The 72,089-nt window shown below is 45.2% G+C and overlaps 2 protein-coding genes and 1 pseudogene across 3 annotated transcripts; 1 reads left to right on the forward strand and 2 right to left on the reverse strand.

The window, feature by feature from the left end:
• Positions 1-2,666: 2,666 nt before the first annotated feature.
• On the reverse strand, positions 2,667-29,206 carry LOC122544092 (putative G protein-coupled receptor 139). The gene is made up of 4 exons (XM_087981695.1): positions 29,081-29,206; positions 7,862-8,053; positions 6,903-6,996; positions 2,667-3,751 (listed from the first exon to the last, which is right to left on the reverse strand). Exons 3-4 carry the CDS (start codon positions 6,910-6,912, stop codon positions 2,817-2,819), a joined length of 945 nt encoding a protein of 314 aa, XP_087837821.1. The 5' UTR covers positions 6,913-6,996; positions 7,862-8,053; positions 29,081-29,206; the 3' UTR covers positions 2,667-2,816.
• On the reverse strand, positions 10,800-14,123 carry LOC148138379 (NACHT, LRR and PYD domains-containing protein 12-like; annotated as a pseudogene).
• Positions 29,207-48,404: 19,198 nt separating the features above from the next.
• LOC122544091 (NACHT, LRR and PYD domains-containing protein 3-like) lies at positions 48,405-71,388 on the forward strand. 2 transcript variants are annotated; one of them, XM_043683115.2, is made up of 11 exons: positions 48,410-48,835; positions 52,747-52,843; positions 59,127-59,293; positions 60,328-60,499; positions 60,594-60,659; positions 62,178-63,912; positions 69,307-69,393; positions 69,512-69,682; positions 69,799-69,969; positions 70,101-70,268; positions 70,433-71,388. In XM_043683115.2, the coding sequence occupies exons 1-11, from the start codon at positions 48,770-48,772 to the stop codon at positions 70,518-70,520; spliced, it is 2,988 nt and encodes a 995-aa protein (XP_043539050.2). In that variant the 5' UTR covers positions 48,410-48,769; the 3' UTR covers positions 70,521-71,388. The 2 variants fall into 2 exon arrangements, with proteins under 2 accessions (XP_043539052.2, XP_043539050.2); XM_043683117.2 differs by lacking the exon at positions 69,512-69,682 and having other exon boundaries at positions 48,405-48,835.
• Positions 71,389-72,089: the final 701 nt, after the last annotated feature.

Here is a 72,089-nt window from a genome sequence, read left to right on the forward strand (position 1 = left end):
ATCTTCACTCCCATCACCATCCATATCTCCCACTCCCATCACCAACCATAAACCTTACTCCCATAATGACCCATAACCCTTGCTCTCCTCACCACCCATAACCCTCAATCCCATCACCACCCATAACCCTTACTCCTATCATCACCCATAACCCTCACTCCCATCACCACCCATAACCGTTACTCCCATAACCACCCATTAACTTTTCTCTCATCACCACCCATATCCCTCACTCCGATCACCAACCATAACACTGACTCTATTGAACGCCCATAAACCTTACTCCCATCACCACACAGTATCTTTACTCCCATCATCACCCATAACCCTCACTCCCATCACCACCCATAATCCTTACTACCATCACCACGCATAACCCTCACTCCCATCACCACCAGGAACCCGTATTCCCATCACCACCAGAACCCTTACTCACATCACCACCCATAACCCTCACTCCCATCACCATCCGTAACCTTCACTTCCATCACCACCCATAAGCCTCACTCTCATCACCGCCCGTAACACTCACTCCCACCACCGCCTATAACCCTCAGTCGCCTCACCACCCATAATCCTAACTCCCATCACCACCCATAACCCTCACTCCCATCGCCACCCATCATCCTATCTCCCTTCAACACCCATAACCCTCACACTCATCACCACCCATAATCCTCACTCCAATCACCACCCACAACACTCACTCCTATCACCCACCCATAACCCTCACTCCGATCAACACCCACAACACTCACACCCATTACCCATCCATAACCCTCACTCCGATCACCACCAATAACCCTCACTCACAAAACCACCCATAACCCTCACTCCCATCACCATGCATAACCCTCACTCCCATGACCACACAGAACCCTCACTCCCATCACCACCCATAAACCTTACTCCCGTCACCACCCATAACCCTCACTCCCTTCACCAATCGCGCTCACTCCCTTCATCACCCATTAACCTCACCAACCATCACCACCCATAACCCGCATTTCCTTCACCACCTGTAATCTTAACTCTCACCACCACCTATAACCCAAACTCCCATCACCATCCATAACACCCACTCCCATCACCACCCTTAACCCTTATTCCCATAACCACCCACAACACTTACTCTCATCACCACCCATAATCCTCACCACCATCATCACACATAACCCTCAATCCCATCACCACACATAACCCTTACTCCCATAACTACCCATAACCCTTACTCTCATCACCACAGAATCTTTACTCACATCACCACACATCACCCTCACTCTCATCACCACCCATACACTCACCCCCTCCACCCATATCCCTCACTCCTATCACCACACATAATCCTTATTGCCATCACCATGCATAACCCACACTCCCATCTCCACCCATAACCCTCATTCCCATCACAACCCGTAAACCTCACTCCCCTCATACACCCATAGACCTCACTCCCATCACCACCTATAATCCTCACTCACATCACCCACCCATAACCCTCACACCCATCACCATCCATAACCCCACTCCCATCACCACGCATAAACCTCACTGCCTTTACCACATATAACCCTCACTCCCAACACCACACATAAACCTCACTCCCATCACCACCCGCAACCCTCACTCCTCTCACCCACTCATGGACCTCACTCCCATCACCACCCATAATCCTCACTCCCATCACCATCCATATCCCCCACTCCCATCACCAACCATAAACCTTACTCCCATAATGACCCATAACCCTTGCTCTCCTCACCACCCATAACCCTCAATCCCATCACCACCTATAACCCTTACTCCTATCAACACCCATTACCCTCACTCCCATCACCACACGGAAACCACCCATAACTCTCATTCCGATCACTACCCTTAACCCTCACTCCCATCAGTGACCAGGAGGGAAGCTTCAGTTGTTTTTTTTTGAAACAATGAAGGTTTGAAACAGAGCCTAATGGAAGTGCATAAGAATGAGTGAACAGAGCCTAATGAGAAACCAGTTGGTCCCCTTCGTTGAAGGATCAATAACAAGGGGACATAGTTTCAAAGTGAAAGCCAGGAGGTTTGGAGGGGATTTGAGGTATAACCTTTTCATCCAGAGGGTTCAGGGGTACTGGAATGTGCTGCCTGGGAGGCCGGGAACCTCACAACCTTTAATAAGAACTTGGATGATATCATTAAATGTCACAATATTCAAGGCAATTGGTCTAAAGTGGGACTGTGGGCTGAGGAGAGGAAGTTGTATCATTTTGGCAGGGACAGGCTTGATGGGCTGAAGGTCCTCCTCTGTACTGAATGGTTCTTTGATTCAACCACATTTTCACGGAACACTCATTGATTAGAAATACCATGGTAACAGGATTAACAACGAACTATTTGTTCATCAAATAACGAAGACAAAGTCTTTCTTACGAACCCACCTTTATTATAAACTGATAATGTGAAATGTATAGCCTGTAGCAAAATAATCTCTGTTGTCTACGTGAGTTGTGGCTGACAAACACAATCACTGGAGGGCGACCATGGAATAGACTGTGGAGAGTCAGTGACATTTTAGACAATAAGTGTTCAAAAAGGACAGAAATATACCGTGTATCTGTAAAATTCCAAAGTTAAAACTAATAGAAAATAGAACATAGAAAAGAACACGATGTTGTGTCGAGGTTTAATCCTGATGTAAACAATAATAATGTAACCTAGGCACCCCCCCCCCCCCCCCCCAACTCACTGCTATCCATGTGCATGTTAATGTGAAAGACAGAGAGAGACCCAGCCTCAGTCAGAAACTAAACTGAAACTGCAGTCTAAACTTACAGAGGGAATCTTAGTTTGCATGTCTTCAGTTTAGAAAAAGTCTTGAATCTCAGTCTCCATAAATCTTTAAATACTTCCTTCAGTTCCTCTCTGAATTTCCTCTGGGTTGCTGCATAAATGCAAGTGTTAGGGCAGGAACTCAAAAACTTCAGCATATTTCCAGCCTCAGTGATGATGTATCTAGGATTGGAGCGATCACCTCGGTAAAAAGAGGTGTTAACTAATCCAGTTATTGCAAAACTAACAACTGCCATCAGCCACAGCAGGATGAAGCTGCCTGATACGGCAAAGAGTAAAAGGATGGAATGTTTTCGGTTCTCTATCTCGAGGTCTTGATGATTCTTCCCACGTGTCCCTCTCAGTCCACTGCGGGCTCTGCTGCCGACCAAGATCCGTCTGATTGTCAGAGAGTTAAACAGTATGATGAATGTAAAGGGAAGCCAGACAACCCAGGCAACATGAAACCAGGTGTAGGCTGCCCCTGGTGGTGAAGAGAAGAAGCTTTCCCTTGTCCTGCAACCCCACTGCATCTTATTGATGATTTGCTGAGGTTCAAATGCAAAGAGAAATGGAATGTTCTTTATCCCCATCATGACACAGAATGATACTGTAACGGTCACTGCAGTTTTCTGGGTGCAATGGCTTGTTCTAAGCTTTTGGCAGCAGATAATTACAAACCTGTCAAATGTGAAGCTGACGGTGAACCAAACGGACAAGTCGATGGTGACGGAGGTTAAATATAAAATTATCTTGCAAATGGGAGTTAAGGCCAATAATGAAAATGGAAAATGAAAGGTGAAAATGTGATATAGCATCACATTGATGAGCATCACCAATAGATCTGCTGTTGCCATGGCTACCATGTAGACAGAGATACACTTGGAAAGGCCACAGTTTCCTTTGAAAAGAATCACAATCGTCATCAGGTTTGCTGTAGAAATAAAGAAATAGAAGCACAATTACTCAAATATCTTGTTAAAAAATCTATTAATTCGCATTAGTCATGATACTGGCAACAGTGAATTCGAAATGCTCACCAGGAATACCAAAGGCAGCAAGAATCGGGTAGTAAGTTGTTTTTATCAACAGAATAACTGACTGTCCCATTTTATGAGGATGAAAAGATCTATGTTAGCTCTAAGCTTCTGGTTAATGGCGAAACCTGTGTTTATAGATGCTTCAATCCTCCTGAGAGTCAATCATTTATAATTATAGCTGGTAATAATTATGATTGAGCAACACATGGACTTAAGTAGGTTGTTATGCATGAAACATCAGAATGTTGAAGACAATATTACAACGGTGTTTACTGAGAAAATTAAATACCCCTGTGCACCTGCTAAATCTGTTCCTAAGGGATGAATGACAACAGCCAATTGGAGCCTGATCATTACAACCCAGAGACCCCATATTCTAAATGAGGAGACAGTTTCAGACCAGGCAGTGACATCAATCCGAACAAACCTGTGAATAACTCGATCCCACAATACAAGTAATGACTGAGGCCCTCTGCTTAATGATATGCTTCACTTCAACTTGAGCTGACCATGTCAGCCTCTCAGTCACTTACATTTGGAATAGGGGTCAGCACGTCCCTCCAGTACAAGTGACACTTGAAACAATGATGTATCTAACCCTCCTGCTTTTGCCCCACTAATGGTATAAATCACATCTGACACAACACAATTAATCGAATCAAACAAAACAAACAGGCAACACCATGGAGTCAGCAGCGGTGACTGCGATTGTGGGTGTGTTCCCCATGTGGACTGGAGTAAATGATAGGCATGTGTTGCAAATCCTCCAGGTGTGGACAAAAACTACCAGTGGAGGGATATGCAGTTTTGCTCTCCTTACACATTGGGATGAATTGGTGTTTGACTGGGGTTGGTGGACAAAGTTAAAACATGCAATGTCAGGTGATAGTCCAACAGGTTTATTTGGAAGTATTCATCATGACACTCATCTTTCTTGTTATAAATTTTCTTATAGTCCAGCTCCACAGCTACTGGATGAAGGAGCAGTGCTCTGAAAGCTAGTGCTTCCAAATAAATGCTTTCCTTTACAGGTAGTTCTATAATGCAGTTCTCATGCAACTTGGTGTATTAGAAAATTGTGCAATATAAGTAATTGGGCTTTTGGGAAAGAGGCACGGGTGAACCACAAAATATCAGTAAAATCAAAACAAAAATAGTTAGCCTTACAAATATAGCATAGCCTAAGTAAATTTTTAAACTATATATTTTTTAATGTGAACTTACCACATGAGTACTACGATTACTGACTATAGCACTGTACCTTTTATGAAACTCTTCACCCCAGAAAGCATGCAGGCTGGCCACATGATACTCATGTGCAAGTCAGGGTTCTAAATGTAGACTATAAACTCTTGTTTCAAGGCTTGCAGAGCTGATTGCATTCCTGTTTTAGCTGAACACACTGAATTTGCATTTTCCAAACAGATCCTGAAGCTGTTTTGCTGTTCAGCTGGTGTCAGGGTTTATAAAATTATTTGGTTATACAATCTTACTGTTGTCACTATCAGGTTCATAGCTCCTTGAAAGTGGAGTCGCAGCAAGATAGGATAGTGAAGAAGGCGTTTGGTATGCTTTCCTTTATTGGTCAGAGTATTCAGTATAGGGGTTAAGAGGTCATGTTGTGACTGTACAGAATGTACAGACCACTGTTGGAATATTGTGTGCAATTCTGGTCTCCTTCCTATCAGAAAGATGTTGTGAAACTTGAAAGAGTTCAGACAAGATTTGCAAGGATGTTGCCAGGGTTGGAACATTTGAGCTACAGGGAGAGGCTGAACAGGCTGGGGCTGTTTTCTCTGGACCATCGGAGGCTGAGGGGTGACCTTATAGAGGTCTATAAGGGGGCATGGATAGGAAAAGTAGTCTTTTCCCTGGTGTGAGAGTGTGGTTCAGAACTACAGGACATAGGTTTAAGGTGAGAGGGGAATGGTATAGAAGGGACCTAAGGGGCGTATGGAATGAGCTGCCAGAGGATGTGGTGGAGGCTGGTACAATTGCAACATTTGAAAGGCATCTGGAAGACTATATGAACAGGAAAGGTTTCGAGGGGTATGGGCCAAGTGCTGGCAAAGGGCACTTGATTAGCTTGGGATATTTGGTCGGCATGGACGAGTTGGGCGGAAGGGATTGTTTCCATGCTGTACATCTCTGTTACTCTATGATAATTGCTGGTCTTTGGAAATGCCACCCAGTAAGCCCCTCCCTCCTTGGGAATACATCCAGTTCATTTCTGGAGTTAGCACTTGTCTTAATATTCCTGTCCCTGAAACATAAATTGGAGAATAAGGTCTTTTGTCACAGACAGCTCACGTTTTAACTCCTCATAATATCATGCTGCTAACCAGTGGCTGTGCCTCTTGGTTCTTATATCCACAACTTTTCAGTCATGCTGATCAGAGATGTTATTACACCAGTTAGAGCAGATGGTTCGGGACCCCAGGTCTCCTGGCTCAAAGAAAGGATCACTGCCACTCCCACTAGAGCTCCCAGTGCCTCTGTCGTACCGTGGAAAATTTACCAGCACCAGTTGCCCCCAGTGGGAGGAGTTACCACATGATAAAATGCTGGCCCTCAATGTCACCCCAACACATTGCAAAGAGCTGAAAATAAAACGTCACATGTGTTTGAGCCTTCGAAGACTGAGAGCAGACAGATCAGAGTGAGGGTGAGATGGACAATGACAATGTGACTCAATTGGGCTGTTATTGTCATGTTTCCTGAATGAACACAAGTGCTTAGTCAAGTGTTCACCAAGTTGGAATTATGTTCTACAAAGACAGGAAGTGGAGTATTGAACAGTGAGGACAGTGTATCGACATTTTTAAAAGGAGCAACAGATTTGATGGATTTCTGTCGGGACTCTTCGGGATCCAGAGACTGAGAAAGGAGACAGTGAGACGGTTGATTTTGTATCTCTTCCCTTGACACACACAGGCTATTTCCAGTCTGTGGTACAAGTCCCGAAATGCACTTCCGTAACTGGACTGATTCTAATGAGCATCCCCCCACCATGCGGACCAAATCATGAGAAAATAATTTATTCACCCTCTTTCATTCTGTTATTACAGTTAAATCATTTGATGCATGAATCCACTTCAACCTTTTCAGTCCTTTCGCAGAGAATAGATTGTTCTTCAAGCTGAAAAATAAATTGCAATAATTATCAATAAGGAGTAGCTTCTCATAATGATGATGCTTAAGACGTTACAATTTTAATTTTTTTTACAGCCACTTTGAAAACTATTGTATTTATCAATGAGTGACACCCAACTGCTGAGGATAAAGCTATTGAGATTTCCTACTTGTGATTTAGAGTCATAGACTTAGACAACATGGGAACAGACCCTTCACTCCAACACATTAATGCTGCCCTAATATCCCAATCTGATTGAGACCAAATTTGGCAGGGGAACTATTTGTGAGACTGATTGTATGCTAGTGAAGCATCAAGAATTAAGTTTAAATCAGTATTGTATGTGTCCTTGTGAAAAACTGTTAAAGTTGACAGAGATGTCTGAGAATATTTTCTCGGCTTTTATGTTAGGCTTGCAAAACGCCTGTTACCCTTCAGTTACTGTTGTCTGAGGTGGTACACTTCTTAAATATCAAATCATCAGGGCAGCACAGTGGCTCAGTGGTTAGCACTGCTACCTCACAGGGCCAGTGACCTGGGCTCGATTCCAGCCATGGCAACGGTCCGTGTGGAGTTTCCACATTCTCCTTGTGTTTCTGTGGATTTGCTCGAGGTTTTAGGCTTCCTCCCACAATCCAAAAATGTACAGGTTCAGGTGAATTAGCCATGCTAAATCACCCATAGTGTTCAGGAATTTGGAGGTTAGGTTCAATAGTCGGTGTAAATACAGAGCAATAGGGTAGGGAAATAGGTCTCGATGGGATACTCTTCGGAGGGTTGGGCTGAACAGCTTGCTTCCTCACTGTTGGGGCTCTCTTCGACCTGTGTTTATTGTGCAAATTATGGAAAAACATTTAAATTACAAACTCACTTGATTTCAATCATTTGTGTGCAACTCTGAATGAACTGGCATAGTGCAGGAACAGATTGATCTGTCAGCCTGTTGGCATGGTCACCATTTAGATCATCATTGCTGATGTCCATTTTTAACAGCACAGTATTTTCACGAAGAATAGAGATTAAGATTTCCACGCAGCCATCTGTGAGATTATTCGATTTTAAACTGCGTTGATTGAAGGAAAAACACAAATTACATTCCCAGTAACACTCACAGAGGAAAATGTTAAAATAAAGGCCAACTTGCAAGCAATCACATTAAACTGCCAAGTTAATTGTAATTGTTCTTTTATCAGCTGTTCGTATGTCTAAATTAATACTAGAATAGTAGAAATGGAAGTGTAACATTTGCTGAGAATTACTAACACGTACATTAAAATTTGTGTTGATAAATAACTTGCATTGTTTGATTCAATTACTTACGACAATGTCTGTAATTTGCATAATAAGTTCTTCAGAATGGCAGAGAGATGTGTCACTCCCAAATCTCCCAGGTTATTCATGTTGAGACTGACAAAGAATAAAAAGGAAATAATTCATAGGGAAAAATTAGTAGGATTGGAAATGTTCACAGGTGTGTTTTGGTACTGGTGGTTTGGATATGTGGGATGGGAAGAAATGAGATAAAATTTAATTGAGTTTCAAGGCTTGTGTCTATTTGTTTTTGTGGGAATATTACTGAGCCTCAGACGGTACAGATTCTTCACTCAATTGTAATTGTAAAGGCTGGATTTAGAATGTGTGACACTCAAGAAAATCGTGTTGCATAATGCGCGACACAATGGATGGCTGAACAAAGTTAATCACACGAAAGGACAGAAGAATCTTCAAATCCAAGCTAGAGAGTAAAAGGGAACAGCAAACAATCCTGATGGGTTTTTAATGGTATGAAGGCAAGGTTTAGTTGGGCTTCACCAGGGCATTTTATTGGAAGTCTCGCTTCTTTTCAGATGTGTTAATGGCCTAGAGGTAGATGCTCAGGAAAAAAAAAATTCCAAGATACGATTTCCGCTGATAGAGTATTCTAGAGCAATATGTAATCTGAGAATTAGGACCAGACTGTTCAAGAAAGATGTGAGGAATCACTTCTACACACAAAGGTTGGGAGAGTTTTGTAACATTGTTCCACAGACGGCAGTGGAATAGTTGTTGATTTTAAATTGGAGTTACATATATTTTTGTTGAACAAAGATACTAATGAATATGGGCCAAAGGCAGCTTTGTGGAGTTAGGACACGGATCAGCCTTTGAATGGCAGAACAGGTCAAGGGGCTGAATGGCCGACTCCTGTTCTGGTGACTGTTCAAAAATGACCAACAAGGTAGTCAAAATCTTGTCATGTCTAACCAAATAATGCCACCGGGTGTTATTTTCTAATCACAAAGTTTGCGGATTAAACTATCCCATAAACACCCCCCTCATTATTCTCATCCCATTACCCAGCATCGCTGAGAACAGCGTTATACACTTTGGCATCACACATGCCCGTCTTCCAAATACAGTACTGTTTTATTGTCCGGGAGAAAGTGAGGACTGCAGATGCTGGAGATCAGAGCTGAAAATGTGTTGCTGGAAAAGCGCAGCAGATCAGGCAGCATCCAAGGAGCAGGAGAATCGATGTTTCGGGCATGAGCCCTTCTTCAGGAATGAGGAAAGTGTGCCAAGCGGGCTAAGATAAAAGGTAGGGAGGAGGGACTTGGGGAGGGGTGTTGAAGATGCGATAGGTGGAACAAGGTTAAGGTGAGGGTGATAAGGTGAGGCTGATACGCCGGAGTTGTGGTGGGGGCCGAGAGATCAGGAAGAAGTTTGCAGGTTAGGAAGGTTGTGCTGAGTTCGAGGGTTGGGACTGAGACAAGGTGGGGGGGGGAGGGAAAATTAGGAAACTGGAGAAATCTGAGTTTATCCCTTGTGGTTAGAGGGTTCCTCGGCGGAAGATGAGGCACTCTTCCTCCAGCTGTTGTGCTGCTACGGTCTGGCGATGGAGGAGTCCAAGGACCTGCATGTCCTTGATGAAGTAGGAGGAGGAGTTGAAATGTTGAACCACAGGGTGGTTGGATTGGTTGGTCCGGGTGTCCCAGAGGTGTTCTCTGAAGCGTTTCGCAAGTAGGCGGTCTGTCTCCCCCATATAGAGGAGGCCACATTGGGTGCAGCGGATGCAGTAAATGATGTGTGTGGAGGTGCAGGTGAATTTGTGGCGGATATGGAAGAATCCCTTGGGGCCTTGGAGGGAAGTGAGGGGGAGATGTCGGCACAAATTTTGCATTTCTTGCGGTTGCAGGGGAAGGTGCCATGAGTGGAGGTTGGGTTGGTGGGGGGTGTGGACCTGACGAGGGAGTCATGGAGGGAGAAGTCTTTTTGGAACACTGAACGGGGAGGGGAGGGAACTATATCCCTGGTGGTGGGGTCCGTTTGGAGGTGGCGGAAATGACAAAGGATGATACGATGTATCTGGAGGTTGGTGGGGTGGTAGGTGAGGACCAGTGGGGTTCTGTCCTGGTGGCGGTTGGAGAGGCGGGGCTCAAGGGTGGTGGAGCGGGAAGTGTAGGAGATGCAGTGGAGAGCATCGTCAATTACGTCTGGTGGGAAATTGCGGTGTTTGAAGGAGGCCATCTGGGTTGTTCAGTATTGGAACTGGTCCTCCTGGGAGCAGATGCAGCGGAGACGAAGGAATTGGGAATATGGGATGGCGTTTTTACAGGGGGCAGGGTGGGAGGAGGTGTAGTCCAGATAGGTGTGGTAGTTGGTCAGTTTATAGTAAATGCCCGTGTTGATTCGGTCGCCCGAGATAGAAATGGAGAGTTCTAGGAAGTGGAGTGAGAAGTCTGAGACGGACCAGATAAAATGTCCGCCTCAATAATTCTACAGATATGGGTAATGTGCAAAAGGGGAGACTGACTGATTAATTCAAAGAAGCAAAATGTCTTTTCAGTGTGTATTCAGATTTTATATTAAGATCTGTTTACTGACAGATCATTGCACAAGATGGTATTATACCGATGGTTTGATTATGTTTCGTGATTTTATGTCATCATGATTCCATGAATGGTGTGACGAGATCCTATCCTTGTTTAATGTAACATGAGTTATTTATAGATATTGCTCCAGATACTGCTCCATCACATTATGATGTTACAATGTTATTAAACAATGGTGTTACATTACCTGAGTACTTCACATTTATGTAACACTGACTCCAGCTGGTGGATGCCCTCATTTCCTATCCCACAACTATCCAGATCCAGCTCCTCAATCTCCTGAACCATCATTAAGGCTTTTGACAGAACCGTACAGTCAAAGGTTTTAAGAGGGCACTTTGTGAATCGTAATGTCTTCATTGGAGTTAAGACATCTTTTATGAGCGTGGCATCTCCAAATTCAAGGAGACAATACAATATTTCAAGGAGACCTTTTTGGTTTCTCTCACTTTCCAAGTTCTGCACATAACTGGTGATTTTTTTCTTTCGGCCAGTCTGATACATTTGAAGCTGTTTCAGAGTGGACTTCTTCCCAGTAAAACCCAATCTGTTTAACTGAATTTGGTGATGAGAGGCCAATGAAACAACGGGAAACAAATTTAAACCTGTCGTCCGTGCAGTTGTGCCATTCAGTAAATATTTTTTTCACTTGGTCAGCTGGTGTACTTTGACATTTAAACAGGGCAGCAACAAAATCCTTCAAAATGGGATGAGTGAACATGTAGCCAATACCATCATTGTCTTGAATTTCTATCATAAATCCCGAGACCCAATTGGAAATAGGGAGCTTGTGCTGATGGAATTGGCCACTTTTAAATACAAAGATTTTATTGCAAATTCCCCAGTAGGCTAAGCTACCCGATCTCAGAAGCATATTGTGAGCATTAACATCATCATATAAACATTTCTTCAAAAGACAAGTGACATAAGTGAGGAACACCCTTGTACAGGTTGTGAATGCTGGTATCTGGGCTCCTTCTTTCTGCTGGGCTTCCAGTATTGAACATAGAACCGAGCAGAAGCGAGGATGATGGCAAATGGTGTCTAATTTCTCATCCTGCTCAATAAAATCTGAAGCAAACCGTCCAGCTGCAGAGCAGCTATGAGAATGTTGTTTCATTGTGTCTGCACTGAAGCCCAGGATATCGACAACTCAATTTAATCTGACTTTCCCAAGAGTCTGCAGTTTCCATGGGGAACTTGTTCCCAACACTGAGCAGCCTTTCAGCAACTGCCCTTTTATAAGACTGCACACAATGTGGGATATTTCACACAAATCATATACCCATCCAAATGCCTTTTAAATATTGCAAATGTAACGGCCTCCACCACTTCCTCTGGCAGCTCATTCCATACACGTACTACCCTTTCCGTGAAAAAGTTGCCCCTTAGGTCCCTTTTATATGTTTCCCCTCTCACCCTAAACCTATGCCCTCTAGTTCTGGCCTCCCTCACCCCAGGGAAAAAACTTTGTCTATTTATCCTATCAATGTCTCTCATAATTTTGTAAAGTGGTGTTCTTCGTTATCTGTATGTAAGGATACTAGTGAGAAACGGTCATGTCGTTTTGTGGTTAATTGGTGTCCATGTATGCTGGTGGCTAGGTTTTTGCTTGTTTGTCCAACGTAGTAGTTGTTACAGTTCTTGCACTGTATTTTGTATATGACATTAATTTTGCTTTTTGTCTGTATAGGGTCTTTCAAGTTCATTAGCTGCTGTTTTAGTGTGTTGGTGGGTTTGTGGGCTACCATGATGCCAAGGGGTCTGAGCAGTCTGGCAGTAAGTTCTGAGATGTCTTTGATGTAGAGGAGTGAGGCTAGGGTTTCTGGACATGTTTTATCTGCTTGGTTGGGTTTGTTGCTGAGAAATTGGCGGACTGTGTTCATTGGGTACCATTCTTTTTGAATACACAGTATAGATGATTTTCCTCTGCTTTGCGTAGTTCCTCTGTGCTTCAGTGTATGTTGGCTCATTGAAATAAAGTCGCCTAGAGGGCCTACTGAAGATGTTACCTAGTAGGGTGACAAAACGTCTGGAAATGAACCTTGCAGCTCAGCGAGCAAACCTACATCCAGAATCTCAACCTGAGCTACAAATCTTCTCAAAAATTGTGCAGTTGTTCCCATTGTTTTATATCATCTCCCACTGCCCATTGAAACTATCCCATTGTCAACATCCCCGAATCTCTGTCTTGATGTGCCTTGCATTTTGTTTTGTTGAAGCTGTTATAAAATAACAGTTGAGGCTTCAGTTCATGTCTACAATTATTGTTACTTTCTCCTGTTTATGTCCGGGCACATTAAGTAAAACACACAGTGGATGGCCACTTACCTCACCATATCTGACCAGCTTCCTGAACTTTGAGACACAGCACCAAGATGCACTGTGAAAGAAATACTGAGGACTTACAGTAATTATGAAGAAAATTCTTGACCACTGAGACTCATTGTGCAGGAATCCTGACCCAGCCAGGATGTGCTGAAGGAAAAGTAAATGAAGTGCATGATCTCCTTTGCTGAGTGGATGAGCACACGTGAACCCAGCGACTCATTCCCCACTGTCTGTAAAATAACCTATTTGATAACTGGAATGAAACTGTGTGTCAAGTGGTTGCCTTCAGTCATTCCTCTCTAACAAGGGTTGTGTGACATTTGGTGGCTCAGTGGGCTATTGAGTAGACGGTCTATAAGACCAGGAGGAGGCCATTCGCGCTCTCAAGTCTTCTCCATTTTTCAAAAGGATCATGGTTAATATGGCATCCCTCACATCTACTTTCCTGCCTTTGACTTCCCCACTGTTCATGGGAGGCATGGTGGCTCAGTTGTTAGCACTGCTGCCTCATAGCACCAGGGTCCCAGGTTCACTTACAGCCTTGGTCGACTGCCTTGGTGTGGAGTTTGCACATTCTCCCGTTGTCTGCGTGAGTTTCCTCTGGGTGCTCCGGTTTCCTCCCACAGTCCAAAGATGCGCAGGTCAAGTGAATTGGCCACGCTAAATTACATAGTGTTGGATGTATTAGTCAGAGGGAAATGGGTCTGGGTGGGTTACTCTTCGGAGGGTCGGTGTGGACTGGTTGGGCCGAAAGGCCTGTTTCCACACTGTAGGGAATCTAATCTTTCTCTCTCCGCCAGAAACATACATAAGCAGTGTTCCCTCACAGCTCTTTAACACTAAGAGTTCAAAAGTCTCACAAGCCCCTGAGGAAGGAATTCCTCCTCATCTTAGTCTTATATTGACGCCCCTTAATCCACTTACCTGCATGGGTACAGCTCCAACAATACTCAAGAAGCTTGAAACCATCCAAGTTAGAGCAACCTGCTCGATCCTTACCACATCCACAAACATCCAACCCATCCACCCCTAACACTCAGCAGCAGCAGTGTTTAAAAGCTACAAGATACACTGCAGAAATTCACTGACTATCCTCACACAGCACCTTCCAAACCGATGATCACTTCCATACAGACAATGGCAGCAGATACGTGGGAACACTGCACCCTGCACGTTCCCCTCCAAGTCACTCACCATCTAAACTGGGAAATGTATTGCTGTTCCTTCACTGTCAATGTGACAATATCCTGGAACTCCTTCCCGAAGGGCATTGTGGGGGAGTCTAGCAGCAAGTGGACAAGAAGCAGCAGGACCTCACCTTCAAGGGGCAACTATGGACGGGCTATCAATGCTGGCCTAGCTCCAATGGCTGCATCTTCGCCCAAAGCAAATACACTGACCTGGTAATTTGTGCTCTTATAACTGACTAATAACAGTTGTGGATTTCGATTCCTTCTTTGTGGCACCCGGCAGACTCAATCTGCCAACACACAACTGACTGTTCTCTGTTACTCCAGTTCAGATTTCCAATCAATTCTCATTCATAACAATGGAATGCATTCATTTTACACACAAATAACTGTCCAGGGGCTGGTACCCTTTCAGCAAGTCACCCTTTATTTACAAGAACACAGTATAAGGGCTCCAACCAGCCAACTCAAAACCAGTGCCCAAAGTGAGGAGGCCCTTCTGTTTTGTTTTCTTTATTATCCTTTTCTATTTTGTTAATTCATCTCCTACATGAGCTCTGTACATAAGTAGTGCTGATACCTCCACCACAGCATTGGTGTACCTGTCGCTGTGTGTGTTTTTGTGTGTGTACAGATGCAGTTAAAAAAAAGTTACCATTGTGCAAGAACTTTATGTTATAATTCCACCACCAGGAAAAACACCCATGTGACCAGGAACCATTAACAAGCAAAGCCCATCAAGGGCGGGGCCTACGTGAGAAAAGAATGTGAAAGTGGAGGGTAAAGATGAAACAAAAAGCATTCTACCCCTGTAGTGACAACCCCTCCCTAAAGGCATCGAGAGCATTGGTGGACACCATATTCTCCCTCTCCAAGGACACCCAGCCTTGAATATCACTGCAGAAGAGGGACAGGCACTCGGCAGAGACAATCTCTGGTTTAGCTCAGCCGGCCATGGCTCCTTGATTAGCCCAGGTTAATAGTCTCAGTCAAGGATCTCATAGTCAATGTGATCCACCTGGCCCTTGTTCCAATGATGACATTAATCTCCCACCAATCTGCGAATGTACAGCTGCTCGTTCTCTGTGGCTTCTGCTTGGACGTTTTCACCCCAGCCCTGCTTCCTCTGACACTGACTAGGACCCGAGTGATGTGTCTTGGAACGTAACTAGTCTCTTGCTCCCGGAGCATCTCAGGAGAGTTTCCTCCTCTTCTTGGGGTGGTAATGGTATCGAAGCTGCATCCATCTCAGACTCATGAGTTTCCTTCAATGCTAGACAGAGGGGGACAACCCATGGTTTCTGACAGCCTTTCTGGCTGTTCTGAGGGGACAGACATGTTTTACTCCTGCCCCTGTGGCTGGTATTGGTGTTCCTGATGCTGTTTCATCCTACACACACACACACATCTGGGAATATCAGGTTTAAGCCTGGTGTGGAATATTCTCCCCATCAGCAACTCTGCTGGAGCTATCCCTGTTGTTGTGTGAGGGGTGGTCCATTAATTAAACAAGACCTGGGACAGTTTAGTTTCAAATGAAGCTGTTGGCTGTTCCTTTAAACCTGCCTTCAATGTTTGGACTGCTCTTCCTGCCAGACCATTGGACGGTGGATGTTAAGGAGATGTCTGAACATGCTGAATTCCATTCGACTTGAGTAAATACTGGAAATTCCAGCTGGAAAATGACATCCTATTGTCCGTGACCAATACATCCGGGTGTCTGTGAATTGCAAACGATGCTCGCACCTTCCAATCACCATCACAGAGTTTGACAAATTATACATCTAAGCACTTTGGATAGCCATCCACAATAAACAAAAATATTGAGACTATGAAAATACCATTAAAATCCTCGTTTAACTGAGTCTCAACCTTTGCTTGAGACAATTATTCTTGTGACTCATAATAAAATGCTGCCTTTTACAGTGAGAGATTAGGTATTTATCCAGCTATGAGAATCTATGCATGGCTTGTTTAAAATCCTACACCAGCAAATCGACCCATTGGGGCCTCATAACCAGTACAGCCAATGCAGTCCATTCTGCAAACTGTACTGAGTTGACAACTCCTTCCCTTTCCAGCCTCCTGATCTTGCCCTCAGTTTTTCCCAGTAAGGCAAATGACACTGTGCACTGCTTGCAGAATCACTGAATTGCTTCCCGGTTAACATGCAAGGTGGACTTGCCTCCTTTGGTAATCCCTAGACCTTCCTGAAAAACCTCTGGGTATTTCATTCGGACTTCAATCAAGAAGCCATTTTCTAATCGAGAAATGCTGAGCCAATCAAAGTGAATCTTTCTCAGCCAATTTTCCCCCATCAGCCTTGGGAATGAGTCTTCTACTACAATCAGTGGAAACTGAACCAGTTGCATCTCATATGAGATCAGAACAGAAGTTGTCCCCGTAATCTCTAAATACTCCCCCGTATAGATTCTCAGTCTAGCCGAGGTCTTACAAGAACTTCAACATTGAAGTTGTAAGACTTCAGCTAAACTGAGAATCTATCCGGGGGAGTATTTAGAGATTAAGGGGACAACTTCAAAACTTATCAAAGTTCACTCAGAAGTTCAACATTGAAGTTCTGAGTGAACTTGGATAAGGATTGTTTCGACAATCACTGATACAGCTGTGCTGGTATCCACCTCCATGAGAACCAGGTGACCATTTTACCAGATGTTTAATTTGATTGGTTCAGATTTGGATGTTGCTAAGCGGTTTCTCTGTTCCAAGCCGACTGTTGGTGGGCTTTCCAGGGTGTGCACTCTCCTGGATTCCAGCTTACCGGTTCTCTTACTCACTTCAGGTCGAGTGGGACTCTGCCACTGTCATAAGTCTGCAACCCGGCAGCAGTTACAATGGCTTGCTGGCTCCAATCCTGAAGAAAATCTTAACAGCTTGGACGAGGTTTGGCTTTGTTTTGGGGTTTTGGTATGAGCTGACCTGGAGTCCCTCTGCTCAGTATAAGGGATTAATGAGAGGACAGCATTGGATGTTGTCTACATGGAATATTGCAAGGCTTTTGGCAAGGTCCCTCAAGGTACGCTCATCCAGAGGATTAAGATGCATCGCAGCCACAGTGATATGGCCGTGTGGATTCAGAATAGGCTTTCCCTTAGAAGTGGAGGTATTGATGTTGGACCGGGCTTATTTTTAACACTTTCCCATAGAAGGCAGAGTGTAGTGTTGGAAGGGTGTTTTTCAAGTTGGAAGTCTGTGACTAGCTGTGTTTCGCAGGGATCCATGTTGGGACCTCTGCTATTTGTAATAGATATTAATGACGAGAATGAAAATGAAGATGGGTGGGTTAGTAAGTTTGCAGATAATACAAAGATCAGTGGAGTTGTAGATAGTGTAGAAGGATACAGCAGGCTATTGATCAGTTGCAAATATGGGCAGAGAAATTGCAGGTGGAGTTTAATCTAGGTAAGTGTGAGATTCTGCACTTTGGAAGATGACATGATAAGGAAAAGTACAAAGTTAATGGCACGTACCTGAACAGCATTGATATACAGAGGGATTTTGGGGTTCACATCCATATCTCCTGGAAAGTGGCCATGCAAGTACATAGAACATTACAGCGCAGTACAGGCCCTTTTGCCCTCAATGTTACGCCGACCTGTCATACCAATCTGAAGCCCATCTAACCCACACTATTCCATGTACGTCCATATGCTTGTCCAATGATGACTTAAATGTACTTAAAGTTGGCGAATCTACGACCATTGCAGGCAAAGCATTCCATACCCTTACTACTCTCTGAGTAAAGAAACTACCTCTGACATCTGTCCTATATCTAACACCCCTCAATTTAAAGCTATGCCCCCCTTGCTCGCCGTCACCATACTTGGAAAAAGGCTCTCTCTGTCCACCCTATCTAACCCTCTGATTATGTTATATGTCTCTATTAAGTCACCTCTCAACCTTCTTCTCTCGAACAAAAACAGCCTCAAGTCCCTTAGCCTTTCCTCGTAAGACCTTCCCTCCACACCAGGCAACATCCTAGTAAATCTCCTCTGCACCCTTTCCAAAGCTTCCACATCCTTCTTATAATGCGGTGACCAGAACTGTACACAATACTCCAAGTGAGGCCGCACCAGAGTTTTATACAGCTGTAGCATTATCTCATGGTTCCAGAAACTCGATCCCCCTATTAATAAAAGCTAAAACACTGTATGCCTTCTTAACAACCCTGTCAACCTGGGTGGCAACTTTCAAGGATCTGTGTACCTGGACAGAGAGATCTCTCTGCTCATCTACACTACCAAGAATCTTACCATTAGCCCAGTACTTTGCATTCCGGTTACTCCAACCAAAGTGAATCACCTCATACTTGTCCGCATTAAACTCCATTTGCCACCTCTCAGCCCAGCTCTGCAGCTTATCTATATCTCTCTGTAACCTACAACATCCTTCATCACTATCCACAACTCCACCGACCTTAGTGTCATCTGCAAATTTATAACCCACCCTTCTATGCCCTCATCCAGGTCATTTATAAAAATGACGAACAGCAGTGGACAACATCAACCCTTGCGGTACACCACTAGTAACTGGACTCCAGGATGAACATTTCTCATCAACCACCACCCTCTGCTTTTTTCAGCAAGCCAATTACTGATCCAAACTGCTATATCAACCACAATCCCATTCTTCCGCATTTTGTGCAATGGCCTACTGTGGGAAACCTTATCGAATGCCTTCTTGAAATCCATATACACCACATCAATTGGTTTACTCTCATCTACCTGTTTGGTCACCTTCTCAAAGAACTCAATAAGGTTTGTGAGGCATGACCTACCCTTCACAAAACCGTGCTGACTATCCCTAATCAAATTATTCTTTTCTGGATGATTATAAATCTTATCTCTTATAACCTTTCCCAACACTTTCCCAACAACTGAAGTAAGGCTCACTGATCTATAATTACCATGGTTGTCTCTACTCCCCTTCTTGAACAGGGGAACCACATTTGCTATCCTCCAGTCTTCTGGCACGATTCCTGTAGACAATGGTGATTTAATGATCAATGTCAAAGGCTCAGCAATCTCCTCCCTGGCTTCCCAGAGGATCCTAGGATAAATTCGTTCTGACCCAGGGAACATATCTATTTTCAGTACCTCTTCCTTGTGAACCTCAATCCCACCTAGTCTAGTAGCCTGTATCTCAGTATTCTCCTCGACAACATTGTCATTTTCTAGAGTGAATACTGTCGAAAAATATTCATTAAGTGCTTCCTCTATCTCCTCTGACTCCACACACAACTTCCTACTACTATCCTTGATTGGCCCTAATCTTACTCTCATCATTTTTTTATTCCTTAAATACCTATAGAAAGCCTTAGGGTTTACCCTGATCCTATCCGCCAACAACTTCTCATGTCTCCTCCTGTCTCTTCTGAGCTCTCTCTTTCGGTCTTTCCTGGCTACCTTGTAACCCTCAAGCTCCCTAACTGAGCCTTCACATCTCATCCTAACATAAGTCTTATTCTTCCTCTTGAACAGAGATTCCACTTCCTTTGTAAACCACGGCTCCCGCGCTGTACAGCTTCCTCCCTGCCTGACAGATACATACTTATCTAGGATACACAGTAGCTTTTCCTTGAATAAGCTCCACATTTCTAATGTGCCCATCCCCTGCAGTTTCCTTCCCCATCCTATGCTTCCTAAATCTTGCCTAATTGCATCATAATTGTCTTTCCCCCAGCTGTAAATCTTGCCCAGTGGTACACACCTATCCCTTTCTATCACTAAAGTAAACATAACAGAATTGTGATCGCTATCACCAAAGTGCTCACCTATTTCCAAGTCTAACACCTGGCTGGGCTCATTACTCAGTACCAAATCTAATGTGGCTTCGCCCCTTGTTGGCCTGTCTACATACTGTGTCAGGAAGTCCTCCTGCACACACTGGACAAAAACTGACCCATCTATAGTACTCCTACTATAGTGTTCCCAGTCAATATTTGGAAAGTTGAAGTCCCCCATGACAACTACCCTGTCTCTCTCAATCCTATCAAGAATCATCTTTGCTATTCGGAGGCCTATAGAAAACTCCAAACAGGGTGACCTCTCCTTTCCTGTTTCTAACCTCAGCCCATACTACCTCAATTGATGAGTCCCCAAACATCCTTTCTGCAACTGTAATACTGTCCTTGACCAACAATGCCACACACACACACCAACCGCACCTCTCCCCCCCCCCCCCCCCCCCCCCAACCCCTTTACCATCTTCTCTGTTCTTACTGAAACATCTAAATCCTGGAACCTGCAACAACCATTCCTCTCCCTGCTGCATCCATGTCTCTGAAATGGCCACAACATCGAAGTCCCAGGTACCAACCCATGCTGCAAGTTCACCCACCTTATTCTGGATGCTCCTGGCGTTGAAGTCGACACACTTCAAACCAACTTCTTGCTTGCCGGTGCCACCTTGCGTCCCTGAAACTTGATTTTGGAACATCCCTACTCTCAACCTTTTCTATACTCGAACTACAATTTTGGTTCCCATCCCCCTGCTGGATTCATTTAAACCCACCCCAATACCTTTAGCAAATTCCCCCCGCAGGATATTGGTACCCTCTGGTTCAGATGAAGACCATCCTGCTTGTAGAGGTCCCACCTACCCCAGAAAGAGCCCCAATTATCCAAGAATCCAAAACCCTCCCTCCTGCACCATCCCTGTAACCACGTGTTCAACTCCTCCCTCTCCATATTCCTGCCCTCACTAGCACGTGGCACGGGCAACAAACCAGAGACAACTCTGTTCATCCTCGCTCTAAGCTTCCATCCTAGCTCCCTGAATTTCTGCGTTAAATCCCCATCTCTCTTCCTACCTATGTCGTTGGTGCCAATATGGACCATGACTTGGGGCTGCTCCCCCTCCCCCTTAAGGATCCCAAAAACACGATCAGAGACATCACGATCCCTGGCACCTGGGAGGCAAGGCACCGACCGTGAGTCTCTCTCGTCCCCACAGAACCTCCTATCTGTCCCCCTAACTATGGAGTCCCCAATGACTACTGCTCTGCTCCTCTTCCCCCTTCCCTTCTGAGCAGCAGGGACAGACTCTGTGCCAAAGCCCTGTGCCCCACTGCTTTACCCTGGTAAGTCCCCCGCCCCCCCCCCCCCCCAACAGTATCCAAAATGGTATACTTATTGTTGAAGGGGCCACAGGGGATCCCTGCACAGCCTGCCGGTTCCCTTTCCGTCCCCTGACTGTAACCTATTTGCCTTTTGTCTTGTACCTGAGGAGTAACTACCTCCCTGTAACTCCTCTCAATAACTCCCGCTGCCTCCCGAATGATCCGAAGTTCATCCAGCTCCAGCTCCAGTTCCCTAACGCAGTTTTCGAAGAGTTGGAGTTGGGTGCACTTCCTGCAGATGTAGTCAGCAGGGACACTAGTGGTGACCCTTACCTCCCACATTCTGCAGGAGGAACACTCAACTGCCCTAACCTCCATTCCCACTATTCCAAATTCCCAAAGAGACTGTTGCAAAAATAAGGAATAAAAAATAAACTCGTTACCTTACCAATCTGTTTGTAGTAGATATGTTTGTAATGAAGGCAGATGGCGTGCTTGCTTTTATTGGTCAGAGAATTGAGTACAAGAGTCAGAATATTATGATATAGGGTTCTCGGGTCATTGAGTCATACAACACCGAGGCAGGCCCTTCAGCACAAACTGTTCCATGCCAATCAAAATGTCCATTCACTTTAATCTCATTTCCCTGAACTTGGCCCGCATCCTTCTAAGATTTTCAGATCCATATGTTTGACCAAATGCCTTTTAAATGCTGTTAGTGTACCCGCCTCACCCCTTCCACTGGCAGCTCATTTCATATACATACTAACCACTGTGTAACCGAAGTTTCTCCTCAAGATCTCTTATTATTTCCCCTCTAAACTTAAACTGGTGCCTTCTAGTCCTCGATTCCCCAACCCTGGGAAAAATACTGAGTGCATTCACCCTGTCATGCCTCTCATGATCTTGTTCACTTTGATAAAATTTTATATGTTACAACTTTACAAACCTTTCATTAGGTCACGCTTAAGAGTATTGTGTTCAATTCTGGCCGCCACTTTTAATGAAACATGTGGAGGCTTTGGAAGGATGCAGAAGAGGTTTACCAGGATGCTGCCTGGATTAAAGGATATGAGCTATAAGGAGAGTTTAGAAAAACTCAGGGTTTTTTTTGGATATGTGAGGAAGAGAGGAATATCGACCAAGGGCAGGTGGAAGGAATTAATTAGGTCTGTCGTCATGTTTGGTGTCACATTGTGGGCTGAAGGGCCCATGGGCGGTATTGTGGCTCAGTGGTTAGCACTGCTGCCTCACCGCGCCAGGGACCCAGGTTCAATTCCCACCTCAGTCAACTGTCTGTGTGGAGTTTGCACATTTCTCCCCGTGTCTGCATGGTTTTCCTTCGGGTGCTCCAGTTTCCTCCCACGGTCCAAAAATGTGCAGGTTAGGTGAATGCTAAATTACCCGTAATGTTAGGTGAAGGGGTAAATGTAGAGGAATGGTCTGGGTGGATTGCTCTTCGGAGGGTTGGTGTGGACTTGTTGGGCCGAAGGGCCTGTTTCCACACTGTAAGTAATCTAATTATCTAATTTTTCCTGTACTGTACAGTTCTATGTTCAGTGTCCAGAATGAGGCTGTGCATTTGTCTTCACTGAAGTGGTATCCTCCAAGCTCGGCAGCCTGCTGAGTGTCTTCACTTCCATCGTCCTACCCTTAACTGAAACTCCACTTGCTGCATTTCCTGGTAACAAAGCCTGATTGACATCTAGTTTGCGCTTCAGTTCGCATGTGCTTTTGCCTGCTTACATCATTAATCTCATTCTTGCCACCTATGGGATAACTCCTCGAAGGCTGGTACCCTGTCACCAACTACCCCTTTATTTACAAGGATATAGTACGTGACATTGACCCAGTTAGATCAGAGCCAATACCTGGAGTGAGCAGAACCCCCAACACTCTTGTTTATATCTGTCAGCCAGGTCTCCCTGATCGGAACAGGTTAACAGTCCCAATCAGGGAACTCAATCACGACACTACTCACATCCCCGTTGGTATTCTAATCCCTCACCAGTTGGCACCCTACATATCTGGCACTTTGGCACCTAACCACCTGGTACCTGATTAACCTGGTGCCCTATATCATGACCCACATGGCACCTTGATGTTATAGCACTGTCGAATCACACTTGTTTTATGCCAGGAAAGGTCTGTCAGGATGGAAGTACGGCTCCACACTCCTGAGGGTAACATGGAACGGAGCCTCCTCTAAAAAATGCAGAGCTCTCTTCTCTCATGAGAAGGAAATGGGCTCGAGAGCAATCCTACACACTGGAAAACCCGTCTCAGTGTTTTGTTGGTAAAAGGCGGTAATGAAGGAAAAACTACATCTCACAGAATAACTTTATTAAAAAGTGTAGCGCATTGTTCTGTCTTTTGAAAATACTTCAAAATTATTCTTTTAACTTTATTTCCTTATATTTTTTAACGCTAAGACAGACGGTAATATTTAACTTTTAAATTTGTTGCTTAATTTTTCCACTTTGTACCTATGATTTTATACCAAGGTACCTTTGTAGATAGGATGGTGCCATTGTACAGTTTTCACTGTACTCATGCAATACTGTACTTGAGTACACATGACAATAAAATTTAATTCCAATTAGCAAGAAATTAGCTACATTTTATTCTTAAAAATAGATTCCACTGTGTAATAACCCTCAGAGGAAAGTGGTTATTTTGCTGCTTGTTCAGATTACTGCAACTAATGTAATTAGTGATTCAACCAGATTTATTGTCTCACTGGACATTTAGCTTCCAAATAAAATGAGACTGTGTTGACAATGTTAATGTATTTTGGTGGTCATTGACTCCATAGGAACAGACAGCCCTGACTGGGACAGAATGAAATACTCAGCAATCTTACAGCTAGCACGTATTTACTACCCAATACTTGCAGCTGTTGGCATTATTGATAAGTTGTCAAATCCAGTTATGTTTAAGTAAATGCCATTTAACTCAACTCCCTCATTCTTTATTGAAATCTGACATACTTTCCCTGGCTTTGGTTATGTCCAATCTATGTGTTCGTGTTGGTTTCACAAGTAGTTCAGTTTTATTGTTACCTCCTTCCATCTGCTGAAGCAGGTTGATTTATCAATGTTTTACAGATAATTTAGTTCCAATACAGAGCAGGCTGAGTCAGCAGTTATTCCCCATCGAGAGTTACACTACAGAAGGTGGTGGTGAGCTGCCTTCTCAAACCACTGCAGACCATTTGGTGTAAGAGCACCCGCATAGTCATAGAGCCCAGAAACAGACCCTTTGGCCCACTCATCCATGCTGACCAGGTTTCCTAAACTGAACTAGTCCCATTTCCCTCTATTTGACCCATATCCCCCTGAACCTTTCCTCTCCTTGGAGCTGTCCAAATGTCTTTAACTGATCCAGCAACACTGAAGGAACGGTGAAGTGTTTCCAAGCCAGGAAGGTGAGTGTCTTGACGGGAACTCGCAAGTGGTGTCATTCCTATCCATCTGCTGCTCCTAGTCAGTAGTGGCTGCGAGGGTGAGAGGGAACTGTCTGAGAAACCTTGGTGAGCTGCTGAAATATGTCTTGTATATGGTACACCCTGCTGTTACTGAGTGACAGTGGGGGAGCGGAACAGACTGAAGGGTTGTGGATGTGGTGACAATCAAGTGGGCTGATAAATCTCAGAATGAAGGTAAACCACTGCGCATGCTGGATATCTGCAATAAACAACGAAAATGTTGTATGAACTCAGCAAATCTGGCAGTTTCTGTGGAGAAAGAAAATAAATTTAAAGGTTTTGAGTCTGATGTGACTTTTCTTCAAAACTTGCCATGATCCTGGATTATATTGAGCTTCTTGAATGTCGTTGGAGGTGCACCCATCCAGGCAAGTTGGGAGTATTCCCGCACACTTCTGACTTGGGCCTTGGGGATGATGGGACAGGCTTCATAGGGCCTGGAGGTGAGTTTTTCGCAACAGGATTCCTAGCCTCTGACCTGTTATTGCAGCAACAATACTTTTACGGCTGAGCCAGGGCTGGTTTGGGTCAATGATAACCCCCAGCATGTGGATAGTGGTGGATTCAGTGATGACATTGTCATTGGATATCAAAGGGTGTTGTTCAGAATCTCTTTTGCTGATGATGGTAATTGCCTGATAAGTGTGGATCAAGTGTTATTTACTCCTTGTCAAAAAGATCATAAGAACGTAAGAGATAGCAGCAGAATTAAGCCATTCACGGCAATGATTCAGTTCCGAAATTTGATCATTACTGATCAGTGTCCAAATATTATGAAGATGTAGGTGTGCACTGTACCATTAAGAGATACTGGAAGCTAGTACAGACTTAGAGAGGCACATAGTGTGCTGAAATATTCAAAAATGTAACATTTGGTTGAAACAAATATCTGCAGCTGTGTTACTATGGTACAAAACAAATTCAAATTCGGCCAATCAGTTTAAATTATGCCCCAGATACCAAACTCCAATCGAATTTGAATTTTACTGTGTGAGATGACATCAAAGCGATGAAATGATCCAATATTTTGGGTACAAAACTGGACATTTTGAACAGTTCAGGGGAGAACAGCAAAGAGCTGCCAAGCACCAACATAACCAGCAGAATAGCTCTCTGAAAGGAACCTGACCATAAGAAATTTGTACAGCAGAAGACCAAAGCCGACCTAGAGAAATCTGCAGAAAAAAAGTTCGACATCTGAAGACAACAACTGGCTTTGAAATTGATTTGCCATAAATTTACGAGGGAATTTATTGCATTGTAGAGTGTAAGGTAGAAATAAGTTTCAGAGAAAACCGCTATAAATATTTATTATTTAAAGTTCTGTTTTGTACCTAAAGAATAAAATTGTTAATTTGTAAAAATAGTGATATTTGTGACAGTTCTTTGCCCTTCGAAATTTAGCAGATTACGGTATGAGGTGGGCTTTTCTGTGTGTCGGTTTAAATTAGCAGAGAGTTTTACCCCATGTCGTAACATTTTGGGGACTCCTCACTGGATATTTAACAGTTTGAGTCTCACATTTGTGATTTGGACAGGGTAAGGCAGATCCAGACTGAGGTTTGGACAAATTTGAGTAGATTTGTTTCCATGAAAAGCCCAGCAGATTGAAACACTTGCAGGTTACTGTCCTAGATCTTTAAACAAAACGTAGGTGAGACAATTTGTTTAATATCAGTGACTTGTGGTTGGGAAAATTAAAAGTAAGAGAATTGGCTCCTTAAATTGTGAAAGAGGTTCTGGGGTTTGAAGAGGATTCCAAAATTTGCCAAGCAAGTATAGAAACAAAAGAAAAGACTAAACTCTGGAATTTGGTTTAACCAACGAGGAAAGTAAAGTGGGAATTTTCAGGTAAGCACTCAAACACTTAGGTGTGTCAGATAAACAGACAAGTGCAGTAAAGTTAGAAAAACTTAAATTACAATTAAGGAAAATTGAGTGAGAAGATAAACAGAGAGAGAGAGAGAGGAGAGAAGAGAGAGACAACACAAAAAAAAGGTTCTTAGTTGAGCAAAGACAGAGAGAAGAAAGGCAGAGTGAAAGAGAGAAGAGAGAAATAGAAAACAAAAAGAAAGAATGTTCTTAACTGAGCAAAAAGAGACATAATTTGAACTTGAGAAGTTGTGACTTTGTCATCAAAGTTAAGTTAACAGGATAGAGATTAAAAGAGAAGGTAGTGATAGATACAAATATGGCAAATCTCTGTCATACAGTCTGAGAGTCATAGAGATGTACAGAACGGAAACAGACCGTTCAGTACAACTTCGCCATGCCGACCAGTTATCCCAACCCAATCCAGTCCCACCTGCCAGCACCCGGCCCATATCCCTCCAAACCCTTCCTAATCATGGACCCATTCAGATGCCTTTTAAATGTTGCAATTGTACCAGCCTCCATCACATCCTCTGGCAGCTCATTCCATACATGTACCACCCTCTGCGTGAAAAGATTGCCCCTTAGGTCTCTTTTATATCTTTCCCCTCTCACCCTAAACCTATGCCCTCTAGTTCTGGACACCCCGACCCCAGGGAAAAGACTTTGTCTATTTATCCTATCCATGTCCCTCATATTTTTGTAAATTTCTATAAGGTCACCCCTCAGCCTCCGACGCTCCAGGGAAAACAGCCCCAGCCTGTTCAGTTTCTCCCTGTAGCTCAGATCCTCCAACCCTGGCAACATCCTTGTAAATCTTTTCTGAACCCTTTCAAGTTTCACAACATCTTTCCAATAGGAAGGATACCAGAACTGCACGCAATATTTCAACAGTGGCCTAACCAATATCCTATACAGACGCAACATGACCTCCCAACTGCTGTACTCAATACTCTGACCAATAAAGGAAAGCATTCCAAACACCTTCTTCACTATCCTATCTACCTGCGACTCTACTTTCAAGGAGCTATGAACCTGCACTCCAAGGTCTCTGTTCAGCAACAATCCCTAGGACCTTACCATTAAGTGTATACGTCCTGCTAAGATTTGGGGGTCTATAATACAATCCCAATCATGTGATCATCCGTTTCTTATTTCTTAGTTCCACCCAAATAACTTCCCTGGATGTATTTCCGGGAATATCCTCCCTCAGTACAGCTGTAATGCCACCCCTAATCAAAAACGCCATACCTTCTCCTCTCTTGCCTCGCTTTCTATCCTTCCTACAGCATTAGTATCCTTGAACAGTAAGCCACCAGTCCTGCCCTCCCTGAGCCACGTTTCTGTAATTGCTATGATATCCCAGTCCCATGTTCCTAACCATGCCCTGAGTTCATCTGCCTTCCCTGTTAGGCCTCATGCATTGAAATAAATGCAGTTTAATTTATCAGTCCTACCTTGCTCTCTGCTTTGTCCCTGCCTGCTCTGACTGTTTGACTTGCGTCTGTTCTCAATTATACCAGTCTCAAACTGATCTCTTCCCTCACTATCTCTGAATGCCCCCCCCCCCCCACTTACTAGTTTAAATCCTCCCTAGTAGCTCTCACATAACTCCCTGCCAATATATTAGTCCCCTTCCAATTTAGGTGCAATCCGTCCTTCTTGTACATGTCACTTCTACCACAAGACAGATTCCAATGGTCCAAAAATGTGAATCCTCCTCCCTTACACCAGCTCCTCAACCATGCATTCATCTGCTCTATCCCCCTATTCCTGCCCTCACTAGCTCATAGCACTAGGAGTAATCCAGATATTGCTACTCTTGAGGACCTCCTTTTTTAAAAATTCCTGCCTATCTCTCTGTAATCTCCCTTCAGAATCTCAACTTTTTCCCTTACTATGTCATTGGTTCCAATGTGTACAATAATCTCTTGCTGGCACCTCTCCTCCTTGAGGCCATTCTGCACCCTCTCTGAGACATCCTTGATCCTGGCACCAGGGAAGCAACACACCATTATGATTTTCCGCTGCTGGCCACAGAAACGTCTGTCTGTACCTCGGACTAGAGAGTTCCCTAACACAATTGATCTCTTGGACTCCGACATACCCCTCCTCGCATTAGAGCCAGTCTCAATACCAGAAAATTGGCTGTTCGTGCTACGTTCCCCTGAGAATCCATCATCCCCTACATTTTCCAAAACAGCATACTTGTTTGAAATGGAGATAGCCACAGAAGACTGTTGCACTAATTGCCTACCTCTCTTACCTTTCCTGAAGTTAACCCATCTGTGGGACTGTATCTGCGACTTTCCCCCCTTCTTATAACTGCTATCCATCACATCCCCTTGCTCGGATAGTGTCTGGTCCTGGAAGGCTAATGGACCTGCAACAGAAAGACGAGACAATAAAAGATATACATGTTGTTCTGTACCCCAAAAAGGAGGCAGATGTTATTCCTGAGGGTTATTATCATGGAGAGAAAGCACTGAAGAAACAGATGTTAGTTACTGCCCCACAGAATGAGGAATCAAATCCAGATTTTGTGGATTTTGAAGTGCCTCAAAAAATGCTAAACAATGATTTTGTTATGGTCAAAATTGTTAAACAATGAAGAATTCCTTGAAGAGTGTGAAAGATTATCAAACAATCCATCTCAGGAGCAAAGAATACCATTGAGAGGTTTGCTACTGCAGTATGAAGACATATGAAGGAATCAGATGGGGAGGACTAATGCTATTGTACATGAAGTAGACGTAGGGAATATTGCTCCAATAAAATAACACCCTCATCGGCTAAAGCCAGACAGGTCCAGAGGTAGGAGGAGGCCATGATCAACGAGGATATCATCGAACTGAGCCACAGCGAGTGGAGTTCACTAATGATGTCAGTTCCCAAAACCTGATGGTACTCAACGATTTTGTGTGGTTTATCCGAAGGTCAATGCCATAACAAAATCGGACTCATATTGAAAACTGAGATTGGAGGACTGGATCGAGAAAGTTGGACAAGTCAGTTACACCACTAAGTTGGACTTACTGTGTGGTTATTGGCAGTTACCTTTATCAGAGCCGGCAAAATAAATTTCTGCATTTGTAACCCTAAAATGGGCTATATCAATTCAAAATGATGTTCTTTGGAATGAAGAACGCACCCACTACACTCCAAAAACTCATGAATAGAGTTGTGGTTGGGTTAACAAACTGTGCAGTCTAGTTGGATGATGTTGTGATCTTTGGTCAGTCCTGGAAAGATCAGTTAGCAGAGCTCTTTAAATGACTAAGAGAGGCAAAACTGGTGATAAACTTATACAAAACTGCATTTGCTAAAGCAGAGGTGATGTTCTCGGGACATAATATCAGTCATGAAGATTGACTCCCTGAAGCACAAAGACGAAGGCCATCTAGGGATTTCCACGACCAACCTCAAGTAAAGAGGTGCTTCAATTTGGGGACTAAGGAGATGTTATCTGAAGTTTGTTCCAAACTTCAGCAGTGTAGTGGCACCACTACAGATTTGCTAAAGAAGAACACAAAATTTCGGTGGACAATACAATGCCAGGAGGCATTTACCATTTAAAAGCAATATTAACCTCCACCCCAAGTTTAGCTACAACAAAATTTTCAAGACTCTTGAAAGTTGCCATCAATGCTAATGACATAGGATATAGAACTATACAGTTACAGGAAGATGATAATCACATGGAACGAGCAGAAAACTAGCCACCAGGATACATGAACATCAACTTGCCACAAAAAGACATGACCCCCTCTCACTAATATCGTTACGTACAGAGATAGGACACCACTTCAACCGGTACAACACTTCCATCCTAGGACAAGCCAAACAGAGACACGTGCGAGAATTCCTAGAAGCATGGCACTCCAATCGGAACTTTATCAACAAACAGATTGACATGCATCCAATTTACCATCCCCTGAGAAAAAAGAACAGGAAAGGACATCACCACAGGAAATTACATCAACTACTCAAGGAACCTAAACATATAAATGAACAATGGGCCATACCACCAGTGCTTCACCAGAGGCTCACTGATGGTGTTACATAGTATGGTGGTGAAATGTCTGAAAACAAATCTTCCAACTCAGCGAGCAAACTTATATGCTGATGAGATTGGTATTTATTCAATGTTACATATATGAGGGAAGAAGTTAAGATGAACTTAGATTAAAGTTATATGTATGTCATGGTAATGTGGCTAAGCAATTGAAAATAAAGGAAGTCATCTTTCCATTGTGATGGTTCATTTTTTTCTTAAGGGGGGAGGTGTATGTTGTACCTTTAAGAAAGAGGCACAGAGTGTGCTGAAAAATATTAAAATGTAACATTTGGTTGAAACACAGAGCTGGAGCTGCGATATCATAGTTCAAAACAAATTCAAATTTGGCCAATCAGTTTAAATTATGCCCCAGAATTTGAATTTTACTGTTTTGGATGATATCAAACCAATGAAATGATCCCATGTTTTGGGTATAAAATGGGAAATTTTGAACAGTTCAGGGGAGAACAGCAAAGAGCTGCCAACCATTAACGTAACAGCTTTTGGAAAGGTACCTGTCCATAAGGAATTTGTGTAGCAGAACCGAAGCTGACCCAGAGAAACGTACACAGAAAGTTCGACATCCAAAGACAACAACTGGATTTAAAATTGATTTGCCATAAATTTACGTGTATCGTAGAGTGGGAGCGAGAAATAGGATTAAGGGAAAGGAGTTACAAATAGTTGTTGGTTTAAGAACTTAAAGAATAAAATTGTTGGATTTTTCTTTCAATAGTGACATTTGTCACTCAAAACGTAACAGATTACAGTGTGAGGTGAGCTTTTCTGTGTGTCAGGTTTAATTTAACAGAAGGGTTTAACCTGTATCATAACACAGACCCCATTCTCCTGGTTTCTCCCCATAATCCTTGAAAAGCTTTCTCATCAACAAACAAACATTGGTGGTGGAGCAGACGGCGAAGAAAGCTACCGAAGATTTCAGAGGGCTTTTGATCAATTGGGCCAAAGGAACAAGGAGTGGCAGACAGAATTTAATTTGGATAAATGGGTTGCATTTTGCTGGGATGAACAATGGCAGGACTTAAACAGTTAATGGAAGGGCCCTTGGCAGTGTGGCTCTCATTCCTGATGAAGGGCTCATGCTCAAAACTTCGACTCTTCTGCTCCTCAGATGCTGAGTTTTTCCAGCACCACACTTTTTGACTCTGGGTAGATTAGATTAGATTTCCTACAGAATGGAAAGAGGCCCATCAACCCAACAAGTCCACAGTGACCCTCATAACAGTAACCCACCCAGACCAGTTTCCCTACATTTACCCCGACGAACGCACCTAAAACTATGGACAACTTAGCACGGCCAATTCACCTGACCTGTGCATCTTTGGACGTGGGAGGAAATCGTAGCACCCGGAGGACACCCATGCAGACATGGGGAGAATGTGCAAAATCCACACAGATAGCTGCCTGAGGCAGGAATTGAACCCAGGGACCTGGCACTGCGAGGCAGCAGTGCTAACCACTGAGCCACCATGCCATAGTGTTGTCAATCAGAGAGACCTCAAGGTTCAAATATATAGCTTTTTGCAAGTTGTGCCACAGGTACACAGGGAAGTAAAGCAGCCATTTAGCATGCTTGCCTTAATAGCTCAGATCACGGAGTCTAGGATTTGGGAGTCTACATTGTGCTTGTATAGGTCATCGGTGAGGCCACTTTTGGAGTACCCTGTACAGTTCTAGTCATCCTTGCATAGAAGGCCTCTATTATTAAATTGGAGACGGTTCCGAAAAGATATACCAGGATGTTGCCAGGGTTTGAGTTATAAGGATAGGCTGGGTAGTCAGGCTGGCAAGTGGTGTGTAGGGTAATGTAACAGCATAGAGGCTGTCGCCCTCTATTACCACCAGCTGTTTTAGTTTTGCCAGGATGGGTTCTTTTTTGTATCCACAGTCAGATATTGTCAGCAATGACTGGAATGGTGACCAGAAAGATTAAAACCAGAATGGACGCTGCCAGGGAAGGCACCACCAATGGTGTGTAGGTCAGTGAAAGGTGGCTCAAGACATCCACATTTACCACTTGACCTGTTGGGTGGTGTTCCAACTTGTAATTGTATGCACTGAGAATAACAGCCGGCCGCTGAATTCAATCAGAAGCTATTGGGGGACACTGTCTTATCTTCTTTAAGGAGCCCGAGGATGGGTCTGTTGTGATCTGTTACTATATCAAATATTTGCCTGTGACTGAACTGGTGGAACTTTCTCATGCCAAAGATGACTTCCAAACCTCCCCTCTCTACCTCAGAGTAACTGCGTTCAGCATCAGCCGATATCTGGGAAGGGTACATTACCAGGCTCTCCTCTCCGTTAGGCCAGCAGTGAGCCCACATTAACTTTACCCAGATACCGTAAAGGGAGGCATCACATGTCAACATCACCCCTTGCTTTGGATTGTAGTGGGCCAACACCCCAGATGACAATAGCTGGGTTTTTTTTTTTCACTTCCCTAAAGTGCCAGGGGTTTTACTTCAATTTTTTCAGTAGGATCAGTTATGTAGAAGCTTTTCTTTCCCGTTTCTCGATTAGAGCGAAAAACGAGGGGTTCTCTTCCTGCTGCTAGGATCGCATTGAGACTGTTTTACTGAATTTGCCTTTTCCCATGGGTGTGTTTATAGCATGTTGCAATATCAGAACAGCTACTTTTTTAGATTAGATTAGATTAGATTAGATTAGATTACTTACAGTGTGGAAACAGGCCCTTCGGCCCAACAAGTCCACACCGACCCGCCGAAGCGCAACCCACCCATACCCCTACATTTACCCCTTACCTAACACTACAGGCAATTTAGCATGGCCAATTCACCTGACCTGCACACCTTTGGACTGTGGGAGGAAACCGGAGCACCCAGAGGAAACCCACGCAGACATGGGGAGAATGTGCAAACTCCACACAGTCAGTCGCCTGAGGCGGGAATTGAACCCGGGTCTCTGGCGCTGTGAGGCAGCAGTGCTAACCACCGTGCCGCCCGCTACTGTTTACTATGTAGTTAAACATTCTATTATTCTGTTAAGTTTTCGGATTGAGTGAAGTCATTCTAACTTTTTCATTCTTCTGTTTTGATTTAACTATTGTGCATGAATGAAATGTTTTGCTTCAAATCTGTTAGCTTGGTCAACCAAATTGCATCTGAAGTGCAATATATGTATCTTCCATCTGCCTTTAAAATAAAGGTTAGGATCTAGGCTTGCTTCTTCAGATATTTTGAGGAAGGTTTGGTCTACTTCATAACATTATTCTTTCAAAGTACCACATTTACCGAATTCCAGAAAGATTCTCATATGCTTCTATGCTTCCTCATCTCCTGCCTCTCCCTTCCCTGATTGACAGTCCCTGTAGACGAGCATAAGTGAGAACTTGTGCGCCCCCATTCAGAGACAGGCCAGTCCAACAACCTAAACATCATAGTCAACCATCACAGACGCCCTTCAGAAAACAGATATTGTCATGGCCGCTCATGTGTAATGTTCCTGACTGGGTCCATTGCTCTGAATTACCGTGTCCTTATTACCACTTCAATTTTTGTTTCTCCATTGTCAGTTTAATGAGGATGAAAATTCTACAGAATCTGTCTGTTACCATAATATACTTGCATTAAAATATTTCATTCGTAACAGTTTTTACTCATTTATTTGTTCATTTATTCTGTTTGTCCTGTGGTTCACAACATATGTTTATTTCATTCTGGTTTGCTTGAGTCAATAATTCTATTGTACATTTTCACCACGTATTGTGTAATTGAGTTAATGTATTAATCTGAGGCAATTGGTCTGATTTCGCAAACATGTTAATCTGATGTTTTCCAGTCATGAAGAAGTATACATTTCTTTATTTTGCTTACAGTTAATTTAGTGGGAATCGTCATCCTGAATCGAGGCAATTGTGGGCTCTCCAAAACGTCGCTTGCTATTTGTTGGTAATGTCTACAGCAGATCTGCTTCTCGTCATCATTAATGTCCTACTGGACTGAATTAGCAACCTTTCTCTCCCAGTTACTTTTTTATCCATCACTCCTGCGTGAGCCTCGAGAGTTGTTTTCTATGCTGCAGCCCTGGACTGTTCAGTTTGGTTCACAGTTGCTTACATATTTGATTGGTTTGTAGCAGTTTGTTGCCACAAGCTAACAGCAAGATATTGTAATACGAGGACTGCATTTGTTGCTATAGTAACTGTGTGTGTGGTCTGCTGTTTGCAGTCAATTGTTTGGTATTTTGCTATTACTCCTTTAGTTGTTATTGACATTGTACTATGGTTTTGCATCACAACGTCAGACTCTGAAACATTATTTTGGAAAGTGTATCTCTGGCTTAATGTTGTAATGATACCATTCCTTCTAATTTTATTGATTTTGATATTCAATGCGCTGACTGTCAAGCGTATTATAAGAGCCAACCACATCTACTGTCACCTCCAGATCCACAGAAATGAACAGAATAATACTGATGTAGAGGTGGTAAACTGGAGAAAATCGATGATATTCCTCTTTGCACCGTCTGCCAATTTTCTATTTGTCGTATGTGCTGTAATCTGATGAGAAGTTAACCACAATTATAAAGACAAGACTCTCAATAGTCCAATATTTGTCTTTCAAGAAATTGAATTCATGCTCCAGCTTCTGAGTTCATGTACCAACACCTGCATATACACACTCTAACACAAGCTAAATTTACAGAGGAGTTAATCAATGCAGTAAAATATCCATTTACTCGAATTGTTAAATTGTGCAAATAAGCATACTGGTCGGACCTCCATTTGAAGATGTATTTCTAGTCTTACAACAGAATCGCCAGGTTGAAAGAGCTTGTGGAATTTTCCTGGCTACATTAACTGAAAGGGAGTCCACTTCCTCAGAATTGGAAAAAAATGACTCTCAGCTATGCAGATCAGAAATAATCAGTTGTGCAAAAAATTAACAAACTGAACTCAGAATAATATTTCACAGCAATCGAGTATCTGCAAAGGACATTGCCTGGTCAAAGGCAGACTCTTTGCTGTTCTGGTTGCTAATATATTTATAAAATTTGCTGTATCTCATTAATAAGGTTATGTCCTTGTGCTAAAAGAATAGTGAGGAGAAAGTGAGGACTGCAGATGCTGGAGATCAGAGCTGAAAATGTGTTTCTGGAAAAGCTCAGCAGGTCAGGCAGCATCCAAGGAGCAGGAGAATCCACATTTCGGGCATGAGCCCTTCTTCAGGAAGAAGGGCTCATGCCCGAAACGGCAATTCTCCTGCTCCTTGGATGCTGCCTGACCTGCTGCGCTTTTCCAGCAACACATTTTCAGCTAAAAGGATAGTGGCAGCCTCACATGAAGATGTTCTATGGCAGCCAAATACAAAAAAAACTTAAAATATTTGAAACTTTTGTCATGCTGGAATCTGATTTGACTGGTACCCTTAGCAGCTGGGACCATAGCAGACAATATTTAATACTGTCTTCCACACTCCGTCTTTGACACTATTTCCGAAAACCAACTTGACCATTTGTTCCCATTGTTGCGTACTATGTTCCACCATCCATAATTGAAACTACCACTTTGTCAACCTGTTTGCCTTCTTAGAGTCAGAGATGTACAGAAACAGACCCTCTGTCCAACTCCTGTACGCTGTCCAGATATCCTGAATCAATCCAGTCCTAGTTTCTCGCACTTGGCCCATACCCTTCCTATTCATATACCATCCAGATGCCTTTTAAATACTGTAATTGTATCAGCCTCTGCCACTTCCTCTGTCAGTTCATTCCATACATGCACAATGCTCTGCGTGAAAAAGTTGCCCCTTAGGTCCTTTTTGATATTTTCTTTCACACTAAACCTCTACCCTCCACTTCTTGACTCCCCCACCCGAGGGAAAAGACCTTATTGATTTACTCTATTCATGCCCCTCATGATTTTATAAATGTCTGTAAGGTCGCCCCTCAGCCTCTGATGCTCCAGGGAAACAGCCCCAGCCTATTCTGTCTCTCCCTGTGTTGCAAACGCTCCAAACTTGAGAGTATCATTATAAATCTTTTCCGAACCCTTTCAAGTTCCACAACATCCTTCCTGTATGTGGGAGATCAGAATTGCAAATAGTATTCAAAAATCGCCTAACTCGATGCTCTGACCAATGAAGGAAACTACACCAATGCCTTCTTCACTGTCCCATCTACCTGCAACTCCACATTCAAGGACCCATGAACTTGCACTCCAAGGTCTCTGTGTTCATCAACACTCCCAGAATCTGACTAGTAAGTGTGTAAATTCTGCCCTGATTCGTCTTTCCAAACTGCAGCACCACACATTTATCTGAATTAAACTCCATCTGCCACTCCTCAGCCCATTGGCCCATCTGATTGAGATCCTGTTGTAATCTGAGGTAACCTTCTTCACTGTCCACTAAACCTCCAATTTTGGAGTCATCTGCAAACTTACTAACTATACCTATTGTGTTCACATCCCAAATCATTTACATTACTGACAAAAAGCAATAGATCCAGCACCGATCCTTGTGGCACACCACTGGTCACAGGCCTCCAGTCTGAAAATCAACCCTCCATCATCCTCTATCTTCTACCATCATGACAATTCTGTATCCAACTGGCTCGTTCTCCCTGAATTCCATGCGATCTAACCAGTCTACCATGAGGAACCTGGTCGAACACCTTACTGAATTCCACATATGTCACATCCACCTCTCTGCCCTCATCCTCTTTGTTCATCCTTCAAAAACTCAATCAAGTTTGTGAGACATGATTTCCCACACAGAAAGCCATGTTGACTATCCATAATCAGTTCTTGCCTTTCCAAGTACATGTAAATCCTGTCCCTCAGGTTTCCCTCTCACAACTTGCCCACCACTGATGTCAGGATCACTGGTCTATATTATCCTGGCTTTCCTTCAATTGTTAGGCAACCTCCAGTCTTGCAGGACCTCACCTGTGACTATCGCTGATAAAGAAAATCTCAGCTAGTGGCCCTGTCTGGCTTTAGCCGATGAGGGTGTTATTTTACTGGAGCAATATTCCCTATGTCTACTTCATGTACAATAGCATTAGTCCTCCCCATCTGATTCCTTCATATGTCTTCATACTGCAGTAGCAAACCTCTCAATGGTATTCTTTGCTCCTGAGATGGATTGTTTGCTAACCTTTCACACTCTTCAAGGAATTCTTCATTGTTTAACAATTTTGGCCAAAACAAAATCATTGTTTAGCATTTTTTGAGGCACTTCAATATCCACAACATCTGGATTTGATTCCTCATTCTGTGGGGCAGTAACTAACATCTGTTTCTTCAGTGTTTTCTCTCCATGATAATAACCCTCAGGAATAACATCTGCCTCCTTTTTGGGGTACAGAACAACATGTATAACTTTTATTGTCTCGTCTTTCTGTTGCAGGCCCATCAGCCTTCCAGGACCAGACACTATCAGAGCAAGGGGATGTCATGGATAGCAGTTATAAGAAGGGGGAAAAGTCGCAGATACAGTCCCACAGATGGGTTAACTTCAGGAAAGGAAGGCAATTAGTGCAACAGTCTTCTGTGGCTATCTCCATTTCAAACAAGTATGCTGTTTTGGAAAATGTAGGGGGTGATGGATTCTCAGGGGAACATAGCACAAACGGCCAAGTTTCTAGTATTGAGACTGGCTCTAATGCGAGGAGGGGTATGTCGGAGTCCAAGAGATCAATTGTGTTAGGGAACTCTCTAATCCGAGGTACAGACAGACGTTTCTGTGGCCAGCAGTGGAAAATCATAATGGTGTGTTGCTTCCCTGGTGCCAGGATCAAGGATGTCTCAGAGAGGGTGCAGAATGTCCTCAAGGAGGAGAGGGGCCAGCAAGAGATTATTGTACACATTGGAACCAATGACATAGTAAGGGAAAAAGTTGAGATTCTGAAGGGAGATTACAGAGAGATAGGCAGGAATTTTAAAAAAAGGAGGTCCTCAAGAGTAGCAATATCTGGATTACTCCTGGTGCTACGAGCTAGTGAGGGCAGGAATAGGAGGATAGAGCAGATGAATGCAGGGCTGAGGAGCTGGTGTATGGGAGAAGGATTCACATTTTTGGACCATTGGAATCTCTTTTTTTGGTAGAAGTGACCTGTGCAAGAAGGACGGATTGCACCTAAATTGGAAGGGGACTAATATACTGGCAGGGAGTTATGTGAGAGCTACTAGGGAGGATTTAAACTAGTAAGGGAGGGGGGGGGCCACTCAGGGAGATAGTGAGGGAAGAGATCAGTTTGAGACTGGTATAATTGAGAACAGACGTGAGTCAAACAGTCAGGGCAGGCAGGGACAAAGCAGAGAACAAGGTAGGACTGTAATTTAACAACATCCAGCAATCACCTCCCTTGCGTGCCACAGCATTTTAGGGTACACCTGATCAGGTCCCAGAGATTATCCACCATTATGCATTTTAAGACATCCAGCGCTTCCTCTTCTGTAACATGGACATTTTGCAAGATGTCACCAACTATTTCCCCACATTTTACTGTCCTCTACAGTAAACACTGATGCAAAATACTCATTTAGTATCTCTCTCATCTCTTGCGGTTCCATACATTGGCTCCCTCACCCACGCACTCGCTCCCACACACACCCCTCACCCACACAAGATTCTCACCCTAGGTACCCTTTTATCCTTAAATGTATTGATGGAATCCCTTTGGATCCTCCTATTTGCCAAAGCTATCTCATGTTCCCTTTTTTCCCCTTCTGATTTCCCTCTTAAGTATACTCCTACTGCATTTGTACACTTCTAAGGATTCACTCGTTCCCTGCTGTCTGTTCCTGGCATATGCTCCCTCCTATTTCTCAACAAGAACCTCAATTTCTCCAAGTCATCCAGCATTCCTGACACCTACCAGCCTAGCCTTTCACCATAACTGGAATATCCTGTCTCTGGACTCTGTTTTCTCATTTTTGAAGGCTTCCCATTTTCTAGCTGTCCCTTGACCTGCAAATATCCACCCCAATCAAATTTGAAAGTTTTTAGATTAGATTACCTGCAGTGTGGAAACAGGCCCTTCGGCCCAACGAGTCCACACCGACCCTCCAAAGAGTAACCCACCCAGACACATTTCCCTCTGACTAAAGCGCCTGACACTATGGGCAGTTTAGCATGGTCAATTCACCTGACCTGCGCATCTTTGGACTGTGGGAGGAAACCGGAGCAAACCTACGCAGACACAGGGAGAATGTGCAAACTCCACCCAAGGCTGGAATCGAACCTGGTGCTGTGAGACAGCAGTGCTAACCAGTGAGCAACCGTGCTGTGAGTTCTTGCCGAATAATGTCAAAATTAGCCTTCCTCTAATGTAGAACTTCATCTTTTTAGATCTGGTCTATCCTTTCTATTGCTAATTTAAAACTAATAGATTTATGGTCGCCGGCACCAAAGTGCTCCCGCAGTGACACCTCAGTTACTTGCCTTATTTGCCAAGAGTTGGTCAAGTTTTGCACCTTCTCCAATAGGTACATCCACATACTGAATCAGAACATTTTCTTGTACACATTTGACAAATTCCTCTTCATCTGAACCCTTAACATTATATCAGCCCCAGTCTGTGTTTGGAAAGTTAAAACCCCCTACCATAACCACCCTATTATTCTTACAGGTAACTGATATCTTCTTACAGATTTGTTTCCCAATTTCCCACTGATTATTGGGGTGGGGGGGGGTCTATACTACATCCCAATAATGGGGGTGGCATGGTGGCTCAGCGGTTAGCACTGCTGCCTCACAGCACCAGGGTCCCAGGTTCAATTCCAATCTTGGGCAACTGTCTGTGTGGAGTTTGCACATTCTCCCCGTGTCTGAGTGGATTTCCCCCGGGTGCTCCAGTTTCCTCCCACAGTCCAAAGATGCGCAGGTTAGTTCATGCTAAATTGTCCCACAGTGTTAGGTGTATTAGTCAGAGGGAAATGGGTCTGGGTGGATTAGTCTTCGGAGGGTTGATGTGGACTTGTTGGGCCAAAGGGCCTGTTTCCACACTGTAGGGAATCTAATCTATAGCTCTCTGGTCTACCTGTACGGTGGCACAGTGGTTAGCACTGCTGCCTCACAGCACTAGAGACCCGGGTTCAATTCCCACCTCAGACAAGTCTCTGTGTGGAGTTTCCACATTCTCCCCGTTTGGGTTTCCTCCCACAGTCCAAACATGTGCAGGTTAGGTCAATTGGATATGCTAAATTGCCCATAGTGTTAGGTGAAGGGGTAAATCTAGGGGAATGGGTCTGGGTGGGTTGCTCTTTGGTGGTCGGTGTGGACTTGTTGGGCTGAAGGACCTGTTTCTACACTGTAAGTAATCTAATCTAATTATCCCTCACTTATTTCATTGTTCCATCTGAATATCTACCTAAATGTATTCCCAGGAATATTGAATCTAAGGGATAGCATCAAGGCTATACTTATCAAAAACTCTTGATAAGGGATAGCATTAAAACTGTATTCTTCCTCCTCTATTGCTTCCCCTCCCTCCCAACATCACCCCACCTTTCTATCCTTCCAATAGCATTTGTATCCTGGAACATTAAGCTGCCAGTCCTGTCTATCCCTGAGTCATGTATCTGTAATTGCTATGATATCCCAGTCCCACGTTCCTAACCATGCTGATCTGTTCAGACTCTTGCATTGAAATAAATGCAGTTTATCAGTCCTACCTCATTCTTTGTGTTTCCGCCCCCCCCCCCGTCTTCCGACTGTTTGACTTGCTCCTTTTCCCAACTGTACCAGTCTCAGACTGATCTTTTTCCTCAGTATCGATAGTCACAGGTGAGGTGCCGGAAGACTGGAGGTTGGCTAACGTGGTGCCACTGTTTAAGAAGGGCGGTAAAGACAAGCCAGGGAACTATAGACTGGTGAGCCTGACATCGGTGGTGGGCAAGTTGTTGGAGGGAATCCTGAGGGATAGGATGTATATGTATTTGGAAAGGCAAGGACTGATTAGGGATAGTCAACATGGCTTTGTGCGTGGGGAATCATGTCTCACAAACTTGATTGAGTTTTTTTGAAGAAGTAACAAAGAGGATTGATTAGGGCAGAGCAGTAGATGTGATCTATATGGACTTCAGTAAAGCGTTCGACAAGGTTCCCCATGGGAGACTGATTAACAAGGTTAGATCTCATGGAATACAGGGAGAACTAGCCATTTGGATACAGAACTGGCTCAAAGGTAGAAGACAGAGGGTGGTGGTGGAAGGTTGTTTTCCAGACTGGAGGCCTGTGATCAGTGGAGTGCCACAAGGATCGGTGCTGGGTCCTCTACTTTTTGTCATTTACATAAATGATTTGGATGTGAGCATAAGAGGTACAGTTAGTAAGTTTGCAGATGACACCAAAATTGGAGGTGTAGTGGACAGCGAAGAGGGTTAACTCAGATTACAACAGGATCTTGACCATATGGCCCAATGGGCTGAGAAGTGGCAGATGCTGTTGAATTCGGATAAATGAGAGGTGCTGCATTTTGGGAAAGCAAATCTTAGCAGGACTTATACATTTAATGGTAAGGTTCTAGGGAGTGTTGCTGAACAAAGAGACTTTGGAGCGCAGGTTCATAGCTCCTTGAAAGTGGAGTCGCAGGTACATAGGATAGTGAAGAAGGCAATTGGTATGCTTTCCTTTCTTGGTCAGAGTATTGAGTACAGGAGTTGGCAGGTCATGTTGCGGCTGTACAGAACATTGGTTAGACCACTGTTGGAATACTGCGTGCAATTCTAGTCGCCTTCCTATCGAAAAGATGTTGTGAAACTTGAAAGGGTTCAGAAAAGATTTACAAGGATGTTGCCAGGGTTGGAGGATTTGAGCTATAGGGAGAGGCTGAACAGGCTGGGGCTGTTTTCCCTGGGGCGTCGGAGGCTGAGGGGTGACCTTAGAGGTTTACAAAATTATGTGGGGCATGGATAGCTTTCTGTCTCTGACGATGTGGTCCCCGATTTGCCTGTCTTCCTCCTTTTAAAAGTGATGTTGTTTTGATCTCTTTTCCCTAAAGTTCCAAACCAAAGCAACAGCTTATAAAATAGTAATTACTGCTCCTGGAATTCGAGGAAATGTCTTCCAATCCAAAATACCTCAAAAAAACAAAGGACTCCTTCCAGCCACAAGCTTTTTCCGTCCTCCATCTTGGATTACCCAGAATCCTACTTCTTTTGGTACTGCCTTGCATTCTGTTTTGTTTAAGTTGTTATAAAATGCCCGTTGAGGTTTCAGTTCCTGCCTGCAATTGTGACTCCTTATTGTTACTTTCTCCCGCCTGTGTCCAGGCACATTAATTGCAACTCACAGTGGATCGTCACTTACCTCACTGTATCTGAGCAGCTCCTTGAACATTGAGACTCAGCACCAAGATTCACTGTGAAAGAAATACTGAGCACTGACACTAATAATAACAAAAATCCTTGACCACTGACACTCATTGTGCAGGAAATCCTGAACCAGCCAGGATGTGCTGAAGGAAAAGTAAACAAAGTGAATGATTTCGTTTGCTGAGTGGATAAGGACATGGTAAACCCAGCGACTTACTCCCCGCTGGCTGTAAAATAAACCATTTGATGACTGGAATCAAACGGAGTGTCAAATGGTTGCCTTCAGTCATTCCTCTCAAACAAGGGATGTGAGACGTTTGGTTGCTCAGTGGGACATAGAGTAGATGGTCTATAAGATGACAATGTCATAATAAATAAAAACGGGAGGAGGCCGTTCGGCTCCTTGAGGCTGCTCTACAATCCAACAGGATCATGGCAGGTCCTACGGTCCTCATGTCCACTTTCCTACCCTTTCCCCAGAATTCGTCAATCCCTGACTGATCAGGAATCTGTCTCTCTCTGTCTTAAATACAGGACTATTACACAATAGCTCTTGGTGTCAAGGAGTTCCAAAGTCTCAACATTTTTTGAGGGTGCCACAATGGCTCAGTGTTTTGTGCTGCTGCCTCACAGCAGCCGGGACCCAGGTTAAACTCCAGCCTCGGGTGACATCAGCATGGAGTTTGCGCATTCTCCCCCGTCTGCCCGAGTTACCTCCGGGTGCTCCGGTTTCCTCCCACCATCCAAAGATGTGCAGGTCAGGGGAATGCTAAATTTCCCACAACGTTCAGGGATGTGAAGGTTAGGTGCATTAGTCAGGGGTAAATGTAGAGTAATGGAGGACTGGGGTCTGGGTGGGATACGCTTCAGAGGGTTAGTGTGGACTTGCTGGGCCAAAGGGCCTGTTTCTACACTGTAGGGACTCTATGAAAGTAAATTCCTCCTCATCTCAGCCTTAGATTGATGCCCATTAATCCACTTACTTGCATGGGTACAGCCGCAACAACATTCTTGAAGCTTAACACCATCCAGGACAAGCAGAACGTGACCATTCCCCCTGCAGCCCCACCCGCCCTCCTATTTATCTCTCAGACCCCTTGGGCCCCACCGCCAACATTCCTGATGAAGGGCTTATGCCTGAAACATCGATTCTCCTGCTCCTCAGATGCTGCCTGACCTGCTGTGTTTTTCCAGCGCCACACTTTTTGTCTCCCACCATCCAGGATAAAGCAGCCTGCTTGACTGCAAACACATCTATGTACATCCAGCCTCTCCAACACTCAGGAACAGTATTGCGTACCAGCTGCAAGAAATTCACTGAAGATCTTCATACAGCACCTTCCAAACACGTGACCACTTCCACCCAGACAAGGGCAGCAGATACATGAGAACACCACACCCTACACGTTCCCCTCCAAGTCAGTCACCATCTAGACTGGGAAATATATCCCTGTTCCTTCCCTGTCGTTGTGCCAGAATCTTGGAATTCCCTCTCCAAGGGCATTGTGGGTCAGCCTGCCGGCACATGGACAACAAGCACAACTCCTCCACCTTCAAGGGGCAACTAGGGACGGATTATCACTGCTAGCCCAGCCCCAATGCCTGCATCAATGCATAAAGGAAATAAAGCTGACCTGGTAATTTGTGCTCACGTAACCAATTGAGAACAGTTGTGGATTGAGATTCGTCCCTTGTGGCACCCGGCAGACTCACTCTGCCAATGCACAAATGCCTGATCTATTTTACTCCTTAGGGTCCTAGAGATGTACAGCATGGAAACAGACCCTTCGGTCCAACCCGTCCATGCCGACCAGATATCCCAACCCAATCTAGTCCCACCTGCCAGCACCCGGCCCATATCCCTCCAAACCCTTCCTGTTCATATACCCATCCAAATGCCTCTTAAACGTTGCAATTGTACCAGCCTCCACCACTTCCTCTGGCAGCTCATTCCACACACACACACCACCCTCTGTGTGAGGCTGCAGTTCAGATTTCCAATCAATTCTCGTTCATAATGATGGAATGCATTCATTTAACATTGCAATAACTGCCACGGGGCCGGTATCCCTTCACCAAGACACTCTTTGTTTATAAGTGCACAGTATACAGGCTCCAACCAGCCAGCTCAAAGCCAGTGCCGAGAATGAGGAGACCCTCCTGTTACCTTTCTTTACTTGCCCTTTCTCTCTTTGTTATATTTATCCCCTACATGATCACTGCACAGTGGTAGAGCTTATATTTCCCCTACGTCACCCTTGTATCCGTGGCTGTGTGTTTGTGTGGAGAGGAAGCACTGCGTTGTTGGAGAGTCAGTCCTGAGAGAACGTTTGGAACTACTGAAGCTAATACAACATGGTTTGTGGACCTCACCAGTTTCCTCATTTCCCTTTCCCCACCTCACCCCAGTTCAAACCTGCCAGCACAGCACCATCCTCATGATCTGTCCTACCTGCCTATCTTCCTTCCCACCTATCCACTCCACCCTCCTCTCTGATCTATCACCTCCATCTCACCCCCATCCACCTACTGTACTCTTGGCTACCTTCCCTCACCCTCCTCTCTGACCTATCACCTCCATCCACCTATTGTACTCTTGGCTACCTTCTCCCCAGCCCCAGCCCCACCCCCACCCTCCCCTCCCCCTCCCATTTCTCTCTCCAGCCCAGAGGCTCCCTGCCTTCATTCCGGATGAAGGGCTTTTGCCCGAAACATTATTGACTCTCCTGCTCCTCGGATGCTGCCTGACCTGCTGTGCTTTTCCAGCACCACTCTAATCTCGACTCTGATTTCCAGCATCTGCAATCCACACTTTTGTCTATGGTTTGTCTAATGCAGTTCCTCGAATTCAAAACCTGAGATGCCAGCCAGAGAAAACCAACTGAAACCTCATGGACCTTATAATTTCCGTTTATCTTCAGCAGATGGGGAATTTGGCTCAATACTTCAACATCTGTTTGAACTGATGGAATTAGATCCTCTCCTTAACTCCTTTGAATTAAACTCTACCAACTACACATTGAGATTGTAATCTGAAGAATGAGGTTTGTACGCTTCTGCAAGGATAAGGTGACCACAGAAATTAGTCTTGTGCTCTGATTTAACTTGCACATCCCTTTGGGTGGGAATGAGGAAATCATTAATTTACCCGTTAAATAGTTCCAAGGAAAGGAGCGTCGACAATATACGACTGAACCCCTTCATTATGAGAGTCAGTCCCTTTCCCTGTAACTCTGCAGAAAGCCATAGTCAATCCTGATGGCAGCAGAGAACATGAGAATCTGGAAATGTTCAGTCTATTTCTATCTCGGCTTCCTACAGGTCATGCCCATCAAGGATACCCACTTCCAGACTTCATAGAGCATGTTTAAATATGCTGCCTTTAATTGTACATTGATCTGAAGAGCTTCCACTCTCTTCCCCATTAGTCAGAGGGAGCTCGAGGAGCAGATATACAGGCAAACACAGAAAGGTACAACAGAAACAGAGTTATACTTGTAGCAGATTTTAACCTTGCTAACACAAACTGAGAGTGCCTTCAGTGAGAAAGGGGCAGATGGGGGTGACTCTGTGAAGTCCATCCAGCAGAGCTTGGTGTGCTAGTAGGTCGATAATCGCACGAGAGATAGGGCAGTGTTCAACCAATCCCAGCGACCGAAGCCAGTCACGTGTTTGAAGTTTCAATGGGCAAGCATTTTGAACAGTCCATCCTCTGCAGCTACACCGACACCAATCTCCCCCTTTTCCTCGGCTAAACCGATGACGATATTGGTGCTCTCACAAGGAGGTTGAACAGTTCATCAACTTCACCAACACCTTCAACCCCGACCTCAAAGTCACCTGGACCTCTGACATCTCCCTCCCTTTCCTGGACCTCTACATCTCCATTCCCATTTCCGGCAACTAGCTCAGTGGTAGAGCGTATGCTTTGCATGAATGAGGCCCCGGGTTCAATCCTCGGCATCTCCACAGGTGTTTCTTCTGGGATAGTCAACATGGCTTCGTGCGTGGGAAGTCATGTCTCACAAACTTGAATGTGTTTATTGAGGAAGGAACAAAGAGGATTGATGAGGGCAGTGCGGTAGATGTGCTCTGTATGGACTTCAGTAAGGCGTTTGACAAGGTTCCCCATGGGAGACTGATTAGTAAGGTTAGATCTCACGGAATAAAGGGAGAACTAGCCATTTGGATACAGAACTGGCTCAAAGGTAGAAGACAGAGGGTGGTGGTGAGGGTTGTTTTTCAGACTAGAGGCCTGTGACCAGTGGAGTGCCACAAGGATTGGTGCTGGGTCCTGTACTTTTTGTCATTTACATAAATGATTTGGATGTGAGCATTAGAGGTACAGTTAGTAAGTTTGCAGATTTGCACCAAAATTGGAGGTGTAGTGGACAGCGAAGAAGGTTACCTCAGATTACAGCAGGATCTGGACCAGATGGGCTGAGGAGCCTTGGAGCCTGCCCCCACACGGGATCAATTGGCGGCACAGTGGTTAGCATTGCTGCCTCACAGCACCAGAGACCCGGGTTCATTTCCCGCCTCAGGCGACTGTGCAAACTCCGCACAGTCAGTCATTCTCCCCGTGTCTGTGTGGGTTTCCTCCGGGTGCTCCGGTTTCCTCCCACAGTCCCAAAAAAAATGTGCAGGTTAGGTGAACTGCCCGTAGTGTTGGGGGAAGGTGTAAATGTAGGGGAATGGGTCTGGGTGGGTTGCGCTTCGGCGGGTCGGTGTGGACTTGTTGAACCGAAGGGCCTGTTTCCACACTAAGTGATCTAGATTTCTCCAGTTTCGCCTTCCCCCACCTTATCCCAGTTCCAACCTTCTAACTTGGAATCGCCCTCTTGACCTGTCCATCTTCCTTCCGCTCCGACCTATCACTTCCACCCCCACCTACATCTCCCTATTGCATTCTCAGCTACCCCACACCCCCTCCCTGCTCCCATTTATCTCTCAGTTCCCTGGCCCACAAGCCTCATTCCTGATAAAGGGCTGATCAGATTCTCCTGCTGCTCAGATGCTGCCTAACCTGCTGTGTTTTTACAGCACCACGCTCTTCAAAACAAATGCAGGAGCATGAACGTGAATCACCATTATTTAAACAGGCCGAATAATAGAATGTGATCCCTTTTAGCACAAATAGTTTAACTGAAATCTAAAGGAAAATACAAATGTCACCAAGTTGAGCAAAGTCTCAATGCGCCTGCGTCAGAGCCGAGCGCCGACAGCATCCCAACGCGTCTGCGTCACAGCCGGGCACCGACAGCTCGCCAATACACCTGCGTCCCAGCCGGGCGCCGACCGCACGTCGACGCGCCTGCGTCCCAGCCGGGCGCCGACCGCACGTCGACGCGCCTGCGTCCCAGCCGGGCGCCGACCGCAAGTCGACGCGCCTGCGTCCCAGCCGGGCGCCGATGGAGTCTCAATGCGCCTGCGTCAGGGCCGGGAGCCGACAGCAACTCAACGCGCTTGCGTTAGAGCCGGGAGCCTGCGCAGGAGAAGAAGCGCCTTCCCTGAAGTGATTCCCGGCCGTTGCGGAACGCGCGCGGTCCTTTGAAAGAAAAAAGAGAGAGAGAGAGAGAACAAAGATGGAGGTTTCAACAGAGTCAATCCCGGCACCACCGGAGGAACAACTAACAATCTCTACGGTTCAGGTCGGTGCTGGGATTTAAGTGACATAATTACCTTGATAGTGTGTGTGTGTGTGTGCTCGCGCGGGATTTCTGAACACGGGGAAGGAGGGAAAATCCAAGCCGTAGGCCCAGCCGGAAATGAGGTAATCTTTAACGTCATTGCGAGGCGTGCGCTGATTGGTGAACCGGGCTGTCAGGTAATGGGTCCGGCCAACCAGTGAGGGTCGGGCGTCACACGTGGGGGCGGGGACAAAAGGCGGCTCAGCCTCTCCTCCCCATTCACCGCCCCCGGAACATCCAGCACCGTCTGTAACACCCACCATCCATCCCCTCCCCATAACCCCCCATCATCCACCACCCCCATAACCCCCCCCCACCATCCACCACCCCCATACCCCCCCACCATCCACCCCCCACCACCCCCATACCCCCCCACCATCCACCACCCCCCCCACCATCCACCCCCCCATAACCCCCCACCACCCCCCACCCCCATACCCCCCCACCACCCCCATACCCCCCCACCACCATCCACCACCCCCATACCCCCCACCATCCACCACCCCATACCCCCCACCATCCACCACCCCCATACCCATACCCCCCCACCATCCACCACCCCCCCACCATCCACCCCCCCATAACCCCCCACCACCATCCACCCCCATACCCCCCCACCATCCACCACCCCATACCCATATCCCCCCACCATCCACCACCCCCCCCACTATCCACCCCCCCCACTATCCACCCCCCCATAACCCCCACTCCCCCACCATCCACCCCCCCATACCCCCCACCATTCACCCCCCATACCCCCCACCCCCCACCCCCCACCATCCACCACCCCATACCCCTCCCACCATCCACCACCCCCATACCCCCCACCATCCACCACCCCCATACCCCCCCCACCATCCACCACCCCCATACCCCCCACCATCCACCACCCCCATACCCCCCCACCATCCACCACCCCCCTATAACCCCCCACCATCCACCAGCCCCATAACCCCCACCATCCACCACCCCCACCATCCACCACCCCTATAACCCCCCACCATCCTCCACCCCATACCCCCCACCATCCACCCCCATACCCCCCACCATCCACCACCCCCCCTATAACCCCCCACCATCCACCCCCCCCTATAACCCCCCACCATCCATCACCCCCATACCCCCCCCACCATCCACCACCCCCATACCCCCCCCACCATCCACCACCCCCATACCCCCCCCACCATCCACCACCCCCATACCCCCCCACGATCCACCACCCCCATACCCCCCCCACCATCCACCACCCCCATACGCCTCCCACCATCCACCACCCCCATACCCCCCCCACCATCCACCACCCCCATACCCCTCCCCACCATCCACCACCCCCATAACCCCCCACCATCCACCACCCCCATAACCCCCCACCATCCAGCACAGCGCACGCCCCCACCATCCACCATCCTCCACCACCCCCATACCTCCCCACCATCCAGCACCACACACACCCCTCTCTGACCCCCACCATCCATCCTCCCAACATCCACCACCCCCATATCCCCCACCTCCACCACCCCCATACCCCCCACCATCCACCACGCCCCCACCATCCAGCACAGCACACACCCCCATACCCCCCAACATCCACTACCCCCATATCCCCCACCTCCACCACCCCCATACCTCCCACCATCCACCACCACCCCCCACCAGCCAGCACAGCACACACCCCCACCATCCACCACCCCATACCCCCCACCATCCACCACCCCCATACCCCCCACCATCCACCACCCCCATACCCCCCACCATCCACCACCCCCATACCCCCCACCATCCACCACCCCCATACCCCCCACCATCCACCACCCCCATACCCCCCACCATCCACCACCCCCATACCCCCCCCACCATCCACCACCCCCATACCCCCCACCATCCACCACCACACACACACACACACACACACCCCTCTCTGACCCCCCACCTTTCCCCATTACACCCCCCCCACCACACACACACACACCCATCCCCCCCTCTCTAACCCCACCTTCCCCCATCCCCCCTCTCTAACCCCACCTTCCCCATCCCCCTCCCCCTCTCTGACCCCCACCTTCCCCCATAACCTCCCCACACACACACCCATCCCCCCTCTCTGATCCCCACCATCCACCACCCCCATACTCCCACCACCACCACACACACACACCCCTCTCTGACCCACACCTTCCCCCATAACCCCCCCACACACACCCATCCCCCCTCTCTGACCTCCACCTTCCCCCATACCTCCCGACACACACACACATCCCCCTCTCTGACCCCCACCTTCCCCCCAGCCCCCTCTCAGACTCCCACCTTCCCCAATCCCCCCTCAGACCCCCACCTTCCTCCTTCTCTGACCCCCACCTTCCCCCATCCCCCCTTCTCTGACCCCCACCTCCCCCATCCCCCCTTCTCTGACCCCCACCTTCCCCCATTTCTCCTTCTCTGACCCCCACCTTCCCCCATCCCCCCTTTCTGACCCTCGCCTTCCCCCATCGCCCCCTCTGACCCCCACCTTCCCTCATCCCCCTATAACCCCAACCCTCCACCTTTGCCATTCCCCCCCCCGTACTCCCCAGTTTCCCGATCCTCTCTCTATAACCTGCATCCCTCACCTTTGCCTCCTTCCCCACCCCCCCTCTGTAATCTCCAATACCCCTCTGTAATCCCCACCCCACCTTCCCCAACCTCCTCTGTAACCCCCACCCCACCTTCCTCAGCCTCCTCTGTAACCCACATCCCTCACCCTCCCCATTTTCACTCGGTAACCCCACCTTTCAAATTTCCCCTCTGTCACCCCCATCCCCGCCTACCCTCACCTTCCCCACCCCCTCTCTGTAACCCGCATCTCCCACCCCTGACCTCCTTCCGCATCCCCTCTCTAACCACCATCCCCCCTCTAACCCCCATTATCCACCGCCTTCCCTCCCCCCACCACCACCTTAACCATCGCAATTATTCAGTTATGAGAGCTGCAATAAATATAATCTAATTGATAGCCAGGTCATACGTAAAACATGCGGGTCATGTCATTTCCACTGGAGATGTGATGAATTAACCAGCTAAATGAAGACGGCGGTTTTAGAATGTGATGACAGTAAACCATGCATAGAATATTATGATTATTTTCAAATTTGATCAATGAATAGCGTATCACGAGGCTCTGAAAAACCAAATACAGGCTCATTGGATTGATCTGTCATCACCTGGAATGCAGATGCTGGAGAACAGAGACAAAAAGTGTGGTACTGGAAAAGCGCAGCCTGTCAGGCAGCATCCGAGGAGCAGGAGAGTCAAAGGTTTCGAGCACAAGCTCTTCATTGGGAATGTGAAGAGGTTATGCTCGAAAGATTGACTTTCCTGTTCCTCGGATGCTGCGTGACCCGCTGTGCTTTTCCAGCACCACACTTTTTGAATCTATCGTCACTTGGTCCATGTTTCCCTGTGGAATATTCTACAGCATGCAGAGGTTCTTGTGGCACAGTGATAATGTCCCTACCTCTGAGCCAGGAGCCAGTGTTCAAGTCCCAACTGCCCCACTGGAGTGTAATGACATCTCTGAATGGGTTGATTAAATAAATTTTGTCTTCACCATGGGATTAAGATTGGTTCTATCATGCATGGGTGTTCCCAGTGTTGAGGCTTTCCTGAAGGCAGCCTAACTTGTGGAGATCACTCGAATTGTCAGGGTTTCATGGAGCAGTTGTTCACACCTGTTATGGAGGATGGAGAGCGGCACAGGAACAGGCCCTTCTGCACCAAAGGTTAATTATAAATGTAGGCAATGTTTAATCTGAGACTTAAATTGCTGTGTTACAGATTTCAAATTTAACCAGGCAAAATTTCTACTTCTCACTTCATTATTTTCGTTTAACCCTCTTCAGGACCTGGAAACACCCGTCGATGTCGTACCCAAAGTACAAGAAGGTTCGAACGGCGAAGAGGATCCATCACCACCAAAAAAAATGAAAATGGATCCCGGTGAGGTCATAAAGTAGAACAGAATATGACTCCCTTTGTGATGAAATGTTCAATCTCAAGCTGGAACCTGTCTGAACAGGAAGTAGGGGAAGGATGAGGACAAGAAACCATTGACCAAGTTGAGGGGTCTTGCAGTCACAAGTTAAAATAAGGCGCTTAGGGCTAGACCTGCTGAAGAGGTGCTCATATTGTGTATAGGGAGATGGACAGCTGGTCGTGGCGTTTAGTGGTTAGTTGGTGTTTGTGAATACAGATTGCTAGCTATCTGTCTGATTGTCCTATATAGTGTTTTGTGCAGTCTTTTCATGAAATCTTGTAAATTACGCTAATTTTGCGTATGTTGGGTATAGAGTCTTTTATCCTGGTGAGTTGTTGTCTTAGGTGGCTGTCATGAATCCAAAGGTCGGGGAAGTCTGGCTGCCAGTTCCGAGATGTTTTTTGTAAGGTAGCGTGGTTAGTGGGTTGCGTCGTGACATGTTCTCGTCATGTTGTCTGTCTGTTAGGCGTCTGTCCCTAGCAGCCATACACACAGATTTAACTGGGACAACGCAACGATCATAGGACAAGCTAAACAGAGGCCAGGCACCCATCGACAGACCCATAGACCAAGACCCAATATACCAGCCATTGCGATGAACAACCGTAAGCAGCAGGAACGGAACCAAATAAATTCCAAAAGACAGTACAGCATCACTTCACAGGAAGTTCCAGAGCACTGAAGGTATCACCAAGACAGGGATGAAACGTCTGCGGTCCAGATTTCTATCACCCTGGCGGGGGTAAATTAATAAAGTTTTTCCTCCCATTCCCACTAAACCTCCCTTCTCCCCCCCCCCTTAGCTTAAATCAATGACCCCTAATCCTTGATCCTTCCATCAAGGGGAGAAGTTTCTTCCTGTCTACCCTGTTGATTCCCCTTGTAGTTTTATATGTTTCAGCCGTGTTCAACCTCCCAGCTCAACAAACATACCCACAACCACGGAAACCGGCACCTGAGCTACAAATCTTTACGCATCTCTTTCCTTGTCTTTCTGTAGAATATGATATTGCACATACATGGGATTTGGTAAGGTGACTTTGATACTAATCATTTTGAGGAGAGTGAAAAGTTCCTTGAAGATTCTTGGATTAATGAATTATGAGACAGCACTTGAACTGAAGGTTATTGCCTTGAGTTCGTATGGACTCGATCAGTGTAGTTCAGAAAAAGGACTGGATGTTTTTCAGGTTTTTTGGCAGTTTTGCAGATAATTGATCCGTAATTTGATGTTGAGTTAGTGAACTTTTACAGATTTAAAGGAAACAAACTAAAGGTATGATAAGTTTGACAAATTGGTGTACTTTGTTTTAAAGAATTGGCTATAGTCAGTTCTTCAATAATGTGAGGGTTGTGTTCTTGTGAAACCCCGCATTATAGAAAAATCGAACTTCAGAAACAGCGCTAAACGTGTTGGCCGTGTAATCGCAATCCAACCAGCACGCATTTTTAAAGTTCGCCCTTTAGAATTTGTCAATCGCGTTGACAAAACGCGCATTATAACAGAACAACCCGTGGATTCATAATGTAGTACGCAGCATGTCATTACAATAGACTCCATTTCTGGGATTTTGATAGAATGTAATGTTCAGAGAACAGACCATCCTGGAGTGTGTTAGGTGGCAGCATCCAGTTCTGCGCTGTGATAGAGCTGGGGCTTATTGTGTAGTCTCCAGTCAGTCAGTCAGCCAGATCAGTTCAGGGGTCACTGAGAAAACAGTGGGCTAGTGAGCTGCACATACGGGAAGGCAGCTGAAGTCATAACGATCTGTCGCACAAAAAAAGTCCCTTCGGCCCATTGAGTCTGCTCTGGCTAAAAAAGCATCGCCAACTATTCTGATCCCATTTTCCAGCACTTGCCTTGAATGTTTAGGTGTCACAAGTTCGCTTCAAAATGCTTCTTAGGTGGCCTGCTTCTCCACCCTTTCAGGCAATGAGGTCCAGATTCTTTTCACCCTGCGGTGTTAAAAAAGTTTCTCATCACATCCCCACTAAACCTCCTCATCTCCGCCTTTCCCCCCCCAACGGCTTAAATCGATGAGCCCTGGGCCTTGATCCGTCTGCCAATGGGAGAAGTTTCTTCCTGACTACCCTGTCGATTTCCCCCTCGTAGTTTTATATATTTCAGTCACTTCCTTCTCAATCTTCTCTGCTCGAAGGAAAACAATCCCAGTCTGTCCAATCTCTCTTCATAACTGAGACTCTCTCCAGCCCATGCAACATTCTGGTGCATCTCCTCTGCACCCTCTCCAACGCGATCATATCTTCCTATTGTGTGGGGACCGCTTTGATATATTTTGGCTGATGCTATCAAGTCAAGTCGCCATGGTCTTACCGGACCAAACAGCTACTCTTTCGTTACAGAGTGACAAATGGTGTTGGTTTAAATTGAGGGCCACCAAATCTCAGGCGAGGGGGGAGTTTGAGAAGAAGAGTCCTTCGTGGTAATCTCAGCCGGTGCAGGAATTGAACCCACACTGGCAGTATCACATTGCTTTGCAACCCTTCTGTTCAGCCAGCTGAGCTAAGCTGAAGCCTTGTGAGGGGACCAGAACTGCACACACTACATTCCTGTGGCCTAACCAACGTTTTATACAGTTCCAGTGGAACTCCCTGCTCTTAAACACTCTGCCTCAGCTAACAAAGGCAAATATCCCATATGCTGCCTTAACCACTTTATTTACCTGACCTTCTACTTGAAGGAACTGGTGTATGTGAATACCAAGGTCCCTATGATCCTCGGTGCTTCCCAGGGTCCTACAGTTCATCATGTATTCCCTTGCTTTATTTATTCTGCCCAAGTGCATTGCCTATACTCATTCCAAATTGAATTCCATTTGCAAGTGATCAGCCCAGCTGACTAGCCTATCTGTAACTTCCTGTAATCTAAGGCTATCCCCCTTACTAATTACCACCCCACCAATTTTCATATCATTTGCAGACTTACTGTTGTCCCATTCCCCTCTCAGTCGAAGCAAGACACTGAGACGCAGTGTGGTTTTACCTCCTTCATCTTTATTCCGGGCCCTGGAGGGAGAGAAGGATTGCCCATGTGCACAGAGACATGAGTTCTCGGTCTTCTCTCTGGAACAGCAGTTTTTTGATGAATTGTATAATCATTTTACAGGGAGGAGCATCCAGATAAGGCAACATACATATTGATTGGATGACCGTTACAATCAGTGAGCATCAACAGTAAAAATTAAGCCATCTGTTCCACCATGAACGTTCTTAACCTTAATTGGCTTCGCACAGTGAATACTTTTCACCTTGCTAACTGACCTTACAAACTGAATGCTTCCAATATTGTTAAATGGCTGTACACAATGAATACTTTTCCACTTTGTTCACCCATTACCCTTGCCTCCAGCACCCCATTGTTAACTGCAAGTTCTTTTCTGATCTGAGTCATGCTCAGCTGAACCTCATGTTTCACAAAACTCAGAACTTAATTTTTTTCCTATCTGCTTATACCCTGCATACATCCTCATTAGGACATTCAAGTCTAAATTGTTTATATCTACCTGAAACAGCAGAGCAGTTAGAACAAGAACAAAGAGCAGTACAGCATAGAAACAAGATTAGTGTGGTGCTGGAGAAGCACAGCAGGTCAGGCAGCATCCGAATAGCAAGAAAAATCGACATTTTGGTTTTGCCCTTCTTCAGGAATGATATTGGCCATGTAATTGCTCCTTTTCTAGCACCATGCTAATATTGATTCTAATCTCTAGCATCTGCAGTACCCAGTTCTGCCCAGCTATTCAGCCCATCAAACCTGCACTGACACATGCCTTTCTAAACTAAACTCCTTTTGCCTCTATGCAGTCAGTATCCCTCTATTCCCTGCCTGTTCATGTGTCTGTCAAGATGCCTCTTAAATGTGGCTATTGTGTCAGCTTTCACCACACCTCTGGCAGCACATCCGGGCACTTTTAACCCTCTGTGAATGAAAGACTTGCCTCTCAAAGATCCTTTTTAAACTTTCTCCCATTGACCTGAAACCTACATCCCCTAGTAATTGACCTTCTTATCCTTTGGGGGGGGGGGGGGGGGGGAAATACTCCCAACGATCTAGTCTGTCCATGACTCTCGTAATTTTGTAGGTCTCTACCAGGTCGCCCCTCAGCCTCCAACATTCAAGTGAAACAAACTCAAAATTTTCCACTCTCTCCTCGTAGCTAATATGTTCCAAACCAGACAACGTTCAGTTAGACCTTATCTGCACTCTCTCCAAAGCCTGCACATTCTTCTGTTAGTGTGGCGACTAGACTGTACACAATATTCCAAATGCGACCTAACAAGTTCTATGCAGTATTGGCATGACTTGTTAATTTTTACATTGTATGCCCTGACCGATAAAGGCAAGCAAGCCTTATTCCCTTATTCGCTTGCATTGCCACTGTATGGGCCTGGTGTTGTTCGAATGATCTCTGGGAGCGGCCGAGATGGGATCAAGACTCTGACGAAATCCTGGGGGGTTGTGAAAGTGGGAGGGCCACACACTGTGTGTGTGTGTGTGTGTGTGTGTGTGTGTGTGTTGGACAAAGCCCTGCCATCATTAATATTTCAGCACAGCTGAGTTAGTGGAGGCTGGAAAAACCCAACGGCGGTTTGTAGCTTGGTGAAGAGCTGCAGTTTCGTTAGCGAGTAAACACTAGAGTGCAGTTGGAGTTCACTGATGTGTGAACTCACGACAGGAGAGCGATAAACTAGAAATAGGAGCATTTGTTAAGGCAGTGCAGTGGCTCTTCAGAGGGTAATTCAACACTAGATCAGTGGAAGAATTGTAACCCCTAGTGCAGCTTAAGGAAATATGATTGTTATTAACATCTGAGGGTTGTTGCTGAGAAACGTTTGGAGCCTTTGTGGGCCACATTTGCTATTCGATGAATGAAAGTTCGATTGCAGTATATTTCCCATGTTTACCACGTGTTAATCCTGAGTGTTAGAAATGGATTTTAAACATTATAATGATGTTCTAACTGGTAAGTTTGTTCAAATCTGTGCAAACGTACAGCTTTATTGTCTTTGTAAGTTCACTGGATCTCAGAAGGTTGTTAGGTCTGTGTCACTGAGTATATACCAGAAAGTAATTGATAAACGTTTAGATATTAAAGGCATCAAGGTTTTGGAGGGAGAGCGTGAATATATCATCGAGATAGAGGATCAATCTTGATTGTTTCATTTATTTTAGAAACAAAAGTTACTCGTCCCTTACCAAGTCGTAATACATTTGGTGATATCGCCTGCGATCAAAAATATACAGAGGAACCTCGACTATCCGAATGAGGTGGGCAGGCGCTATTTCATTTGGATGATTGATTATTTGGATAATCAATTTTATCTTAAATGATGGAAGACTTTAAACAACGTCCCAAACAGCTTCTACGATTGCAAGAGCATTTGTCAGTTTCCGGGAGCTCAGTGTCGCGATAGGCTGTTTTCCCTGGAGTGACCTTTATAGAGGTTTACAAAATTGAGGGGCACATGGATAGGATAAATAGGAAAAGTCTTTTCCCTGGCGTGGGGGAGTCCAGAACTAGAGGGCATAGGTTTAGGGTGAGGGGAAAAATATAAAAGAGACCTACGGGGCCATATTTTCACTCAGAGGGTGGTACGTGTATGGAATGAGCTGCCAGAGGAAGTGGTGGAGGCTGGTACAATTGCAACATTTAAGAGGCATTTGGATGAGTATATGAATAGGAAGGGTTTGGAGGGATATGGGCCGGGTGCTGGCAGGTGTGACTAGATTGGGTGGAGATATCTGGTCGGCATGGACGGGTTGGACCGAATGGTCTGTTTCCATACTGTACATCTCTATGACTCTAAAGACAGAAGCACCGCCTCGTGCGTGTGATTACATTTTTGACCCTTTTTTTCATGAATGGCCCGGTGAAGTGACAGGAGTACTGTAAAGCACTTACTTTTGCAAAGGGCTTACCTAAAAAACATCCAGTCGCTGATGCTTGAGGTGCTTGTGTTTCTTTGTTTTTGCCAGCGTTTTCACATGTTCTTCAGTGCAGGTAATTCAAATACATTTATCTCTTTGATATAACGCTCTTGCGGGATCTTGAAATTTTCTTTGGATAATCCGATATTCAGACAATTGATATTCGGATAATCGAGGTTCCTCATGTAATTTGAAATGTGTTTTCTGGCCAAGCAAATTTGCCATTCAGATCTAAAATAGTCAACGTAAGTGGGTTGTTGGACAGTATTTGATAATGTAGCTAATGGTTTTCACAGATTCTGGTTCTGCTATCACTGAGCGATTGAAAATGTGCGACGACTACCAGCTGTTCCAGTTGTTAAAATTCTACCGGGACAGACTAGAACGGGCGATTGAAGAAGGGACGGACAGACTCAGCCTCATGCTCAAAGAAGAGGGATATTTCACTGACCAAGAACATTGTGTAAGTCTAAAATTAGCACAGCTGTGCCAGATCCATCAATGCACCAATGAATTTGGTAATCTCACTTTTCATAATTCCTTTTCCAAATCCACTCTAAATGTTATTTTAATAAGTTAAAAATCACACAACACCAGCTTATAGTCCAACAGGTTTAATTGGAAGCACTAGCTTTCGGAACCCTGCTCCTTCATCAGATGATTGTCAACCACCTGATGAAGGAGCGTCGCTCCGAAAGCTAGTGCTTCCAATTAAACCTGTTGGACTATAACCTGGTGTTGTGTGATTTTTAACTTTGTACACCCCAGTCCAACACTACCATTTATAGCGGCACGGTGGCACAGTGGTTAGCACTGCTGCCTCACAGCACCAGAGACCCGGGTTCAATTCCCGCCAGGTGACTGACTGTGTGGAGTTTGCACGTTCTCCCTGTGTCTGCGTGGGTTTCCTCCGGGTGCTCCGGTTTCCTCCCACAGTCCAAAGATGTGCAGGTTTGGTGAATTGGTCATGCTAAATTGCCCGTAGTGTTAGGTAAGGGGTAAATGTAGGGGTATGGATGAGTTGCGCTTCGGCGGGTCGGTGTGGACTTGTTGGGCCAAATGGCCTGTTTCCACACTGTAATCTAATCTAATCTAAAAAAAAATCGAAAATCTCCAAATCATATTATTTTACTGCCATTATTATGCTCAGTTCAAAGCCCTCCACTCAAGTTTTGACTTGCAGCAGTTTTATTTCTGAGGAAATTGCCGAGTGTGACGGCAGCAAAAATAAAGCACAAGAGACACATAGATTGTATTATCAGTCAATAATCTCATTTAATGTCAGACACTGAAGGACAAAGGACAAATCTGAATTTGGTTTGTTCACATTTATTTGCTATTGCAAAAAAAGCTGTGAACACAGGATTCATTCTCAATTTTGAATGAGCTCCTGCTGAAAAATGCTGGGAAATTCCGTAACCGAGCCGTTCTTTCCCCTCTAAATTTGTTTATATTTTTCTCTCTGCTCCTAAATGTTTTCTTTATCATTCCACACAGAAAGTCACTGAGCTCATGGAGAAGGGAAACCGGGCAGACAGTTCCAAACTTCTCCTAAACCTGGTGATGGAGAAGGGCTCTCGGGCAAGAAGGATGATGTGGGAGTTCTTTGCAAAACAATGCGATGGGCATCCAAAGTTAGATAAAATATTGAAAGAAATAGAAGAACTGGGTACAGTGAAATCTCACAAGTAATTTAATTTCAGATTCAGATGCTGCTGACTGTGAACCAGTCTGACTTCATGAAATGTAATTGCTTTCAACAGGATCTGGTTCGTTCGACTGTATGTACATTGGGCAGGATTTATCTGAAATTCCCAATCAACTGAAAGGTAATGGATGAAATAGAGACTGCACATTGTTGGTTTCACTTGTGACAATTAGAATGTCTATTGACATTCCCATTTGCCTCGAAAAATTGTCCGATTTTGTGAATCACGTGTAGAGGCTGATGGAACAGGAACAAAAGAGGATTGGTTTCAGATTCAAGCTTTTTAGTGCGCAATCAACTTCAAGTTAATGTGATTTCTGATGTTCTGTCACCATCTAGAGGGGGTGTTATTTCAGCATGTTCAGTAGCTGATTGCTTTCACTAGTTAAGCATCATACAAGAACTAGGAGGATCCAGATACAATACAAAAGCCCGTACATACCTGACAGGATGTGCTGAAGGAAAAGTAAATGAAGTGCATGATCTCCTTTGCTGAGTGGATGAGCACAGGTGAACCCAGCGACTTATTCCCCACTGTCTGTCAAATAATCTATTTGATAACTGGAATGAAACTGTGTGTCAAGTGGTTGCCTTCAGTCATTCCTCTCTAACAAGGGTTGTGTGACATTTGGTGGCTCAGTGGGATACTGAGTAGACGGTCTATAAGACCAGGAGGAGGCCATTCGCGCCCTCAAGTCTTCTCCATTTTTCAAAAGGATCATGGTTGATATGGTATCCCTCACGTCTACTTTCCTGCCTTTGACTTCCCCACTGTTCATGGGCGGCGTGGTGGCTCAGTTGTTAGCACTGCTGCCTCACAGCACCAGGGTCCCAGGTTCACTTACAGCCTTGGTCGACTGCCTGTGTGGAGTTTGCACATTCTCCCGGTGTCTGCGTGGGTTTCCTCAGGGTGCTCCGGTTTCCTCCCACAGTCCAAAGATGTGCAGGTCAGGTGAATTGGCCATGCTAAATTGCCCGTAGTGTTAGGTAAGGGGTAAATGTAGGGGTATGGGTGGGTGGCGGGTCGGTGTGGACTTGTTGGGCGGAAGGGCCTGTTTCCACACTGTAATGTAATGTAATCTAATCTACTCCACCTCACTGGGTAGTGCCTTAGTTTCTATACATGTGCGAATCAATTTTTTTTAAATTTTAAACTGTTTCTTTTTCAAATGAAGTTTCCAATGACAGAAATTTTTAACTGCCGCACAAATCTCCATTTGCAGCTGGAATTTGAACCTTGGCTCAGGGGGTGGCTTGGTGGCTCAGTGGTTAGCACTGCTGCCTCACAGCACCATTGACCCGTGTTTGTTTCCAGCCTTGGGCGACTGTCTGTGTGGAGTTTGCACAGTCTCCCAGTGTCCATGTGGGTTTTCTCCAGGTGGTCCACAATCCAAAGATGTGCAGGTTAGGTGAATTAGCCATGCTAAGTTGCCCATATGGTTCAGGGATGCATAAGTTAGATGCATTATTTAGCGGTATTTATAGAGTAATAGGATAAGGGAATGGATTTGGGTGGACTTGTTGGGCCAAAGGGCCTGTTTCCACACAGTTTAGATTTTATGGTAATATAATTAAGAGATTTTTTTAATGACCATTTATCTTTCATTGAGACTCACTTTCCTGACTGTTCTTATTGAAGATGCTCAAGTGAAGCACAGAGAAACGCTGCGGGAGCAGACTGAGTCGCTGCGAGTGAATTCCATCTTAAAGAAGGAGGTGGTTAAGATTTTCGAGCTGGTTGATCATCACGCTGAGCTATCGATCATTTGTACTCCTCGGGACGCTCAGCTCGTGGAACATGAGCTGCTGGCAAGGAGCCGAGAACATGACGTGTGGAGAGAGAAGCATCTCCGCAGAGAAATGACCAAAATTCAACCTGATCAACTGTTCCAGGCCAGTCCTTCGGAATCGGAAAACAAATCCGGGATCTCGTCAGCACTCAGTGGAGTCCATGGCATTGGAAAGACAACAATGGTCCAAAAAATTGTTTATGACTGGGCCACAGAGAAAATGTACCAGCAATTTCAATTTATTTTCAGTTTTAAATTCCGGGACTTGAATTCTGTTAATTGTAAGATAAACTTGAGGAATCTTATTCTTGCTTTCTATCCTTATTTTGGGAATGTTCTGGCAGAGCTGTGGAAGAGTCCAGAAGAATTGCTGTTTATATTTGATGGTCTAGACGAGTTTAACGGGAGACTCAACTTTGACAATCCAAAACTTATTGAATCACAATCCACGTGCACAGATCCAGAGTTCCAGTGTGAGGTGTCGGACATCGTGTGTAGTTTAATTCAACACAGGCTGCTCCCGGGATGTTCAGTGCTGGTGACTAGCCGTCCCACAGCTTTGCATTTGTTGGAAAAGGCAGCGATCGGTGTCTGGGCTGAAATCCTGGGAATGGTTTGTGATGAGCGGAAGGAATACTTCAACAAGATTTACAAAGATCAGGCGGTGGCAGCAGCTGTTTTCAAACACTTAGAGGAGAATGAGATCCTGTATCCCATGAGCTATAACCCTTCCTACTGCTGGATCCTAGGTCTGTCACTGGGTCCCTTCTTTACGCCAGGAGATGGGAAGCAGCAGGAAGCTCCCAAGACCATCACCCAGTTGTATTCTCACTATATTTGCAACTTGCTGAAAAGCCATAGCCAGGAGATCGAAGATCTCCGTGATGTGTTTCTGAAGCTCGGTGAGATGGCCTTCGCAGGAATCTCCGAGAAGAAAGTTGTCTTCACAAACGAGGATTTGATCAAGTACAATCTACAACCTTCCCGGTTCCTGTCTGGGTTCCTGATGGATCTTTTGGGAAGAGACGATTCTGCACAGAGTGCGATGCATGCATTCCCACATCTCACCATCCAGGAGTTTGTGGCTGCACTCGCACAGTTCCTGACGCCCGAACCAAAGGACATCGGGAAGCTCCTGAACGAAGCCCAAAGCAAGGAAGGTGGGCGATTCGAGATCTTTCTCCGTTTCGTTGCTGGTCTCTCCTCCCCGCAGTCGGCTCAGCCCCTGGAGGAGTTTCTGGGTCCGTTTCTGAAGCAGACAACCTCTCGAGTGACTGACTGGGTGATGGAGAAAGTGAATGGGCAGCTTGTAAACACAAAGAACAAAATTGGGAAAAGGAACCACATGAACACGTTGCACTATTTGGCAGAGTCTCAGAATAAAACACTGGCGCAGTCCACAGTCGGGTCTGTAGAGACATTTAAGTTTTGTGGGTTGCGACTGACCCCAGTTGACTGTGTGGTTCTGTTTCACGTTATTGGACTCTGCAATACAATAAAACACCTCAATCTAGAGAACTGCTTCATTCAGTACGAAGGACTACAGCGACTGGGCCCTGTACTACACAAATGCCGGGAGTTGAGGTAACTGTTTTTTTCTTGATTTAGAGTTGCCGGTGTTGGACTGGGGTGTACAAAGTTAAAAATCACACAACACCAGGTTAGAGTCCCAACACGTTTAATTGGAAGCACTAACTTTTGAAGCGCTGCTCCTTCATTAGGTGGTTGTGGAGTACACAATTGTAAAACACAGGATTTATAGCAGAAGTTTACAATGTGATGTAACTGAAATTATACAGTTGATTGTTTGTTAAGTCTCTCATCTGTTAGAATGACCATGTTAGGCAGCACGGTGGCTCAGTGGTTAGCACTGCTGCCTCACAGCACCAAGGGCCCAGATTCGATTCCCGCCTCGGGTGACTGTCTGTGTGGAGTTTGCACATTCTCCCTGTGTCTGCGTGGGTTTCCTCCGGGTGCTCCAGTTTCCTCCCACAGTCCAAAGATGTGCAGGTTAGTTGAATTGGCCATACTAAATTGCCCATAGTGTCAAGTGCATTAGTCAGAGGTAAACGTGGGGTAGGGGAATGGGTCTGGGTCTGGTTCTGGGTGGATCCCTCTTTGGAGGGTCAGTGTAGACCTGTTGGGCTAAAGGGCCTGTTTCCATACTGTAGGGAATCTAATCTAAAAGTTTCACTTCTTTCATATGTGAATCGCAGAGCGTTTTTTCAAAGTTACATTCTCAAATGAATGTGATTTTTAAAAGTTTTGTGATGTACATATGAAAGAAGTGAAACTGACATGGTTATTCTAACAGTTGAGAGACTTAATAAACAATCAAGGCATTTTTCAATGTATAATTTCAGTTACATCACACTGTAAACTTTTGCTATAAATTCTGTGTCTTAAAATTGTGTCCTTCACAACCACCTAATGAAGGAGCAGCACCCTGAGAGTTAGTGCTTCCAAGTAAACCTGTTGGGACTATAACCTGGTGTTGTGTGATTTTTAACTTTGTATTTTTGTCTTATCAGTGATGATCATACATGTTCTCCATAATGAAGGGAAACAAACAAGATGTAGCAGAGAAGTTATCAATGATTAGGGGATCAGTTCATAGCGTCCTTAAGATTGGGGAATCTAAATTGCATTCTTCTGACACATTAGGGCTTTGCCGTGTCTGTTAGATCAGTAAGTACAGGGTCTGACGAATTGTAGTGAGGCTGGTCAGGAAATTAACACTAAATATTTTTTCCTTTCCTGTCTACCATTTTAACTTGTCACTGGACAGAAACCCCAAGTTTTGAAAAAAAAATCCATGATTAGTTTAAATTAAATGCATTTTGTCAGGTGCTTAGTTTTCCTGGGCATAACCTGTAAGGAAAATGATATTTTTTTCCCTGCTGTAATTATTTGGAAGCGTTTGCAATCTGATCATTAAGTAAGTTGCAATATCTAGCAGCTGAAACATGCCAATTGAAAAGGCTCCCGTTCAATGACTTGTGGGGCTGAGTTCCCAGAGTGCACAATGGTTAATAATGAGGCTGTACACACAGCAGATAATGAACTCAGGAATTTCCCGTTATGTATGGGCGCCTGTCAGGAATAGGATTGTTTTTACAGTATTGCCAAAAACCCCTGGGCCAGGTACACCTGCAAGAAATGGTGAGCTAATGTTTAAGGCAGTACAGTGGGATTGTCCTGTCAGGCTACATAGACTCCCTACTGTGTGGAAGCAGGCCATTCAGCCTATCAAATCCACACCGACCCTCTGAAAAGCGTCCCACCCAGATCTAACCCTCTCTCTGTGACACTGCATTTCCCATGACCCATCTATGTAGCCAGTGCATCCCTACACACGATGGGCAGTTTATCAGGACCAATCCACCTGACCTGCACATCTTTGGACTGTGGGAGGAAACCCATACAGACACTGGGAGAATGCGCAAACTACACACAGACAGTCCCCCGAGGCTGGAATCAAGCCTGGGTCCCTGGCACTGTGAGGCAAGAGTGCTGACCACTGAGCTGCCCAATGGGCATGGACACTTCACTCAATGATATTACTGTCTCGGTCTTATTATAGAAATTTCTATAATATTGAGTATAATCTAGTGCTTACAATATATAAAGTAAAAGAGAATCGACGCTTTATCATTTCGTTCTCAGAATATCAGCCCATTCTCAAAGAATGAAGTGGTGACCAGAATTATACAATGCACTCCACGTGTGGTCTAAAGCAAACCTCAACATCAGGCTGGTATGGCGCAGTGGTAGTGTCCCTAGCTCTAGGCCAGAGGTCAGGGCTACATTCCTGTTTGCCTTTATTTGTTGACAGACTGAATTGAAAATAAAGCCTGCACAGTGTTTGCTTGTTTTACGGACTGATTCACCAGTGTCTCTGTGTTTTCCCCACCTCCCGTAAACCTCTACGCTAATACAACATGTATTTTCTGAGTGATGTGCAGACTCCTTTTAAGGTCTAATAGTTTGTTGCACTCACTACAGAAGTGAGGATTCCCCTCCTCCCACCTTCTTCCGTTTGCAAGTTGACGTTTGTTTGGAATCAAAAACAATTATCTGAATTATGAATGCTAATTGTGAACAACAATGCTGTCAACAATTTTGCTTGTGGAGCATCACTCTGTAACTTAGTGACTCTAACCAACCTCCCTTTAGGTATTTTTAATCAATCTGTTCAGACATGTTATGACACATGACTTAACATGTTGTGACTTGAACCCAGACCAACTGGCCTAGAGCAAGGACACTACCACTGCGCCATAACTGCCCTATAACTACCCTTTATCCTCATTCTCCACTTACTGTCTTGAAGGCATCAAGCTGATTATTCTGCTTTCTGACTCCACTTTCTCTGACCTTCGTTAGTTTGTGTTGTATTAAGTGGTGGATGTGGCTACAATTGCAATGTCTGAAATGTATTTGGACAGATACATGTATAGGAAAGGTTTGGAGGGATGTGAGCCAGGAGCAGGCAGGTGGGACTAGTTTATTTTGGGATTATGTTCGGCATGGACTGGTTGGACTGAAGGATCAGTTTCCATGCTGTGTGACTCTTTGACTTTTCTTAAAAGCAAGTAATTTAATCATTGCATTACTGTCATGTACTATTTCTATGAGGAAACTGGTGGTATGTGGTAATGTCAATGTAAGAATAATCTTCAGCTAACATTCAGGTGACAAGGGATTTTATTCCCACCTCAGCAAGTAGTTGTCCATAACTGCCCTCTGAAAGCCGAGTAATGACTCGATTGTATCAAACTTCTAAAATGCCTAAACAAGCAAATGAATGGACCACCCAACACCCATCTAAACTACACCATATGAGCATGGCAGACCCAGCCCCCTCAATTGTGCAAACCCCTTCTGATTAGCATCTGGGGGCTTGTGCCAAAGTTATGGAAACTTGTTCACAAACTAGTCAAGCAACATAACCGCGCTCTCAGAATTATACCACACAGATACTATCGCCCCCACCATTCCTGGTGTCCAAGCCGCAGCACAGACTGTCCACTGGAGTGGTGCCAGATGATTGGAGGTTAGCAAATGTTATGTCCTTGTTCAAGAAAGGGAATAGGGATAATCCGGGGAATTACAGACTAGTCACTCTTACGTCTGTCGTGAGCAAGTTATTGAAGAGAATTCTTAAAGACAGAATTTATGATTACTTGGAAAATCATAGTTTGATGTCATGTCAGCATGGCTTTGTGAGGGACAGGTCATGCCTCACAAATCTTATTGAATCCTTTGAGGATTTGACAAAACACATTGATTCAGGTAGAGCAGTGAATATGGTGTACATGTATTTTAGCAAGGTGTTTGATAAGGTTCCCCATACTAGGCTCATTCAGAATGTAAGGAGGCATAGGATACAGAGACATTTGGCAGTCTGGACACAGAATTGGCTGGCCCATAGAAGACGCAGGGTGGTAGTAGATGGACAGTATTCAGCCTGGAGCTCGGTGACCAATGGTGTTCCACAGGGATCGGTTCTGAGACCTATGCTGTTTGTGATTTTTATAAATAACTTGGATAAGGAAGTGGAAGGGTGGGTTTGTAAGTTTGCTGATGACTCAAAGGTTGATGGAGTGGTGGATAGCATGGAGGGCTGTTGCAACTTCCCTATTAATCGTCTGCACTGGCACATGGGATCCCGTCCCATTTTAAGTGAAATCAATTCCTTTAGTACAATTTCTTTCATGTCTCATAAAACTGACCATATCTGCACCTGATCATCTCATTAGCTACATTTTAATTCTTCAGATCTGACAGCCTGTTTGTCAGATTTCACTGGCCACAGCGATAACTGAGAAATTATTACTCCCTGCGTCCAGCTTTTAACTTTGATCTACATGTGTTATGTTTGCCCAGCAGAATTTCCATCCTGTTCCTACCCGTGCCCTCAGTTCTAACATGAACCACCAGATCCCTCTCCCTTTCCAGATGAGAGATCCCTCAGCCTGGCACCTGGTAGTTAATATGTCTTACAGGGTTCTTATGTGTCACCACAGTGGACACTATCTGTTTCCTTTTTGATAGAATCCTGTATTACTGCTTTATTACAACAGCTGTTCCCTTCCTGAGCAACCTTCAAAGTGAAGTGCCTTCACAGTCTCTGTACCCAGAGCATTGTACCTGTTGGATGGACAAGTGCCCGGGGAACTGTTGCCTGAACATATCCCAGGTGCCCACCATGTTGTACCCAGCACACTCATGCTCTGCATCTCATTGCTGTGATCTCCTCTCAAGTGTAATTGTGTTTCAAATAAAACAGTTCAGAAGTTTCTCTCCATACCCCCAATTCTGTTTTAGAATGTTTCTACCTTTGAGACACAAGGCAGATCTTTCCTAATGTTGGAGTCTGAAATAATCTGCCATCCACAATTTCCCTTCTATGACAGTCGGACCATTTCTAGTTTTAAAGAAGACCAACTAATTATCTCTGATTTTCTGTTACCCCATTGTGTAATGTTTAATGACACTCCTGTGAATGTTGTGAGGGCAGCACAAACTGCTGCCTCACGTCGCCAAGCACCTGGGTTTGAATCCAGCCTCAGGCGACTGTCTGTGTGGAGTTTGCACATTCTCCCCACCTCTCTGTGCGTTTCCTCCGGGTGCTCTGATTTCCTCCCACAGTACAACAATGTGCAGGTTAGGTGGAAAATGCAGGGTTACAGGGTAGGGTAGGGGGCGGGAGGTGGGTTTGGGTGGGATGCTGTTCAGAGGATCAGTGTGGACTCAGTGGGCCGAATTACCCACTTCCACGCTGTGATTCTCTGAGTTGTGCAGAGTGAGAATCGTTGCCAGTGATTTTCTTCTGTTCATTCTTTCACTCGTTTGTTCATTGTTTAGTTCTCTGTCTCTCTTCTCCCCCCACCCCCCCCACTGATATCAGACAAAGAAATACTGTATCTGTTGATGGATTTGTTTGTTTCTCACTGTCTGTCTGTTTATGGTTAGACTGGGAAGAAATAAGCTGGGAGATCCTGGAGTTAAACTATTAGCTGCAGCTCTGATGAACCAAGACTGCAAAATACAGAAACTGGAGTAAGTATCACACTGAGAGTTTTGTTTTTCTCACACATCGTGGTGTTAGTAAAAGAAATGATCCATACTGTGGGGTTTGCTCTGATTCCAGTTCCTTCTCTCTTCTTGATCCTCCCAGACTGAAGAGTAACGCTCTCACAGATTGTTGTGCTGAGGACCTTGCCTCTGCTCTTGGAACAAATCAGACATTGGTGATTCTGTCCCTGAGTAATAACAAACTGGGCGATTCAGGAGTCAAACTGCTGTCCGTGGCTTTGAGGAACCCGGACTGTAAAATACAGACATTAGTGTAAGGTCAAATTGTGGTACTGTGACTTAATTGGATGCTGGTTGGGAGTATTATGATAAATTATGGTGTTATTAGTAAATACTGAAATTCCTCCTCTTTCTCTCTCTGATTCTCAGGCTGAAGAATAACTCTCTCACAAATTCTTGCACTGAAGATCTAGCCTCCACTCTCAGCACAAACCGGTCGTTAACGGACCTGATTCTGGGTGGGAATAAACTGGGTGATTCAGGAGTGAAACTACTGTCCGCAGCTCTGAGGAGCCCCGACTGCAAAATCCAGAAACTGCTGTGAGTTCCAGGTTGTGAGAGATTGTGTGCTTGGAACTGGACGTCTGAGAGTTTAACTTATCGTGAATAGTGTATTCGCAACCACTGGGAATTTACATTAACCTCTGTTGCTTCTCTTGTCTTGCCCCCAGACTGTGGGATGTTGGAATCACTGATTCTTGTACCGAGGATCTAATTTCTGCTCTCAGTACAAACCGGATTCTGACGGATCTAAACCTGGGGTCAAACGCCTTCACGGATCGATCGGTCCCTGCTTTCTCCCACCTCATACAGACATGCAGGAGTCTAAAGTGGATTTGGTGAGTGCTCATGGTGATAATCTAGGGAATAAGTGAATGACAAGTTTGGTTTGTAATTTCTAGGTGTGGCATCCGTTTGAACTGTCTGAATACCAAGCCCCGTCGGCCTGTCGCAGCGTTGTTGAATCTGTTTATTTTTCTGTGTCATCATTAATCTGTTTCAGGCTGGGACGAAATCGGTTCAGTCCAAGCAAAAAGAGACACCTCAAGTTGCTGCAGAACTCCAGACCAGGGCTGAGCGTCGAAGTATGAACGTTTCAATTTGTTGTTGTTACTGGTCTTGTTACGTGAACAGTTTGGGCCGATTTTCAATTCCTTCCCTTTAATCGGCCACCCTCCGGGTTGAGATCCTCTTGGCTGTTTGCTCGTTCCAAGCTCGAGCCGAGCCCTAGTGCCACCCCTGCCACCCTGTTCGTGATGCCAGGGGCACAGGGTCATGAGACTCGGTTGCCTGGCCCCAGGGCTCTGCTTTTGCAGGGATATCTTGGCCTTGAATGTTTCCTGCTTCAAGCTCTGAGGAAATGCGTGCTCAGGAAGGGGCCGTCCTGGGGCTCAGTCTGGCCTGTAGTACGAACACTCAGTATTTCTGGGTTATTAGATACACTCACAGTGCCCACGCTCAGTGTCAGTTCCCGTCGATCCTCCCGGCAAACGAACGTGAGTGAATTCAGGATGGAAATACGGTATATTCAGCTGGGTTGATTCCATCATCCAAAGGCGGTGAGCATCTCGTGTCGGCTTACCCCCTGCTGGGTCAACAAGCCGAGAGGAGAAAGCAGCAAACTGCTACGTGGGAATCTGCCCTTGTGGGGTTGTTTTGTGGGCCTTTGCAGTTTTCAGGCCCCCGATCTTCCTGTAATTCTGGCATCATCATGGGAACCGGTGTTACCCAAGGAAATTTAGAATTACTGCAGACTGAATTTTAAAATGGATTCGTTGTGGATCATGAGATGTTTCAAAAGAGCTGATGATCCCATGGAACATACTGCAAAATGAACGGACTTGTATAAACCTGTATTTGCGTGGCTTTGTATAATGATGCACAACTTGGAAATGTTTCCTACTTTGTTAAACTTCACCTCTGCATCACGCTTCCTGGATTAAATAAGTAAAGAACTGAGACCAGTTGTTGCTTGTTTTTGAATTAAATGATATGTTATCTTAACCAAGGGCAGGGTCAGGGATTTTAACAATTTAAAAATTGCCCGACCTACCCACTAACCCCGAATACCCATCTCAAAAGCAGCAGTAGTGTTAGTAGCCCTTTAAAGGAACAGAGAAGCATTTCTGTGGCTGTCAGTGTGACTCTTAAGATGGTGTATTGCATCTCTGCTGCTAGGGTCTTGGATGTCACAGAGTGGCTGCAGGATGTTCTGAGAGGGAGGGTGAGTAGCAGAGGTAGCGGTCTTCATTGGAGCCAACAGCATAGGCGGCAGCAGAGGTGAGGTCTTGCAATTAGAATTTAGGAAGCTAGGTAGATAGTTGGCAAACAAGATCTCTAAGGTAACCTGAGGATTACTCCACACCAAAATGAGTTTAGAAAGAAGACGATGAGGCTTAGCTGAAAAGATGATGCAGGAAGGCGTGCTTCAGATTCCTGCGACTTGTTCTGCCTGTGTGAGGGGTTATCAGTAGGGTTGTGGAAATCAGGAGAGAATGTTGCAGTGTGATACCTGGCTGCACAAAATACCAGTAGAGGCAAAGATGATGAAAATATAGCAAGCTCATCAGTGAAGCAGCTGGTTCAGTTTCTACTGATTGATTGTAGTAAAAGGCTCACGCCCCAAGCCTGAGGAGGGTGGGGGGTTTGAAATTGGCTGA

The sequence above is a fragment of the Chiloscyllium plagiosum genome, unplaced genomic scaffold, assembly GCF_037043375.1.
Source record: "Chiloscyllium plagiosum isolate Xiang-an unplaced genomic scaffold, Cpla_swu_hap1 HiC_scaffold_40, whole genome shotgun sequence".
In the NCBI taxonomy this organism is placed as follows: Eukaryota; Metazoa; Chordata; class Chondrichthyes; order Orectolobiformes; family Hemiscylliidae; genus Chiloscyllium; species Chiloscyllium plagiosum.

Bases quoted from the DNA above. Each gene is read 5' to 3' on its own strand.
- LOC122544091 (XM_043683115.2), top strand. From the start codon at position 48,770: ATGGAGGTTTCAACAGAGTCAATCCCGGCACCACCGGAGGAACAACTA. The intron at 60,660-62,177 runs GTAATGGATGAA...TTCTTATTGAAG, and splicing joins AATTCCCAATCAACTGAAAG to ATGCTCAAGTGAAGCACAGA. The intron at 69,394-69,511 runs GTAAGTATCACA...TGATCCTCCCAG, and splicing joins TGCAAAATACAGAAACTGGA to ACTGAAGAGTAACGCTCTCA.